The sequence below is a fragment of the Schistosoma mansoni genome, chromosome 4, assembly GCF_000237925.1.
Source record: "Schistosoma mansoni strain Puerto Rico chromosome 4, complete genome".
Lineage (NCBI taxonomy): Eukaryota > Metazoa > Platyhelminthes > Trematoda > Strigeidida > Schistosomatidae > Schistosoma > Schistosoma mansoni.
The window spans coordinates 26,430,142-26,483,771 of record NC_031498.1 but is presented as its reverse complement, the minus strand read 5'-3'; the positions used below and the strand labels follow the sequence as shown (position 1 = coordinate 26,483,771).

Genomic DNA, 53,630 nt, shown 5'->3' with positions numbered 1-53,630 from the left:
TCATCATTGAAATTTTGAACTTGTGAATTCGAATAGAAAATAATAGGCAATGTGTAGATTTGGGCTTATACCATATAGCCTGAGCACTATTTCTTCAAAATTACGAGTCAACATTTCTTGATTAGCATATAATTTCCAAATTATAAAAATCTACTCTTCTCAGTCTCAGATCAGTCTAGATATATTATACATTCATATATGTGAGTGACTATTATAGTCTGAACTTTAAAAAGAGAACAACTTACATAAGCATAGATTGTGAAATGAAACTAAAATTGTATACCCCCCTAAATTATCACAACTATATTTAAAGGCCAATATTCGAAACTTGTCAATATATCGATATAAACGCTTTGGTATATTTTCGATTAGCTTCCTCAAAAGACTAGCTTGCTTTATTTTAAGGAGAGTATTTGAGAGAACTGAACTTACTATGGTACAGAACGTATAACGTGTTTAATTTTGTGGAATTATTTTGAATTCATTTGTGAAACACCTTAGAAGTGTAGTACTCAGTGTGAATCTAGTCTTCATATATACACTTGCAGAAGTTTTTATCTTTATAAGCAATTAACTCATCACATCCAGGTTAAACGTAATCGGCTTCTTACAATATTAACTTTTTTTTACTTACATTCATTGTTATTTTGTGATGTATGCTACTTATACTGGCTGATATAAGTAGTATGTAGCAGAAGATTGAAATGAAGAGAACAGGAAGGAAATCACAGAGCAATCCAAATAACAACGGAATTAGAGGAATAATGAAGTATGTAAGGGACGACACTGCATGTATTTGATGTATAATTTTTACATTTTACTAAGGCATTGCGTAATTTTGCATTAAATAAACTGGTTTTCCCCACCTGAGTTTTCGTTCACTTCAGTTTGACTTTATTCATTATATCTGTTTTAATAACATGGTTTCTGGAAGATAACTATATATAAGTACAAATTCCTGTAGCTGGGATATATATCTATTCAAATGGTTTAGAATACACTCAATGTATAAGTTTCATTCCAGATAAAATATGTATCATGAGCAAATGTCTAAGTGTAACTAACCTTTCGCACCACGTTATATTCAGTGTATAGCTTTACAACAAAGACGTCTCTCGAATCTAAGTGGTTTCAGAACTAAATCTTTGCAAGTTCGACTTAAATTTTAATAAGGTACAAATTAGCTATAATTGTGCTGTGAATTTCGCGTAAAATTTGAAGAGTGGAAATATTGAGTTTGATTTGCTTGTCGTATATGTATATTCTTACCATGTTCACTTTAATCTCAGGAAAACAATATAAAAAATATCTTAGAAAAGATCGGCTGTGGAATTAAGGACGCACATTTCGTCCTAGGTAAAATTCACCAACTGGATATACCTGTACCTGTGTCGATTTTCTCACTGAGACTCAAACTTAGTACATTCATGTATTATATATCTAACTGCTGTATCCGAAGATTAAATTATGGATAACTTCTGAGAACTATTTATAGACTATTATTATATAAATTCTCATTGTATAACTGTTAAGTAACTAGATTATATATTTCTATATTTCTATTATTATAAGCTTTCTATTGATATTATGCTTATTATTATACGATTTACTATTCTTAAGTTATTGCCAATCTATTAGTTACAGCCTCTCATATTCACAGCCACTTTTGGTTTGATCTTGTATAACTGCTATTTTCCATTTTATGGTGTGGTTCAGTCTAGTCTGCTTATATATAAACTACGTATCTGAAGTATATTACTAATACAGTGGAGGCGGATATCGTGTTCCGGACTCAACGAGAAGGGTCAGGCGAGAAGAACTTATAAGGATTCAGAGTTAACGCAAGGCTGCTAGTTCTGTTAACTCGAGAATAAGGTCATATAGGTCGGTATTCTGATTAGCGATTTTGTCATATGATAATTGACAGGGTAAAAGTCATAATACTAACTTGTGAAGAAATGGCTATTTCAAGGCTATCTTTACGGGATGAACCTATACCAACAAAGACCGATAAAAATGTAGTCAACAATATCAACAACGGTAAAACCGAAATCCTTTCTAATAATGATAGGAACATCTTGAAGTACTAAAGTACAGAATATGTACTCAAAAGCATACATGAATGGTAAGAATTTTCGCTTTAAATGGTAAGAGAAGGGAACCAAGAATCCGTTTAACTCAGTAAAAATCACTTATTCAGATATTTATTGTATACTTTAATGAATATAATCAAGTTAACATCTCGTGAATAAATGGAAAGTAAACTAAGGTAAATTGGGACTTGAATCAATGTCCAATGTAAATAATTCATGATAAAATTTCCAATGAAGATAAAAAAATATCTGAAATAACAAATGTGGTGTCATTTAATGATTACTGAACTCTGGTCAAACTACCCATCATGGTGAACTATTTCTATATTAGACAACCAGTCCCTGAACGTTGAACAGTTTACCAAATATAATCGAATTCAAAGGTGAATAACGTAGGTCAATCAATAGAACACCATGGTCTAGTCATGTGACTCAGGTTTTATTCTCTTTTTCTCTAAAATGTTCTTACTAATACCTGCTGTTGTTCCAATAAAATTATGTTTATTCTGTATAATCATCAAGGAAGCCGGTTCTCTTAGTTATCACCACAGAATAAGCCAAATTATGTATCAACCGTGAGGTGTGACTTTGACGTAGGTTGAGGGTCATACTACTCATGTCCATCTAAGGTAAACTCCCATCATCGACCTAGAACGCTTACATTGGTATTCGACATAAACAAAAGTTACATCGAATCATAAATACCTCTGCTTTATTCTGTTAATAATGATGCAAATATGAAACCACTTTTATCGTAGTGTTCAATAAACTTATCATTATTAACTGAATAAATTATGTAAGGCGAGCTGTAACCTTGACCTTGATAAATTATTTCCTAACACACATTATATCATGTCAGCTTGATACTTTCGAAGCCTAACTTACCTATTCAATATGAAATCTTGTTGCAATCACTAACTAACTGAACAAGTAAATAATCAAAAACTACACATTTATGAGTGAATCATTTTAGGTCAAACAGGGTTATGATTGTAATTCTTTAACTATTGATATTACAATCAGTAAATAGGGTTTATATGAAGATTATTATCAGTATACCCCCTACAGACAAAATGTTCATTCGTAACATAAAATGTTATATAGATGGAGAATATTTCATCTTTTCTTATGTTATAACCAAAACATTTTAGTCAAAATACGAAACGATTTAAGTTAGACAACTATTAGAAACTTGGAAGTATTAGAATGATGCCTAATCCTAGTATATGGTTCATTATCAGTGAGCATTTATGAACCCATAGCTAAGAGTTAAACTCAACATATTCGGTTTTGAGAGCGAACTCTTAACCTCGAGACAACTGAGTTCATAGTTTATAGTGTACAAGTCTAACTGAAATCAATCTAAGATATTGCATCACCATTTTCTATTGTTTTCATTTAGCAACCTCATTTCTGTAATGTTTGAATTCTACTATTTATGCCTTCTCATTAGAACTCCAGAACTTTCTCCTAAACCTAGTCACTAGTGAACATTTAATAAGTATCAGGATAGTAGCTGTTTAGAACCCTGGTTATAGGATCGTCGACGCTCATTGGTGAGCAGTTCCATACTATGAAGTGACGGTCGCCCAGGATGTGTATTTTTGATTAACTAATATCGGTTCGCGACCTCGATAAGATTCAATAATCGGCGAAATTCTATGCCGAAAAAATAAACAATGCTTCAATCTTATAAGCAAAGATGGATAGTGGCTAGCAGTGGAATCCAGTTTGACGCGCGTTTCGTCCTATTTGAGACTCGTCAGCTGGATGTACCTGCATCTCAGAGTTGATGTTCACTCTGGGACTCGAACCCAGTACCTTTCACTTCAAACGCCATCGTGTTATCCACTCAGCTACTGAATCCTGATAGCCACTTGCTTGTGCAATGGGGTGAAGGCAATACGCACAGTATGCACATATGCCAATAAGAGGCTGACCAGTTGCAGTCTTAAACATCAATGAGGAGATTCAAACAAGTAATACTAAGTGAATTCAATGCTTCGATCTGTTCGCATTTCTTTATTTAATTAAGATAGTATATATCATGACCATGCAAACTTAGAGGGTAACGTTCTTTACTACTGGATAGCAGAAAGAGTCCAATGAGACGTTTTTTCATCTAATTTCAAACTCCACAGTGACGTATATCAACAACAATAAACCGGGTCAAACTCAGTGCCTATAAACCACACGGTAGGCATGATATTAACGTATTTTATTAACATTGACTTATTTTTCATTATAATGAATAGGGTATACATATTAAGTAGTAAGATTGTAGTGAACAAGAAAATGGGTAGGAACAATGGAATGATTCTGACAGGGAAGTTACAGACTATCTCACTAAAATCTAATAACTATACAGTAAACAGTTAATTTGTAAAATAACAATAATGATTTCAACCTTGACTGTTACTTCTTCAAATATCAGTCCATCTTCTCTGATTTCATTGCTTATGCATTTTCATACCGATTGAGTTTCGTTCCTGTTCTTTCCTTATCCATCTTCTGTCAAATTACATTCTATGTCTGACAATCACCATATACTACTTATATGAATATAAGTAACCTACACCACAAGATGAATAATAATCATTATAATTAATGTCCAAAATTTTATTGTATAAAAAGAGTAATAATTAACTAGAAACTTAAATCTGTTCTATAATGGAAGATTTTTTTTAGTATTTTCCAATATACGGAACATTGTTAGAAAATTTGATAAATTTCTTTTTATCTCACAGCAGGTATAGATGATTAAGAAAAAAGAAGTTTTGAAAGAATGGAAATTCCCTCTTTAAACTTTTCATTTTGTATAAAATTTACACCATAAATTAACTTTAGTATTAAAAACATTGAAGACCGATGAGTAATGTGGAAAATATTTCATTTAAGTGTGATAATCCATAATAGGTATACTGTATAACTAAGGATTAACTCCTTCTGTAGCCCCTCCGGGAGCTACTGCCGGTTCCAAGCCCGGGTAAAGGAGGAGGGTTGGGCATGGGGTTAGCGACTCCATCCCGTAGAAAACTAACTCGCTAAAAAACGATAACCGGAAAAATAACTAAGGATTAGAACTGTTAGTACTGAAAGTTCTAATGTTGCTTCTAATTGTGAATCTAGCAAACAACGACCATTCTTGATAATGAGAGTCATGTGACGTAAGAATTACGTTCAAAGTTCTCTTGTATTCACCATCAACCATCTAATAATCAAATAGCTATCATTAGAAATGATAATATTGACTCTAGTATTAGGATTATTGTTAATATTAGTGGTCTGGGATCAAAGGTATTTTTATTCTGGATAGAAATGTGCACAATAAAACTCTTTTCCTACATTCGACGATTGCTTCTCTAACCCTTTAAAGCCTATTAATAAACGGAAAACTAGATGCATAACGCCTTTCCTAATAGTATTTGATACCTTGTTATGTTCATTTTTCCACATCATGAATAAATAGGTGTGGACATTTATTTTTCTACGTCGAAGAAGCAAATTCCTTATGAAATCAGGAAACTTGCAGCGATCATAGAGTAAAGTAAAAAATCGAACACTGTTTTGGTCTTTTTTTAACCAAGAACAAAAGCACTTTTGATTTCCACCAACTGCTGGGTACAACATTACTACTACTAGTATCAATATTATAATCGTCTCTGATGAAGACTCTTTAAATGTTGTGTTATCGTAATAAAGACTGAAGGAATGGCAGTTCCATGAGCCAATATATGGATTATTATTACATACACCCTTATGGAACAGTTATTAAGAAACTAGATCACTAGGTCTACGTATTCCATTTATCATAACTTTTTGGTTAACCCATTAACTACTATCATGCGACTTGCTATTTTTATTTTATTGTCAGTCTGTTATTTACATCGGTCACTTTTGTCTTGTTTACATACGATTATTATTTTCCATTTTATGGTGTGGTACAGTCTAGAGTTTCTGTGGATGTAAAACACATCTGTTTAAAATATGGTATATCGAAGGTCATTTGCTTCTTTTCGACTCATGGGAAGTCGTAGCTTGAGAATAAAGGATTAATAGGGGCTGGGTTGTCTTCCCAAGGTTGATTATTCTAGTCTCTCGTGTAATTGGTCAATATGAGGAAACTAGTATGTCGAGGAAGCATCAGAAATGAATTAAATAAAATTAGATTCCGGATTCTGATTGATGATTTGGAACGTGACAATGGTCAGCGGTTTCAAGGCATAACAACTATTAGGTAACTGAATGTACTTTACGTAAAGTCCAAGCCTTAAGTGCACACCACTCTATCCTCCTAAACAAAACATATTCACACACTTGGAGAAGCTGATAATGAACATAGAACTAGAACGAACTTCACTTATTCCCACATATAGAGATGTTTACTAAACAGTTGTTGTAGCGACTGACATCTAAAATATTTACACTAATTGTTAGCATTCTTTCCTTAATTTAATTTAGAGACTTGAACGTTGATCTGGATACTTTCTCTCTTGTGTACGTCAAGGACTCTACATTTAACATGGATGTATACACACTCATAAAGAGGCACTTACTGAATGTTTTTTAACTAATAGAAATCATTTCAAAGGAAAAGGTTTCTACTTAAAATTATTTATGTAAGCTTTGGTTATATATATAGAAATGATATCTTCGATTACATCAACTAACTGTTGAAATATATTCGAAGAATTGAATAGTTACATGACTAGACTGAATCGACAGAGCACTAGACGGTCAAACATTATCGATACTTAAGCACTATCCTTTTTCTACAGGTAAAGCTTTAGATTTGTTCCTTCATAATCTCTTTCTCTGCAAAACCTTTCTGTTCACTTATTGATCAATTCGGTTTATTAAATTTCTGATTCTCGTCGTGGTATTCTACAGTGAATAAACCTTCACTTGTACCAGTCTCCCGCGTTCTTTTTTCACTTCATGTCGTAGGATTGTGATGGTTCCTCGTCTTTAAATTAAAAGTACTATGTGAATCAGATATAACACTCACAAAGCTTAAAAATCTCAGTGATAACTAAGTCATCCATGATATTACTGTATATTTCTTCTTACTTACAATGTAAATAAATAAAAAATCTAGGGCTTAACCAATGAGTTCATAAGTTAATACGTCAGTTTGAATGTTATGTGGATTTAGTTTTATAGACAGTCCATAAACTATAATTCTGAATTATTGAAAGTTAGGACTGTCTTTAGCAAGGCATTTCAATTGACAAATTTTTATCTCCCAATAAAGTCATGTGTGTTTTAGCCGAAAACCATTCAGAATATATAGAGTGATTTAATGGAAACATAGAGTCAATCTGAAATAGATACACATATTCCAAACGCGACTGATCAATTTCAGTCCTTAACATCAACAAGAGGAAGACTTTAGCAACTCTTACAAATAAATTTAAACTCATACCGTTGTCAAGACAATGTCTACCTGGACTCAGTGTCTAAGTAGGCAACTCGTTGAGTTTCCGAAGTGTAAGATACTGGGTTCGAGTGTTGATGCAAACACTAACATCAGGATGCAAGTACATCTATCTGACGAGTCTCAAATGAAGCTAGAAGCACGTTTTAGATTTCTCTGCTAGCCACTATCCAACTGCACTTCAATAAATGTTTTGTTAACAAATTATTTATGGTGATAATTACTTGTTTACAATACTGAATGACAAAATCACGGTAATAAATATCAAAACAAACCACATGATTTACTAATAATTTATTGTACACTTGTTAGATGACACTGAAAATGTAAAACAGGATATCTACAGTTAGATCATTTTTTGTAGAATGGTTTGAATAATTTTTTCTGGTTAGCGTTTTTTTAGCGAGTTGGTTTTCTACGGGATGGGGTCGCTAACCCCATGCCCAACCCTCCTCGGGTTGAGACCGGCAGTAGCCCCCACAGGAGCTACAGGTGGAGTTTTTTGTAGAATGAGCGGCTGATAAATAAAAAATAATTCCTAACATTTTATTTTGGAATCCACCAGCCTCAATTCTAACTACACACAGTTATTCTCAATTGTTAGAATCGAATTCTAACAAGGTATCCAAGCAACGTAACTAAATAAGTAAATCTTTTCTAAAATATTAGATTTTATAGTTTGCTCATAAAAAATTTTTGTTTGCACTCTACAAATTCACTGATGCATAAATTCATGTATTCAAAAGTTGTTAAAAATGTATGACAACAACTAGAGGCCTTTTTGAATATCTGGGCTACCTTTTTCTGCCATCCTAATATCGCAATAAGTTACCTGTCTTTTATTTATTCTAACACATCATTATTCAGAAGTTGATCCTTGAATTGCTAACATCCAACTGGAAACCATTCAATATTAACCGTCAGGATCGATCAAGAAATAAGAAACGGAAACTGGCTGAGATACTTCGTGCTGAGAATTTTATATCTTACCAAAAATATAATATTGAACAAACCCACTAATAATAATAATAAATATGCATGAACAAAGATGGATAGTGGCTAACAGTGGAATCCAGGACACTCGTTTCGTTCTATTTGAAACTCGTCAGCTGTATGTACCTGCACCTCAGAGTTGATGTTCACTCTGAGACTCGAACCCAGTACCATTCGTTTCAAACGCCATCGGATTATCCACTCAGCTACTGAATCCTGATAGCCACTTGCTTGTGCCATGAGGTGCAGTTTAAATCCACTTAGTATTGTGTGTTTGAATCTTACCATTGATGTTTAGCACTACAATCGATCAATCTCTTATTGGCATATATGCATCCTATGCTTATTACCTCGCTATAGCCTTAATTCATAAGCATTAAAAGTGAATAATAATAAATCATCACTAGAATTATTAACGTTCAAAGTTCAATAAAATTCGTAGTATAAAAATTTTAAAAAAAATCGCACCCTATAAACTTCAGTTTTATTTTCAGCACAACTGAAGAAAAGGGTAAAAGAGTAAAGGGGGAGTTCATCAGATAAAATAAATTAGATTAAAGGGATATGCTTACTAAAATGAATAAAAAGAAATCTCTGTAAAAAATTTTAAGATTACTGACAATCCTTATGGGCATTCATTGATTAAGAATTAATGGTTACCATAGTTCATAACCTTAGTTTTTATTACTAATAATAGTAATAATAAAGAATATCTTAACCACTCACCTCTTCTTTTTTTCTACCCTTTATATTAAATGGAGAATATATATGTATGGTAGTCTTAATGTCAAATTATACATCATTCATAAAACCAAGGGAAGAAATGAAAGATGAAGTAATGTTACCTAATTTGTTCATCTTCATCTTCACTCAAGCTTCCATTGAAGTTTGAACTGACATTAAATGGAAATATTTTGCACATGTATTTTCATAAATATACATATCTATATTTTTCTCTTTCAAATGATTGTTGTATTTTAAGGAACTAGGTTACTTAGAAATGGAAATTAGCATAAGTTTTAGTAAATTTAGATCGCGATTACCAGTGAGATCTAGGATGCTCGTTTAGTACTCATCAGTTGAATTTAACTGAATCTCAGTATTGATGTTCACAGAGAAATTCTAACCAAGTACCTCTGCTGTAAAGATTAGTAGGTTATCCACTGAGTTACGGAGTCGAGATAACCATTAGCATATGCAATGGGTATGAATTTAATGTATAAAGGTTTGTGTCTTCTGGTTGTTAATGTTAAGCATTCCAACTGATCTGTATACTATGCCATAAAAATGTATTGTATTTTAGAAGTTGAAGAAATTCTACTTATTTTTATTCAATTAAAATATTCATAATTTTTCTATTATCTTCATAGTTGAAATCATTAGTCAATTGAAGCTAGACCACTATGGAAAACCTGGAAGTACTGGACGGCCGTTTTGTCCTATTATGGGACTCCTCAGCAGTGCGCATCCTATTATCTATAAGCTTTTGTTTATTTCTGTTGTAGGCATTCTAGAATACATTTGATTACCCTGTGTTAAAGTACAGGTTTTTTGAAAAAATACCACAATATGACAAATAAAATGATGAGTAATAAGTTTAAGTCTTAGTGTGAAAACTAAAACTGGAATGAAGTTACACTCAGTCAAAAATTTGATTGCCCCCCCACTGAGATCAACTCCAGTTGTATTTAGGAATTTCCAGGTACTTGGGATAGAAGCTAAAGGAAGAGTTTCTACAGGGTTTTCTGAATATGATGTTTAAAATATCTTATTAATTTATCGCAAAATCTAATTAAAATAAGTTTGACAATCCACTCTCTGTAAACCATACTGATCGATAGACTCCAGAACATTCTAACTTTTTGCCTGTCGACTAACTATGATATCAGTAAGACTGGTTTATTTATCTAGACACACAAATATTGGTACAAATAGGCACCAGATACATATGCGCCACACAAATCTCATTTGATTTGTGTGAAGGCTGTGATAATGCCCGGGTTCCCAAACCGGGGCAGGTGGTTTTATTAGGGGGCCACACCCCGAGCCTTTGGCCTAAAGGTCTAGTCCACAGGGCAGTGGAACATCGTGAGGGGATGCAGTCACATGGTAGCCGGTGACCAACAATTGATTCATACTCCATTTGTTCCCTCAAAATACTGGAGCCCATGTGCACCATTGGTTTGGAATCCGGGTTTTCTAACTCCCCTAGGTGGACACTCCACATCCACCAACCCGGTCAGAGCACCGGACATCCGCTTTTCGTCCTCTCAATGTCGTAAACAACAGTAATGCAACGAGAAGGTAGTGAGTAGGACTTCCCTGGTAGAGGCAGTATACGCGTGGCCATGTGAGAGCATTTCGAGAGGGAGAGAGGACTCTCTCCACTCTCGGCCATACCAGGGCATTTGGGGCGCAAGACTAGTAAGACTAGTCACGTTTTCTGTATTATTCTTTACAATCCGGGATTAAAATCTTATGTAATTATAAATACAAAGACTACAACTAATCATTAACAAACTCTAAATGGTGTATAACTAAGATAAAGGTGGTACAAATCTAAGTAGATATGTGTATAATGAAATTGTTGTGATTTATGAACAATTAAAGAGAGAACAATAGTTGCTGAGTACAAAAGACAAATGCACAAAATAGAATAAAACACAAAAATACCACAGATCAGTTGTTAAGCAAATTATTTACATTGATTTCCCAAAATGGAATAGTTTTCAAAATTTTATATTTTCATTCATCCCTTTAATTCCAAAAAAAACTGACTATATTGAAAATTATCTAAATACCACACATACATTCACCCGGAAACAGTTCTTTTTATTTTCACAAAGAAAAAGTTGGAACAATTATGTAACTGGTAACTTTAAAACTTGTTTAAAAAAATAACAAACTCAACAGGCAATTCTTATAATGATATTTATTACTACTTCTAAAAATAATTTGATTTTTAAAACTTTAGTAGACACGGTTAAACTTCACTGGTAACGGCCTCTCACTAGAACTCAAAGAAACACCTTTTGAAGCCAGACACAAGTAAGCACATGATGATTATCAAAATGGAAGTTTGTGGAGTTCAACTATGTCTTTTGTGAAGCAGTGACTCAATAAAGACAATGGTGGACGGCGGCGCAATATTGTGGATTGGTTGAAGTTAGACATTAACACCACTGGATGCCGGCTCAGTGCTTTAGAGGTTAAGCGTGTGCGCGCGTGACCGAAGGTGCTGGATCTGAGCCCCACGTGTGGAATCGTGAATACACACTGTTGAGTAGTCCCATACTAAGACGAAAAGGCCGTCCAGTGCTTCCAGGTTTTCTATGGTGGTCTAGCTTTACCCGGTTCATGAATTCAACCATTAAATTATTTAGTTGTTCTTGTTTTTATCTATTACCACTAAGAATAAAAAACTTCACGTAAAATCATGTTTATGTGCAAATACACATAAATAAATATTGGTACAAAGGGGCACCAGATACATATGCGCCTCACAAATCTCATTTGATTTGTGTGAGGGCTGTGATACTTCCCAAGTGGTTTTCCTAGGGGGCTACAACCGGAGCCTTTGACCTAAAGATCTGATCCACAAGGCAGTGGAACATCGTGAGGAGATGCAGTCACATGGTAGCCGGTGACCAACAATTGATTCATACTCCATTTGTTCCCTCAAAATACTGGAGCCCATGTGCACCATTGGTTTGGAATCAGGGTTTTCTAACTCCCCTAGGTGGACACTCCACATCCACCAACCCGGTCAGAGCACCGGACATCCGCTTTTCGTCCTCTCAATGTCGTAAACAACAGTAATGCAACGAGAAGGTAGTGAGTAGGACTTCCCTGGTAGAGGCTATATATGCGTGGCCATATGAAAGCATTTCGAGAGGGAGAGAGGACTCTCTCCACTCTCGGCCATACCAGGGCATTTGTGGGCGTGTAAACACAACATCATCTCAATCAACCCTATTGTATTGAGATTATGCTTCCTCAGAAAAGAAACCTAACACTGATCGATCAGTATTCCTTCCCCCACCACCACCACCACCATAAACAAATCAACAAGAATCCCAGATCATACAAAATATACACTTTATTTGAATATCTATCTATACAATCATATAAAAGAGTAGATAATCAAATTTCTTTCTGAAAAAGAAGATATCTATTGATAACTAAACTATTTAAAACAATAATTAACGTCTTCACTTTTGATTTTAGCTCTTCTGAGGTGTATTCATTGTATTATCCTTAGAAACTCCACAATCAAATCACCATCCAAGACTGTCAGTTACTTTGAATGTAGTCTATAAGTTGTCAAATGCAGTTAAATAATAAGTATCTTCATTGATTACAATGCTTTGGGCTTCTTTTTTAAGTAAAGGATAAATATTATCCAAATACCATGTGAATGTATGACAATTTAATGAATTTGGAATAATTCTACGTGATCTTATATCTCCAGCTGGTATTATTTTAGATTCTGGTGATACTGTATAAAAATAAGATAGATATTCTTTAGCTAATGTTAAATTAGTATCATGTTGAAACCAAACTAATACAGTACGTTTATGATTACGTAATATGGTAAATTCTTTACCCATAGGAAATGTATATGGATGATTATTACGAAACATATGACCAACGCGACTACATGGAATAATTTCAATTTGTCCATAACACATCCATGTTCTAAGTGATAATTCAATATTTTCACCACCCCATATATTCATTTCTTCATCATATCCACCATAATGGAAGAAATCATCTTTCCAAACAGCAAATAAACCACCAGCTAATGCTGGTGATTTTTGTGGATAAATTAAATGATATGGATTAGTTTTATTATATTTTATTGATAATGGTGTTACACCTTCATTAATATGATGCCATCGAAATATTAAATCCCATGAGAAACCTCCTAAATATAAATTATCTTCAATATTATCATAATCTGATTTGTATAATGTTGATAGGATAAGTGGACTGACAATAAAATGTTTTACAGGATCTGTAATTGAATGTAAAAATATTTTAAAAAAATTAAGCGTTACTAGGAAAACAGCGATAAGTGTTTTGAATGAAAGCATTTTTTAATCGTTATGTTTAGAAATTAAAGTACCTATAAGAATTAATGATTATAATTGTCTCTTGAGTGTTGTTAGAGGTATGAGGGCAATTATTACTTCCCGGTTGCCCACAGCGTGGAAGGGTTCTTCTAGGGGTACCTGAAAAAGAAAATTGGGTTAGAAGTGGTCTCAATGACCTGAAAGCGTGAACGTAGTGCCCAAGGGACAACTGCTTGAGGTCGGTCACACACGACCTTTTTGTGAGTAGTTTTTGTGTGAGCTCCGTTCTTTAAAGGACCTTACCACCGGAAACGGAAATCCGTGGCATAAGGTGAGGTGTGCATTTTTAGGGTCGACCTTTTCTAACCCCACCCCTCCTTGTGGGAAGACAGCATCGCTGTTGTGCTGGTTATCTGAAGGAAACACCTTAATGCTGTCACACCTCTGTATAGTCAGCAGTACGACTTCGCCTTCGGACCTTGGGTTTGCTGCTTTTAGTCTTACCCCTCTTCAAACGACCTGTCTAGCATTGTAGGACCTTGAGGAACGATTGTTCCAGCCAGTATAGCTCGATTGGTTCATCATGATAGGCGGGGCCGACCACAACGTCAAGGTAGCAGCAACGGTCGGGATTATAGTTCTCTACCCTTAGTATGCTTATTTTGTCATTAGACTAACGTCCTATGCTCTGAATAATCCACACTGTAACTGACAACGATTAATCTTGAGTTAAGAATGTTATAATCTAAACGCCTACTCGTCAATGCCCATCTTTTCTTCCATCCCAGGTAGGGGTTTATATAATCTTAAAGGAAATGATGACCCTCATGAAATTTCACCTCACATCACCCACATTCACACTCTAAGATATCAGCACTGAGCTATTTAACAAGTTTTGAAATAATGTCTTGTTGGTGAGTACTAGACAGATGAAAATCCAAGACCAAGATTTCCTGCCGACTGCTTTCATACCCATGTAATTGAAGGGAATACAGATATATTTTTTTATTTATTATCTTACAATCTTGATGTGATTGACTAATATCTAATTTATAGAAGGTATAGGAGAAGTTGGTTAAACTAATTATCACTACCTCATAACTACATGAAAGACAACTTAATGTAATTCTGACAACTTTTAGTCATAATCCACGTTCTTGTTCATCATAACTTATTGAAACTTCCTGCATTGAAGATGCAAATTTTTATTAAAGTCATGATTAAATACTGGAGCATTCATAGAGATATTTATTGATTTGTCAGTTCTGTTATATTATATCCAATGTGAAAGATGATCAGTTAACACTTGTGTTGATTCCAGTACGCAAATAGTACTTAAATTATCCAAGCCATCATAAAGTATGGATACTGTTTGTGGTTTTTTCTAACATAAAGAGACATTCTTGAAGACATACTGTAGAATATATAAACATTCGTGTAGCAAAGTCTCTATCATTTGGATGAGAGAGGAAAACGAGGAAACATTGAACAGTTATACCGTTCTAGTAAATCAAAAACACCAACCATATCTTGCGATTTGCGAAGCATGCAGTTTTAGTAAAATTGACCAAGATAATGGCATGTTGTTCGTGACTGCCGACAAAACTTCATGCTAGTTGATTTCCTATTGATTTTTATCGGATAATCACTAGACTATCTGCACTAACCAGTCACTAAGTAATAAACAATATCAGTTTTTCTATTTCTTAGTCCGGACCAAGTTCTATCAAACACATTCGCCATATAGCTACTATATCAGGTTGCTTCACATGTCAGTAAAATGTTTGATTTTACGTACTAAATATGTTTGACAGGTGTATTTGGATTTGTGGTTCATTCTTTTTTGTACTTGACACTAGGTTGTACATTAAAACCGGGGAGAAATGATTATCCTTCGACTCGAGTATCACAGTGGTAACACCTCCCATTGTTGGCATAAGTAATAAACTCTATATGAATGTTAGTTCTCTTAAGATAGTATATAATCTCTGTTGATGAACTCCAACGAGCATGTAAACTAGATTCAAGACATCCTATCAACTGTCTTCAGTCATCTTACTTTGTAATGCTGTATACATTCGTTAGAACGTCTCAAAAATACTTTTCTAAAAGTGTTCCTTGACCTTGATAATTTAATTAAAAAACTTACAATAGGATTTTGTCACTATGCCCTTGTTATTATTACTATTATTATTACAGTTTTCTTTCTTTCTTTGTTTTTTTTTAACCAAAATCTAGATTTCTATTTAATTTCCATAACGATAATTAGTAGCGGCTAAAATATTTATAAGTTGGTTCCCTACAGAAAAAGGATTTTTAAACTGATTGAAAGTCAACTAAATAAGCTAGAAAGTAAGTGGAAGTAAACAATGTGAAGAATGCTATGCTAGATAGTAAATCAGTAATCTCACGGTAAGTCCAATGTGAGAACAAACTGTTTTTAAAAAGATAAAAATGGTTGAATTTCATATGGTTTAAGCTTAAAATAAACCTTGGTATACGCTTTTGAACAATATTACAATGGCTGATTTGATATTAGCTCCGTGAACTGCCCAAACCAAATGTCTCACAATGAAGGAAGATATGTATCTGTCTTGCGCTCTTATTCAACCAATGGAACTTATTCATTTTTGTAGCTACTTCAGAATGTGTTTGGCCGTCCTTACGTGTTAATCTTATCCATCATAAGATGTTGTTAGTAGGTGACTGGAGGGGAGATGGAGTAAATCATGGATATAGACTATGTCCAGGTTGATAATAGGGAGCAAGACATGACTATAAACTCGATGAAATCAAAATTCCTCCTGAAATTAGGACCTAAAACATCCGATGTGTTACAATTAAAACTATTCAAGTTATTTTTCATAGTTGAAAGCGTGAGTCAATTGAAGCCAGACCACCATGGAAAACCTGGGAACACTGGACGGCCGTTTCGTCCTACAATGGGACCCCTCGGCAGTGCGCATCCACGAACCTGCCCCCGCGAGATTCGAACCCAGGACCTAACAGCCTCGAGCCGAAGCCCTTAACCGATAGACCACTGAGCCGGCATGTCTAACTTCAACTGATCCACGAAGTTGAGCAACCATTCACCAATTGTGTTCAGTGAGTTCCTATCTCACAACAGACGTGGTTTTGAATAGGACGAAACGGCCGTCCGGTGTTTCCAGGTTTTCCATGTTGGTCTAGCTTCAATTGACTCACGCTTTCAACTATGAAAAATACTAAATCTCCACAAAACCCCTTCTGATTATTCAAGTTATCTTTGCTCAATATTGATTGTCCCCAGTCATCAAACATTCGACGACGTATAACGAGATATCAAATAATTTAAAACAATGGCCACATTCAGTTTAATCAATATCCAAGACTAAAACAACTATTAGGTGAACAATTAACATAAACTTGATCTTTTTATAAACCTAGATTAAACGTCAGAACTGTATCTAACCCCGAAATTCGGCAAACTATTATTGACTATTCTCTTTTGGTGTATGTGCATTTTATGAGGGTTGTCTCGATACTGTCAATAAGTCACAAGCATTATAAGCAGATATGGATGGTGGTTAACAATGGAATCTAGAAAATTTTAATCGTCAATCGTTTGTAGTTTTATCAAGATACTTTTATGATAACATTGCATTACAATATAACTGGTTGACTAAACCATTTTTTCCTATTAGGTCTACATATTTTAAAACCTTTGGCTAATGATTTCTTCGGTGTCTCAGTATTCTTTAATGCCTAATTCCCCATCCTTAAACACTTATCTGAATCGGATTCACATAAAGTAATTTTGCGAATGAATAACTTTATATCTTCCCACAATATTGGGAGACTACCTATTATCGAGAAACTTTTGCACTGAAATTCCCTCAACGATCAAGCGATTTCAATGATTTGATTATTTTCGGTTGTGTTACTGTGTTTGGAAGAGGTCTGTGTAGTTAGCTTACAACTATTTAAGACTGGGTGATCCCAAAGAGTTGATCTTCTAAGCATTTTTTGAGATTTTTTCATCCAGCCTGCTTTATCGACTATTTATTGCATTTTAATACAGGTTACCAATCCTCAGTTCTTCTGGAATCCCATTCTGTCTCACTTTGTCCTCACTAGTGTGAGAAAACACTTCCGAATGCATAGTAAGCAGGCATAATCAGTGAAGCTCAACAAACATGGGAATGAGATAAACATCACTGACATTTGGGGTCATACAATATCGGAAAATGACTGAAGTTACGAATATGAACAGTGATATACGTACCTAATAATTTACAAGTAGCATAGTCACTGAGATTCCTGGTAGTCCTAGATTTAAAGCAAACCAAGTTCACAGGTTCACAGTGCTAAGAATTCAAGTACTGGAATTGAACAATCATCCAATTTCCCCAGGTTTTCAATAGTATTCCAAACAAAGTCAGTCCGTAATTTACTGTACTTCCAAATTAATGAACATTTAAATTACCACATGGACGATTATGTGCAAATTCATTGGTATAAACGAATCTTGTTACCACCAATAACTAAAGATCTTTAGTCAAATCTCGCGTGAGGTCCTAGTTTTGAAATCTCAAACTGGAACAAAAGAGCTATCGGGTGTTCTATAGTATTCGATTTCTTATTTTATACCCGTCTGTGATGAAAACTGATTTCAAGCAATCCCTCACACCGAATGAATGAAGATAGTGCGCTCAAAGTCAATATTTCGAAATTTACAGTTTCTCATCTATTGATATCCTCCAAAATTAGGACACATGGGACATCAATTCCATAATAATCGGTTTGGGTTAAATTTTAAGTGTGAACTATGAGAAATAAACAGTATCATATGTTGAAGTCATTGTTTACGAAACAAGAAATGAACTTCTTTAACATAAAGTATAATGATATAATCAAATAATAATCTTACATGGTAATTTTGAAGTACTTCTCTCATTCTGTTGACTCTGTAGATTCCTTTGTTCATGTTTTTCTTGTTGATATTTCTTTCTTAAGCTTATCAATTGGACAACTAACGGTTCTAACCAATGTTCCAATGTTTCAACATGAGCATCAAGAAACACTAGTATCTCACCAGTAGCATTCCGTGCACCATTCATACGTGATTTAACTAAACCCTCTCGATTTTCATTTCGTATTACACGTATCTAGGTAAGTAAAATGTATATTTAAGAATTATATATCAAACTAACTTATTTATCATATAAAAGTTGTACATAAATAAGTATACCACAGTAATTTGTGATTTCTTTTAAAAAGTAATTTTTTTCAATTTCATAGTTGAAAACATCTGTTCGTATATCTGCTTAGTTGTGTAAATACTGGTGGTAGTTTGAGTAGTGAAATTAATTTACGCTTAGTAAAAGTCATACGAGCTTATGCCAATCTGAGCCGTCTTTGACCTGTTTATAATGTTAGTCTATCTGTAAAAGACAGGGTCTAAATTAAGTTAGTGAGAACAGTTTTTCTCTGTTTGTGAAACCTGGCCTCTCTGAGTTGAGGGTGGTAAGCGGCTATTCGTGTTTAGATATCGTTTCCTCCGAAGGATTGCTGACATACAATGGAAACATCATATTAATTATGTGAAGGTTTGGCAACATGTTTTCTGGCACAGAGACGATAATTCGGTTGATGTTACCATATTGAATCACATGTACTACGAATGCCATCTTCGCGAACTCCATATTTTGTATTATTTGGAGACTCTGGGACTGGTTGGAAAATGTGGAAAGGTGATCAGTGTATGGTATGGTGTCGTGCTATGAAAAAAAGCTATACAAGAATGGTATTGGTTCATCCTTCATGAATCTCTCGTTGCAATTCTAGAAATAGTACAACTCAGTGGCTTGAGATGATATCATACATGTCTCAGAATAGTGGTGAGTGGCGTTTCTAACGTAGCTTTCTTTCACTTTCATCATAAAGGTAGAAGTAACTTCTCTAACTAATAGAATCCTTTTCGATTGTGTTTTTCTTAACTGAAGTGCTTTTCCTATTATTATTATTATTATTATTATTATTATTATTGCTTCACTTTCGAACATTAATTTCCACACAGTTTTCTTCTTTTCCCTATTACAGTCACCTTCTTTTCTCCACCTTTTCACAACTTCATTTTACTGTGCAGTGCATATATATTTTGGAGCCCCCTACACCAATGCTTATGGGTTTAAATGAACAAATTGCTCTATGTTGACAATGAAGAATGATTCTTTGTAAACAGAAATTGGGTAAACGGTAATAGTCAAGTTTCAATACTGTACGTATTTGATATATTAAATGAAAAGATTTGGTTCCATCGTCTTAAAAGTAGAACTAAAATATTGTTAGAGTTTTAAGCTTGAAAGTAGTATAATTAAAATTATAATTTGCAATATGAATAGTCACTATTCTATTCCACTAACTAACTAAACTATATACAACTGATGAATTCAGATCTACTCCTTTAAATTACAGCTTATTAATATAATGACAGGGATAATATACATTCATAATCTATTACCTTACATAAACCTCACCGGGTAAGTAATAGTGAGGTTATACACAGGGTGTTAGGGAATGATGGTAAATCAGTTGATGAGGTCATGAATCTTCATTGATTGAGATGGTTGGGCCACATGTTACGTATGCCTAAACACCGATTACCACGACGTGTTATGCTGACTAGTATTGGCGATGATTGGAAGAAAGTTAGGGGCGGCCAAACCAAAACATGGCATCAATGCTTGAAGTCACTAACTGCTAATCTGAGCCATGTTGGTAGATGCAGACTACTCGGCTGGGGTCTGCGCGACTATCGTAACCAATGGTTGGAGACTCTGGATGACACGGCTCAGAGTCTATCACAATGGCTCAGGTGTATACATTCTTTGTCTTCCCGTAAACTGAGATTAAAATTGCTACACATCCTTATATACAACCTTTCTTTTATATATTACCACCACTAAATTAACTTTTATTAATACGGTGTTCATCTTGTTGTGCTAATGAGGTATGGCAACTTGGACCGATGCACATATGTGCCTGGTCTTACGCTGTAGCTGACTGACTGACTTCACATAAACCACAAAAGACAATGATTTAAAAATATAAAATCTACAAAAGGATTATAAAAAAATTCAATGACACATGTTTCAGTTATTTCTGAGTAATATGATATAACAACAGACACTGTCAGCAACAAGCTACTGTGGGAGACAACAAAACAGATTCCAGTGGAGGAAGAAATTAGAAAGAAGCGCTGGAAGTGGATAGGACACACTTTGGGGAAAGCACCAAACTGCGTCACAAAACAAACCCTCACATGGAATCCTGAAGGCCAAAGGGAAAAGAGAAAGACCAAAGAACACATGACGCCGAGAAATGGAGACAGACATGAGAAAAATAAACAAAAATTGGATAAAACTAGAAAGGAAGGCCCAGTACAGAGTGGGTTGGAGAATGCTTATCGGTGGCCTATGCTCCATTGGGAGTGACAGGCGTAAGTAAGTAAGTAAGTATGATATAACGAAACATTAGATTTATAAATATGATCAAAGAACAATATAATAAAACAACTACTAAGTTAATACTACCTTGAAACATATAAAACAACATGGTAAAATAGACATTTTCTAATTTCCTTTTTTTTTCATTTTCTTTTCAGTTTTTTCAGTTTTTTCCTAACAACTACCTATTTCACAATTGATTGATCACTGGGTGGTGATCAATTCCATGCGTGTCAAGTCCTTCTTAGTGCTGATCGAATGCACGCAGTTTCGAGCCACTTAGACTAGTGACCACAATGCAACTTGATCGATAGCATGTTTCTATAGAAATAGATTAATATTATTTCAGTTGAAGGAATAGACATAGAAACAAAAAAGAGAAGATAATTTTAATTTTTTTTGTAAAAGTAATATGGTTACAATTTCAGTGAAACAACTACTAGAATACTAAATGATTAATGAAGTTTAATCTGAACTCTTGAGATTTTGAAATTTTACATAATAGTCAATTGTAATGTCTTGATAAAAGGTTCCATTGATTCAAATTTAATTCTAAACATTTTTGCTGTGGATTTTTCATCAATAATAGGACTATTGATAAATTTGTTTGTTAGACTGTTAAGTTAACCATCACTACACTGTCAGATTACAGGTACACTGTGCTGACGAGTGTCCAAGTAGCACGAAATCCGGGTACAGGTATTCCTGTTAACCACCTCCAACCACCAACTACTTATTTAGTTAAATCATAAACTTGGTATTATCTAAAAAGAAATTTTCAATTTATAGTTACTTAATCAATAATTAGATGAATTAAGTCAGTTCAAACTATAACTTTAGAAAAAAACATCTTCGAAGTTGTGTGAGAAATAGATATGATGTTTAATTTAAATCTATTCTTTAATATAATTACTGAAACTTTAGAAACCATTTTCAATATATCACTTGGTTATAATAATCATCTCACAGATATTTGTCTAGAGAATCATTTTATGGAGAGATACTACTAATAAAAGGCTTTCTGAAAACTGTATGCATTAGTAGTAAATGTGAAATAAGATAATCCTTTTGTGGGCTAAATAATATATCTCAATAATAGCTGCTAGCTTGAAATGATTGTATGGCTTATTTGTTGACTCAAACTAAACACCCTATATCATTCAGAACACTTTTACTTTGAGATCCTACTATGTCGGTCAGGTTAGTTGTAAAGGGATGTAATGTCAGAGCCCCAGATCATGTTACTGACTATATCAAACTGTAGGGATAGTAAAACATTTCCTTGAATAACCTATATCTCTGCTAATGCTATCTTCCATCAATCAGAAGATTGTTCATAAATAAGAATATATTACTATCTCTTAATCCTGATAATTATTAATACAGAGTAACAAAATTCACTCATAGAAAGGTATATGCTTGAAGTATATTATTCGTACAGTGGAGGCTGATTATTGTATTCTGTGGAAAAGGGCAAGGAGGAAAGCCACTGCATCTATGACCTATAAGAGCTTAGTGTTGAATCAAAGTTGTTAGTGCTGAATAGATTCCGATTGATGTTTAGATGACGTGAATTCAATCAGTGGCCGTAAGTCATAACATATACGATTACTAATAATGGTGTAACATCAAAGATTTTACTTTTCGATTTCAAAGAAATTGAACACTGGGTAGACCATTTGTAAAAGACTAATGAATATGCAATAACGCAAGAAGCTGGAAAATAACATTTATCTCACAACAATGTATAAGATTCTGTTTTAAACAAAAATTAACTGTATTTTTCCCAACTTAACTGAAGCTTAAGTGGTGATAATAAAGAATTCATTTCCTATCCGACGAATAACCATTGTTACTGAAATTTTTTTAATTATGCATTATTAATTTTAATAGTTGACATCATGAATCAATTGAAGCTAGACCACCATGGTAAACCTAGAAGCACTGGACGGCCGTTTCGTCCTATTGTGGAACTCTTCAGCAGTGAGCATCCACGATCCCGCCTCGAGAGATTCCAACCCATGACCCAACATTTTCGCGCGCAAGTGCCTAACCTCTAGAACACTGAGCCTGCATCCAACGTTGTTAATGTCTAACTTCAACCGGTCCACGAAATTAAGCGACACATCCATCATTGTCTTCAGTGAGTCACTATCTCTCAACAGATCTACTGGTCACTGCTTCTCACTAGAACTCCAGAAAATACCTCTTGGAACCAGTCACTAGTGAGCATATGTTGATTAATATCAGAAGGGGTTTTTTGTGGATAATATAGTACTTTCAATAGTTGAGATCATGAATCACTTGAAGCTAGACCAGCATAATCTCAACCAATTAAATTCCTATAATATACAGAATACCCCTTCTGATATTAATTATGTATTAGATGATCAATAGTACTAAAGACTAGAAATAATATAACTTATTATCATCTAATACTTCACTAGGCTTTATTTAAAATGTATTGAGGACTAGAATATTATTTTATATTAGCAAGTCTGACAAAACAAAACAAACTGATGAGATGTTGGTTTGAAGTGGTCAACAAGAATACCTGGACCCGGATTTCGTGCTGTTGGGCACTCATCAGCACAGTGTACCTGTAATCTTAAGGGGACTGACGGTTGCTTGTTCCTGAGTTTCCTACTGACTACCTCCAACCACCATCTTATTTCAACATAGTGAATGCAATATCAAGTCACCTACACTAGTGACCACATTGCTACTTGGTCGATATGATTCGATCTGCACTAAAAAGAACCTGACACATATGACACTGACCACCACCCAATGATCAATCAATTGTAAAAGCAAACTGAAAAACTGAAATGAATAAAAACTCCCACTTTTCTGACAGAACGTGTAGTGATGGTTAACTTAACAGTCTAACAAACAAATTTATCAATAGTCCTATTATTGATGAAAAATCCACCGCAAAAATGTTTAGAATTAAATTTGAATCAATGGAACCTTTTATCAAGACATTACAATTGACTATTATGTAAAATTTCAAAATCTCAAGAGTTCAGATTAAACTTCATTAATCATTCAGTATACTAGTAGATGTTTCACTGAAATTGTAACCATATTACTTTTACAAAAAAAATTAAAATTATCTTCTCTTTTTTGTTTCTATGTCTATTCCTTCAACTGTTTCTATTTCTATAGAAACAAGAAAAAAAAAGAACTGTCAATAAATTTTTTTTGAAAAAACTGCGGCCGAAATCCATATGACCTTGACATTTTGCTTAGTAACAAATTTTTTTAGTCTCAATAACAATTCTATTATAGAAGGATGATAGTTAATGGAATTGTTTTACACTGAAAAAATACAAACTATATTTTTACAGAGATTTCATTAACATACACATATAACATAGTAAACAATTTAGTTGCATTTGATGCTGTTTATCAAATTCGATTTATATTGAAGATACCACCAGTAATGTAGTTTGACAACTCTTTACCAGTAACACCTTCTATAATCGAATCTTGCCTACCCAGTTAAAATCAGAAGACAGAAGCGAAGAGGTTGGAAGATATATATTTGATAGGTTATCAATATATCGAGAAATGATTGGTCTAATCTGGCTAATGATCGTAGGAGATGTTTCCCCCGATGTGTTGTAACGTGATCTGGTACGGATGCATGACCGAGCGACTTCAGCTAAACAAGCCCACTTAAACTAATGTGGTCAGCATCCAATATCGAACAGTTACAAAGCTATTGATTTTGGGGAATTATTTACAGCTACAATATACAAGAATGATAACTGAAAATGAATGGTAATCTTAATGGGAATCAAATTTTAAGAAAATACAAGCCATGTAGACAATAAAGTATAAAAATACTTGAAAGTACTTGGAATTGATCCACATATGTTTTGTGATAATCTTACGAGCTGACTACGCAACCTAGTGGTTAAAAATCAAATACTCCGATCGCCAAATCATCTTTCTAAACAAGCAGTGGAAACTACACATTACACCGAGTGAATATATCAAGTAGAAGAAATTATCACTTATTATGCAAGCTTTTTGTTGTGGTTGACTAGATCATGAAGACCTCAACATCTGAGGGAAAGCACGGAATACAATAGATAGGTTGGATGCAACTAGACGATTCTGACTTCGAAGATGACCTAGCTCTTCTGTCTCATACACATCAACAAATGCAGGTCAAAACAAACAGTGTAGCAGCAAGATCCTCAAATTCAATTGAGAGAACACCAACTCAATCACACTTGATGGAGGACCTCTGGAATATGTGGAAAACCTTATTTATCTGGGTAGCATCATCGATGAACATGGAGGATCTGATGCAGACGTAAAGGCGAGGATTAGCAAATCAAGGGCAGCATTCCTACAGTTGAAGACCACATGGAACTCAAAACAACTGACAACTAATATCAGAGTCACAATCTTCAATACGAACGTCAAGACATTCCGAATGTACGGGGCTGAAACCTCCAGAACTACAACAACCCTCAACAAAGAAGTGCAAGTATTTATGAACAGTTGTCTACGCAAGATACTCAGTGTCCGTCGGCCAGAAACCATCAGCAACAGCTTACTGTGAGAGAGAACAAATCAGTTTGTAGCTGAGTAGGAAATTAGGAAAAAATGTTGGAGGTGGATAAGACATACATTGAGGAAATCATCAAACTGTATCATGAGCCAAGCGCTAACTTGGAATCCTGAAGGGAAGCTGTAGAGAGGAATACCAAGGAACATATTGTGTCGGGAATTGGAAGCAGACATGAAAAGGATGAGTAGTAACTGGAAAAAACTGTGAAGGATTATCCTGGACAGATTTCGATGGAGAATGTTGGTGGGCGGACTATGCTCCTCCACGATGGGTAACAGGCGTAGGTAAGTAAGTTTTGGAAAGGAATCGCCATAGTACAGGAAATGACTTAAAATTAAACTTTTATCGACCATTAAGAATGTTTCTTTAATATCAAACAATATATTTCTTATGTTTCTGCTACATCTAACCTATGTAGTTGAATTTATTTATACTCAAATCGTTAAAATGTCAAACGATTTTAATTAGAACGTTTTGGTGTTACATTCTCCAGCTTATGAAACCTACCCATTGTATATCGATTCAGATACGAATAAATAATACATAGAAAACTTGAGACTTGTATATTTGATCAAGATAAACATCTACTGGATACTGAAAACTGTTTATATACTTCTAACTTTATTATTGTTCTGTAATTTCAATATTAATCAAAGTTTAATTTTCATGAGAATACCTTTTTACCATAATAATGGTTGTTAGGCTTAGTGTGGTATCAAAAGTTAACGAGAATTAGTGAAAATAATTCAACACTCAGCTCTTACTCTTCCAAATCTTCGAGAATAATAACGGTATTAATGTAATGAACAAAACACCGGTTAGGGACAATCGAATGTACTTAGACACAAATTACAGACTATCTCACTAAATTCTGATAACCATACAATGAACAAATAATATATTTGTAATATCCCAATGAGTAGAAAAATTAGATTTTCTAATCTAAAATTAGATTTTCTAATCTAATTTTTCTACTAATTGGGATATTACAAATATATTAATTTATTTATAACAATCTACCCAATGCTCAATTTATTCAAAATTATCAAATCAAAACTTGTTAATGATACCTACATACAATGAACAGTTAATTTGCAAAATAACCATCAATTGTTTCAATCTTCACTTCTGTAAATATCAATCCATCTTCTCTAATTTCATTATTTATGCATTTTCCTACCAATTGTGCTTCATTTCAGTTCTTTCCTTATCGGTCTTCTACTAAAGTACATTCTATGTCTGACCATCATCATATACTACTTATATGGATATAAGTAGACCACACTACATTAATACATTGGAATTAGGAGTAATAGTGAAATTCAAAGCAATTGTTTCGTCTTATTTGTGATTCATTAATTAGGTAATGATGTGCGGATTATCAACAAAAAGATATCACAAACGTTTAAGAACTAATACGATACCCGTTCTGAAAGTGTGTGTCCATCTTCATTCCGTAGTTCAGTAAACAAGGAATTGCCATTTACATTGACAAGTATTGGATTCAAACTTTGTTGAAAATACCAGCACTGAGATCTAGGTACATCTAAATGATAGGTTTCAGGCATGAGGAAACATAAGTTTAAGATTTCCCTAACTGCTACAATGAAACCATACCGAACGTTTTAACAAAAGAGCTAAATCTAGACAGACGTTCATAATCCTCATATCCCAACAAATACTGACTAAAGTTTATCCTTCAATACGTCAAGTACTTTACGGAAATGTTTATCAATATCAATACTTTGAAAATTCATAAATCAACTTTTTTAATACAATACTCCAGTGAAGTACTACAAATCCGCTCTCCATCTGTCGCCTCGAAAAGCTTGTTCCACGTGCGCTTATCCGGGGACCCTGTGGCATCTTCGTCTGGTCTTGCTGGCGTTGGTGTCGCACTAAGCGCTAGGGCTGAGGCAGCACTAATCGATTGGATCCCCATTAACAGTCGGTTATGTGCTGTTAGATTAGAAAGTTCCATCAAAGTGAGAAGAAATCGGCGTGAGAAACGGTGTCTTTTCGTCATCGCCTACGCCCCGACAGATTGCAGCCCGGATGCAATCAAGGATGAGTTTTACCATCAGTTAACAGTTCTTCTCCAGAAAGCGCGTTCGACAGATATTGTAGTACTAGCCGGAGACTTGAATGCACAGGTCGGGCGTCTAGGCACAGAAGAGAGTCGTCTTGGTGGCCGATGGGGACTTGTTGGTCGCAGGACAGACAACGGGGACCGTTTGCTGCAACTGTGCACAGACCACAACCTGTTTCTGGCCAGCACTAACTTCTGGCACAGTCATCGCCGGTGTGCCACCTGGCGTCCTCCCTCTGCATCCCAAGCCTGGACTCAGATTGATCACATCGCGATCAGCTACCGCTGGCGTGGTTGTGTACAAGACTGCCGCTCCTTTTGGAGTACCTATCTGGAGTCTGATGATGCCCTGGTCTGCGCCAATCTCGCCTTACTTTTCAGCGGCCGAAGGATTGACCACCACCAACGGATTGATATTAGTAAACTGGCTGCAACTTCTGTTGCAAGTAAGTATCGAGCGGAGCTAGCCTCTAGGCTAGCTACCACCCCACCGAAAAGTATAGATGAGCATTGATTGCATCTTCACGACGCCATGAAAATGGCGAGTAAAGCTGCTTGCGGCTTCGCGAAACGTCCCGCTTACAAGCACTGGGTTTCTTCTGGCTCCTTACAACTGATGGAAGCCCGTCGGTCTACTCCACGTGACCGTGAGTTTGACCACAAACGGAGGCTGTCACGTAATGAAATCGGGCAAAGCTTGCGTAAGGACCGGGAAGCCTGGTGGTCGGGGCGTGCTAATGAGATGGAAGCAGCAGCTGCATCTGGTAACTGCCGGAAGCTCTTCCAACTCATCCGAGCCACTGGCAGCAAGAAGTCTGGTGTGAGTGAAACAATCTACGAGGATGACGGGATGCCAATCACTAACATCTCTTGACGTTTTGGACGATGGGGGGAATTTTTTGAAGGGCAGTTCAACTGGCCTGCTGCTCCGGCAACATCAACCAGTTTGTCCTGCCCCCCATGGCCGGTGAAGACTGATCCACCAAACGAGGCGGAAGTCTGCAAGGAACTCCAACTCTTGAAACGTTACAAATCACCGGGCCCAGATGACTTACCTCCGGCTCTTTTTAAAGATGGTGGTGACTTTCTGGCTAAGGAACTGACGGTGTTGTTTGCAAAGGTTTGGGAGCAAGAAAGTGTTCCAACATCATGTAATGAGTCAATAGTCTTCCCTATCTTTAAAAAGGGTTCACGTTGTTCCTGTAACAACTATGGGGGAATAAGTCTACTTCCGATTGCGTCCAAACTATTGGCTTCTATCATTCTTCGTAGGTTGTTTAAAACCCGAGAACGATTGACTCGCGAGGAGCAGGCTGGTTTTCGTTCTGGTCGAGGATGCATTGATCACATCTTCACCCTCCGCCAAATGTTAGAACACCGTCATACTTATCGCAGGCCAACAATCGTAGTGTTTCTTGATATCAGGGCGGCCTTCGATTCGTTGGACAGGACTGTTCTCTGGGATTGTCTATTGAAGAAGGGTGTGCCTGAGAAGTTCATTAACATCTTAAAGGCCCTGTATACGAACACCTCAGGCAGAGTGAGGGCATACAACCACCTTTCTCCCTTGTTCCATTCGAGCAGTGGGGTTAGGCAGGGTTGCCCGATCTCACCATTCCTCTTCAACTTTGCCATCGACGACATCCTGGAAACAGCTCTGGTGGATGTAAGTAATGGCGGTGTGGATATGTTGCCTGGAGAACGACTTCTCGACCTTGAGTATGCGGATGATATTGTCTTACTGTGCGATAATGCCCAAGGCATGCAATCAGCACTTAATCAGTTGGCAATCAGTGTCCGCAGGTACGGCATGTGCTTTGCACCCTCCAAGTGCAAAGCACTCCTACAAGACTGGCAGGATTCTAATCCTGTACTCACCCTGGATGGTGAGGAGATCGAAGTAGTTGAGAAGTTCGTGTATCTAGGTAGCTATATAAGTGCTGGTGGTGGCGTGAGTGATGAGATTGGTGCACGTATAATGAAAGCCAGAGTGGCTTATGCCAATCTGGGCCATCTTTGGCGCCTTCGTGATGTTAGTGTGGCTGTAAAAGGTCGGATCTACAACGCGTCGGTGAGAGCAGTTTTGCTCTATGCTTGTGAAACCTGGCCTTTCCGAGTTGAGGATGTTAGACGTCTCTCTGTGTTCGATCATCGTTGTCTCCGAAGGATTGCTGACATCCAGTGGCAACACCATGTTAGTAATGCAGAGGTTCGGCATCGTGTGTTCGGGCGCAGAGACGATAATTCAATTGATGTCACCATCTTGAAACACCGACTTCGGTGGCTTGGACATGTTCTACGAATGTCGTCCCAGAGAATTCCTCGTCGTGCACTATTTGTCGACTCTGGGACTGGTTGGAATATTCGGATAGGTGGTCAGTGTATGACATGGTGTCGTGGCATGAAAGAGAGCTGCAAAGGGCTAGCTTCCGTTGGTCCTTCACGACTCCCTGGTTGGGGTCCGAGAGATGGTGCAACACAGTGGCTAGAGACGTTATCAGATATGGCTCAGAATAGAAGCCAGTGGCGATCCTGCTGCAACCTTCCTTTACTTTCTACATAAAGAATGGTTCTAACTTTCCTAACTGAAAGAGTCTTCTGGTTGTACATTTCAGTCCGCCTTATCTTTTCATCCCTTCTCTTCCTACTTTCATTATTTTGTGTGGCGCATATGTACCTGGTGCCCTTTTGTACCAATATATATGTGTTTAAATAAATACAATATTCAAATGGATGATACAAAATTTACCTATAAAGAAGAACATAGGAAAGCCTACTAGACCTTTCTGAAGAACAGTGCTACATCGAAGCAAAGCACAACTACCGGGGCTCAATAGCTGTTTTCGCATTGCTTACACAGAACCATTACATCATTGTTTCTTTCTTTTTGAACCAACAATAGTTATGCAGTGATTCTTTGTAGCAATTGTAATCATATGTGAGTATAGGTAGAGTGGTTGATTAGGTCAATCTCCACCACTCGTGTTATCTCTCACATTAGTATATGGGATCATTACTATGACCCAAGAGGCACAAAGAGGACGTGTGAGTCGGTTAATTTTTAAAGAAATTTTCATGTATTTTCATAGTTGAAATCACGAGTCAATTGAAGCTAGACCACCATGATAAACCTGGAAGCACTGGATCGCCGTTTCGTCCTATTATGGGACTCCTCACCAGTGCGCATCCACGATCCCGCACCCGCGAGATTCGAACCCAGGACCTGCCAGCTTCGCGCTGGAGCACTTAACCGATAGATCACTGAGCCGGCATGTCTAACTTCAACTGATCCACGAAGTTGAGCAACCGTTCATATATTTGTTTAATTTTTTTTCTATTATTTAACCTTAACTATCATACTGATAAATGATTATCTTTTCATTTATTATTATTATTGTTTGTTTGTTTTAAAAATACAAAGTAATTTATTAATAACCTTATTATTCTTGTGATTTTGTTTAAATCCACGAGTTCAATACTACCATCATTTAAACAAAATAAAATTCATTCAAGTTTCATATTATACATCATTCGTCCTCATATACATATATCATTATGGATTAATAAATAGATCAACTAATCTCTAGTCACTTGACTAATTAGATAGAAAATGCATTGAAATACCGTTGAACAATTGAACAATGATATAGATATAGATAGATCTTCAATGGTAATATACTGTTTACTTGGATACATCGGTCGTTATCTAAATAGTACTTTGATTGATTTTTCTGGATTTATTATTGAATAGATTATCATTATTATTATTATTATTATTAATTAAATACCAAATAGTTTATTATATGGTACATAGAATGATGCTTAACCAATTTTATTTGAGGTCATTTATGTAGAGATAACTGAATAATTTTTGAGTTCATACTATATGATATTACTTAAATGAATAAATCATAGAAATATCAATATTTGTCTTAAGAAAAGAACTTTAGTTAATTGTAGAGAGATAGTAATGTGTAAATAGTCGATATTCAGATAGGGGTTTCTTTGTAGAGATTTTAGTAATTTTAATAGTTAAAATCATGAGTCAATTGAAGCTAGACCACCATGGAAAACCTGGGAGCACTACACAGACGTTTCGTCCTAACGTGGGACTCCTCAGCAGTGCACATCTATGGTCCCGCCTGATAGATCCTGTGTTCAAATCTCGCGAGGCGGGATCGTGGATGTAAACTTCTGAGGAGTCCCACATAAGGATGAAACGGCCGTCCAGTGCTTCCAGGTTTTCCATGGTGGTCTAGCTTTGATTGATTCATAATTTCAACTATAAAATAGTCTATTTATTGATAGAATGAAATGTCCATAATAACTCACGTGATATTGTACTATGAAAAACACTATACTTAAGTTATATGTTTATAAATTAATATTATTGACATTCATAATTCAGAAGCAATTATTTATCTTTAAAAGAATTGATATTAGTAAATAGACGTAAATCTAAATTATTCAGATAAATAATACATTATGTGTTATATAAAACAAACCACTTAATTACTGAACTATAGGTTCCTGACCGTTGCTGCTACCTTGACGTGGTGGTCAGGCTCGCCTATCGTGATGAACCAATCGAGCTATACTGGCTAGAACAATCGTCCCTCAAGGTCCTACAATGCCAGACAGGTCGGTTGAAGAGCGGTAAGACTAAAAGCAGCAAACACAAGGTCAGAAGGCGAAGTCGTACTGCTGACTGTACAGAGGTGTGACAGCAGTAAGGTGTTTCCTTCAGGCAACCAGCATAACAGTGATGCTGCCTTCCCACAAGGAGGGGTGGGGTTAGAATAGGTCGACCCTAAAAATGCACACCTCACCTTATCCCATGGATATCCGTCTCCGGCGGTAAGGTCCTTTGAAGAACGGAGCTCACACAAAAACTACCCACAAAAAGGTCGTGTGTGACCAACCTCAAGCAGTTGTCCCTTGAGCACTGCGGTCACGCTTTCAGGTCATTGAGACCACTTCTAACTCAATTTCCTTTTCAGGTACCTCTAGAAGAACCCTTCTACAGTGTGGGCAACCGGGAAGTGATAACTGCCCTCATACCTCTAACAGCACTCAAGACTGAACTATAGGCTTAAACTCCACTCCTACTCAGTTTTAAACAGCTAAATAAATAGTATTATGTTCTGTCTTATTGTAGTGAACGAGAACACAAGAGGATACAACCAAATGTATTTGAATACAAAATTATAGAACATCTTAGTAAAATCTGAGAATCATACAGTAAATACTTTATTTGCAAAATGTCAATCAATCGTCTCAGACTCGACTGTTCTTTCGTTTCCATACAAATCATTCTCTGTTCTCGTTCTCTTCTCTTTGATATTCTTAACCATCTGCCCCCAAACATTTCACTGTTGACTGATGATACATACTACTTATATCTGTCGACATCAGTAGCACACACCAAACTATGATTAAATTGTGGCCTAGTGTTATGTTAATAAACCGCTCATTGTTCCTCTTTTTTTTTCTTAAATTATTGTGTTTTGTAATTTTTCTTCAGTTAGGATAAATAGAATATTTCGATATATTTTAATTCAATGAGAAGTCATGACATTTACAATGTTCTATTCAAGGAAAATGCTAATGTTTCATATAATGCATTAACAAACTTCTATATTACATATAGAATAGATGGAATGTAGCTAACAGTGTATTGTACGTTTATTGGATGAGTTTTTTATCGAATATACCATTAGCAAGAAAGCATTTCTGATTAGTATTTGAACCTATACTAATAATCATTTGTTTTCTTGAAACGAAATGACGAAACTACTACTACCATATACATTTCAGTATTCGGTAAGAAAAGAAATACCATATTTGGTTGGTTTTGATTTACCTACAAATATGTAAAATGTATCTCAAATACTATAGTCACCTTGCATAAAACATTCATTGCAGAATAAGGTGCTAAGTAAGTTGTATTCACTTTTCCAGATTATATCTGTTATTGATTTAGTTCAAAACATCTGTAATCGAACACATATGATCACGTTAGCAAAAAAAAAGCAAGATACCTTATCCAAAGAAAACAATATATCATGTTTAAAGGAAGGTGTATTGTACTTCCCTTGAGCTAGCATGATATTCCTCAGAAATCTATTATTTTCATTTTTCGTCCTTCTTTTTTATGTTTTGATCTCTTCTGTTAAAATAACTTTTCAAGTACACATATGGTCATATTATATGCAAGCCAGTGTCTATCTCTTTCTCTCCTGGTTTCTTTAAAAAGATAGAGTTTTTATAGTATCATTAGTAGTGATCTATTATGAATGATCTTAAACATAACCCTTTTAAATGTTCAACCACTAAATTTACCCTGTGATTCCTAAAACATTAGAAATTCTATTCAACAAACTTTGTTAGGTTCAATTTATTTTGATGTGTGTTTTACTTCTGATCTACTGATTTATCTATAATTCATTAGCAATGAATAAAATTTTTCAATTAACTGACTATACAAAGAGGATGTGAGTGTTCTACATACTGAATATGATATATCGTCTCACACTCTACCTCGTTTACCTCTCCTAGATGTTTTGATAAGAAAAAAATATACATTGATAAGTAGAACTTTGCAAATTATTGACTTCCTTCAAAATTTAGTTATAGTTGTTTGATATCAGAAGGGGTTTTGCGGATATTATAGTAATTTTAATAGTTAAGATCATGAATCAATCGAAGCTAGACCACCATGGTAAACCTGGAAGCATTGGACGGCCATCTCGTCCTATTGTGGGACTCCTCAGGAGTGCTCATCAACGATCCCGCCTCGAGAGATTCCAACCCAGAACCTATCAGTCTCGCACGCGAGCGCTTAACCTTCAAAGCACTGAGCCGGCATCCAACGGTGTTAATGTTATTTGCTTGAAATTTTGAGAACAACTAACTGATCTTATTTTATTAAATATAATCAGTCATTATATTCAATTTTTTTCTCTATTTATTGCATAGAGAATAAAGCATATATACGTTAGAATTAGTTACTATAACTAAATAAAATGGGGTTCGAATCTCACGAGGAGAGATCGTGGATGCGCACTGCTGAGGTGTCCCACAATAGGACGAAACGGCCGTCCAGTACTTCCAGGTTTTCCATGGTGATCTAGCTTCAATTAACTAATGATCTTAGCTATTGAACTAAAATATTTGTTTATTTATTCACCACAATATTCGTCTACAACAACTGAATCCAGTCAGTAGAGTGTTATGGAAAAAACATCAAGATTTATGAATCTAGGAACAAACAAACAAACAAATAAACTTCACTTTTTACCCAGATGGTTATTTAATTTAATATTTATATTCAATTATACATAGTAACTAATCATTTCAGACATAGAAATAGTAAAATATCATTCAGATAATTCAATCAAATAACCATGTGATGTTACATGTTAAGTGAATAATAATAATTATTATTATCCTTTCATATGGATATATACAGGCTATGAATTGTTCAGGTTGTTTTTATCCTATCTTAATTTTGTATATAAAACGTGTTGTAGTAGCTCTCCAAATGAAATCTTGGGTTTAACTTAAAGCAAAGGGTTTTGAATGATACACGATCGAGAAAAGTATAAAATGATGTCAAATATAAGGTACCATCGAAAATCACATCGAATTGAACAGTTTTTGCATCATAGTTTGAATCATACAGACAATGTTAAACCAGTATTTATTGGATAGTGGCTAGCAGTGGAATTCAGGACGCGCGTTTCGTCCTATTTGGGACTCGTCAGCTGGATGTACTTGCATCTCAGAGTTGATGTTCACTCTGGGACTCGAACCCAGTACCTTTTGCTCCAAACGCCATCACGTTATCCACTCGGCCACTGAGTCCTGATAGCCACTTGCCATTATTCCTTCCTGGGGCTTTTAAGAAACGATTTTTGGTGCCTTAAGGAGAATGGTGAAGATAATTATCAGTGTATGTAATGGATCATTTGAGGTCATAATGAATATGGTTGTGGATAGACATTGAAAATCTTCCAAACTCTTGGCAAGTGGTATTTTATCAGATACCAACCATCCACTTAATTCATATCATTTTCTTTGTATACCTTCCGGTTGAACGAGACGTCAATACAATAGAATCTATACACGCAAGCAAAAGTTTGAAAGCTCTACAATATATAATCTAGTAAATATAGTGTGACGAACAGGTTGTAACAGATGGGCTAATCCGTAACTTGTATTTTTAAATATGTTTTTAATTAAAAATTATTCATATTCTGATCCTAGTAAAAAGATTTCGCTTAATTCCAGATAGTTTACTTACTTAATTCAGGTATATCTATCGATTGTTTTCCATTTTTCCTGATTTATGAAAAAAGCATGTTGAAATCATTTATGCTGAAAATTTCATACTTTACTAAATATATAACTCTGAATAGACATTAATAAGATAGTAGGGAAGATTTCTAGCCCAGGTGGATGATTATGATGGAGTTTTGTTGTCTGAGCTGGATAGTTTGGTGGTAGAGCCTTGATTGTTCTTCTGAATGACAACTTCAGCGTTTATTTATTTATTTATTTAAACACATAAATATTGGTACAAGGAAGCACCAGATACATATGCGCCTCACAAATCTCATTCGATTTATGTGAGTGCTGTGATACTGCCCAGGTGCCCAAACTGAAGCAGGTGGTTTTCATAAGGGGCCACACCCCGAGCCTTTGACCTAAAGATCTGATCCACAAGGCAGTGGAGCATCGTGAGGAGATGCAATCCCATGGTAGCCGGTGACCAACGATTGATTCATACGCCATTCGTTCCCTCAGGATACTGGAGCCCATGTGCACCATTGGTTTGGAGTTAGGGTTTTCCAACTCCCCTAGGTGGATTTCCGTGTCCACCAGCGCCGGACATTCGCTTTTCGTCCTCTCAATTTCGTAAACAACATCTGTGTCACGAGAAGGCAGTGAGTAGGACTTCCCTGGTAGAGGCTATATATTCGCTGGCCATGAGAGAGCATTTCGAGAGGAAGAGCGGACTCTCCCCACTCTCGGCCGTACCAGGGCATTTGGGGGTAAACTTTAGGTAGAAGTGAATTGTTCAAAATTTTTTCACTTCGACCTAACGTTTGTGCTAATGATGTCGTTCAGAAGAACGATGAAAGTTCCACGACCAAACCATCCAGCTTAGAGAACAAAACTCCATCAAAAAGACATTAATAATAATAATAGTTATATCAGATATGTTCGAACCATGAACCATAAGATGTCCAAACGATATCAATTTAAACCGATTAGTCAATATCCAATAATTTACTCCCTTTCAGCTTAAATCGTGTTTTTTATAAACTGATTAAGCTGAATGTTCATTGAGTTTTAAAAAGTAGTATATTTTATATTTGTGTTACTTTTTTAGTTTTAATAGAAATTCTGTACGGTATGATTATTAAGTTTTGTAACTGAATTTGACAACCAACAAAGTTTGCTTTTAAGTGATTGTAAATGACTGAGTCTACAACTGAAGAACATATGGAACTCGAAACAACTGTCAATTAATTTCAAAGTGAGAATCTTCAATACGAACGTCAAGACAGTCCTATTGTACGGAGCTGAAACGTGGAGAACTACTACATCCATCGTCAACAAGGTACAAGTGTTTACAAACAGTTATTTACGCAAAATACTCAACATTCACCGGCCAGATACTATCAGCAACAACGTTTTATGGGAGAAGACAAACCAGCTTCCAGCTGAAGAGGAATTTAGGAAAAAACGTTCAAAAGTGGATAGGACATACATTGAGGAAATCAGCAAACTGCATCACGAGGCAATTCCTAACTTGGAATCCGGAAGGGATGCGGAAATTTGGAAGGCCAAAAATCACACTAATTTGGGAAATAGAAGCAGATATAAAAAGGATGAATGTTAACTGGAAAGAACTGGAAAGGATTGGATAGAGAAAACTGGTGGGCGGCCTATGCTCCTCCACGAGGGGTAACAGACGTAAGTAAGTAAATGGCTGAGACTATTGACAATGTTTTCAAATTTCATTAGGTTTATCGTAACCAGTACTTCTGACCATTCTTCCGTTCATTTAATTGATTTCTGGATATTAGAATGTACTTCACAGAAATGATTTCATTTCGATCCCTAGGTTTTGGTATATTTGTGTTCTTAATAAGAGAATTCGGATTGAGCTACAATGATATACCCATGTTAGATAGTTGTAGATGACTCTAGACACTTGAAATTACAACTTCAGTAAAGATGACAATAAAGCATTTATCACTTATTAACTAAGTGAACGGAAGGTTGACCGGAAATAATGACGACAGAACAGTTGGTGAACACTGAAAACGTTAGAGGCAACGCCAAACCTGTAAATGAATCAATAGAATTTCCAGTAATAGATTTTATAGTTAAAAACATTGATTTTATGCTTACTGGTACTGGCTAATCTGTAAAGAGTATCTTCCCTATTGATATATTTATATAATTTCGTCAATAATTTTTGTTCTCTACTAGATCCTATAACAAGGTCATGTTTACAGGATATTTATGTGGATGTCATCATCATTGAAAACAAAGAACCATTTAGTATGATTGACACTCAATACAGCTTGAGTTTTTGAAGATATTAGTTATATTTCAAATGATTAGCCCTCATTAAAAGTTAAACACTGATTCATCAAAGGACAGGTAATAATCGCCAGAACCAAAACAAAAGCATTGGAAATTAAGGTCTCGAAATCCTTCAATTCCTGCAGAATATACAACATTAGTTACCACGATAATCATGTGTTCACTAGTCAGCTAGCTTTCTGATGGAATTCCAAATTTTCATTATTCACTTATTTCGAAACTGAGACAAATACCATGGATAGAATTGAATGATTCTTGTGTAATATCATAAACCGATTAAAATTGGAAATGTGACCCGATGGACTTTGATTTGTAAGGAATACTCAACTATATTATATATGCTACAATGAACGAGGCTTTTAGCTTTTATTCTATATGAGATCATAATGGTATACTCCTAGTGAGTTCCAAAGTAGATCAAGGTAGTTGGTTTTTCGTCAAGACTAAAGTTTAAGGAAGAATTTAAGTGGCCGTTAAAATTGCTATGACAAGTATTTGTCATTTTTAGCCTGTTAGATAGCACGTTATGAAAATGATTAATTTTGATTTAATAAAAAGTAATTATAGACAAATGGAACAAAAATGTATGTACCAACTTTACATAATCGACAAGTTTCTCGAGGTTACTTAAAGTTTCTCGAGACTTCAAACAAGTTTATTAATTATACACACCATAGTAAGTATCATTCAATCTGGTGTACTTTAAAAGTGACTTATCTGAGATATCTGTCTCAGATACCAAAAGTCAATTGCAGTTACCCTATAAAAATTATTGAACCATTCTGTTTTGATAAATATACCACTATAATGCTTTCTCTACCGAATAACTATTCCGTCAATCCGTACAATTATGCCTAACCTACTCATAAATACAACTGTTATGATCGAAATTTCTGAACACACTTCTCCTTAATACCGATATTATTGTATGGATGTTATTCCGCTAACATCAATTAGAGCATCTACAATCACTGATGATGTTTATATGATGCAGTTCACAACCAAAATCATTAGTTATTAAAGAGTAGCTTTGAAACGAGTAAAATGTAATTCAATGGAAATGAACTTTCTTTACAAACTTAGTTGGCATTTAAATGTAACGGTACCAGGCTTGTCTTGAGAGTCAATGAGATATATTTCCTCATTCCAATCGAACCAAATTATCTTTTTAAACAGTCCCTTCTCTATTAATTAGGTAATTATATTATTTTCATTGAAATTAGAAAATATGAGGTCAGTAGTTAACATGCTCACTCAAACTTTACACCACTATTTTGGTAGCAAATTCTAAAACCTAATTGATTTATGCGTATACGCCAATTTACCGCAGCTTTCAAAGATTCTTCGTATGATGTCAGTGAGTGACTAGAACTATCTTTATTACAAACAACTTAATGTACGTGACTTCAATGAATACAAAATATACAAAGTTAGAAATTGATCATAGTTATTCGTCATTTCATCATGTCTTGTGATCATTGTACCAGATCATATGAATTGGTAAGTATCTTTTTTACTTTCGTTTTTCATACATAAAAACTACTCAAAACGATTTGAAATACGTCTATATTATATGAATAATTATTCTCATATTGTATTTTATTGTTTTAAGAAAGTGTAGTACATAGAAATTCTTTTCTTTTCATTCTAATTTTATCAGAATTCTAGGTAACTGTTATTATGATCATAAGTAATTTATCTTCTAGTGAGAAGCAGTAACCAGTCAAGTTCAATCAGGTCTGTTGAGAGATATCAACTCACTGAAGACATTGGTGGATGTGTCACTCAACTTCGTAGATTGGTTGAAGTTAGACATTAACACAGTTGGATGCCGGCCATCTCAGTGGTCTAGTGTTTAAGCGCTAGCGCGCGAGACTGATAGGTCCTGGATTCGAATCTCGCGAGGTGGGATTGTGGATGCGCACTGCTGAGGAGTCCCACAATAGGACGAAACGGTCGTCCAGTGCTTCCAGGTTTTCCATATTGGTCTAGCTTCAGTTGACTCATGATTTCAACTATATAAATTTTATCTTTCCATTTAAGTTTTTATGATAGAAGAGTTGGGAAGGGATTTTTTTTTATAGTTTATACTTGTAATCATTACGATAAATGAAGATCACATTTCACTGAAGACAAACAAGTAATAAGTGTAAATGTTTCAAAATCTGCCTGTCTTAATAAAATCCTATCAACTTTTGAAGTTTAAATCTAACCAGGAGCCAGTACTTTAATTAAACAGTAATTTTTACAGTTCGAAATGAAAGGGAAAATCAGTTTAAAGTTGTTATGGATGAGATACCAAAAGTAGCCTATTCTTATTTCATTTCCTGATTTCGGTAGTTTATTTGTAAAGCTTTCAAGCCAATGTCGTTGATGCTTAATACAATTAAAAATCAATAGACACGTCTGAATAGAAATAATTTATTAATTGATACGGAAAACGTCTATCGACCATTTCGTCATTAGTTAACTGAATAAAAACGCCGACTGTGAGAATGAAGAACCACATGAAGATACCAAAAGCAGAGAATGTAACCAGCCGAAAACGCGATCATTAGAATGAATTGATTTTGGGTTAGTTCATTATTTCTCTTCAACTGTTCATTTCTACATTTCTACAGACACTGATAATGCTAACCGAATAGACAATAAAGACTTCAAATTAAACGACCCAGGTCCATTTGATTCATTTGATTCTTAGTTGGTTGGTAAGACTATTGTGAATTCTCAGAGTGTTATTCTACTTCATAATAAAACGTCACGAGTGATTAATTTTAATGAATACTGTTTATCATTTGACTCTCATTATCTGTTCAAAGGATATAACTTTGAAAATATGTTATATCCCGATGACAATAGTGAATGGTAACTTTGGAATCCATTTATGGACCAATATTGTGCACATATTTTTTATCCTATAATTGCAAAATAACCAAACTATTCATATACATGTTACCCTTATTATAAGCTTTATTTTGACTTACAGACTATTATTATACGATTTACCATTCTTGAGTTATACCCAGTCTATAAATTATTGTTCCCCATATTCACAGCCACATTTGGCTGAATCTTGTACAAATGTTATTTTCTATTTTATTGGTACAATTTGGTCAGTCTGTTTGGTATATAAACTCAGTATGTTTGAAATACAATGATTCATACCGCAGAGGCTGCTGTTATTGGTGTTCTGGACTTAACTGGTTGGGCTAGGCGGAAGCAGGATCGATAAGCACTCTAGACTGCTCACTAAACCATCAAGCCACAGCACATGTCAATATTATCATTCAACTCTAATCTATAACTAAGCCATGAGATATGCAATGAATAATAGAACATTTAAAGAATGTAGAATAATGAATAATTTTGCCTGATTATTATAATGAAATATTGGTTATTGACAAAACTTCAACTACGCCTATTGATCAATACAATACAACTAATTATAAAAGAAATAATATTGCTAAGGTACGACATGGAACGGCTCGACTGTATACATTTTGATGAATCAGGTTTTCGTTTGGAGATTATTGCGTACCCAGGATCTGATTTATATAATGAAGGGACGTCAGCTCGATAATCATAAAAAACCAGGGAGTATTAAAAATTCTGAACAATTTGAACCGATGACTCGATAAGAAATTTAGTCTAAAATGTTTAGGTTTCTCAGTGTCCATGATTACTAGGTTTGATTGTACGTGGTTCCGTTGAATTACATCGCTGTAGAGTTTTAAACTAGAATGACACAGTTATTCTCTTCGGCTTTCAATGATTCTGCAGTTACTGCTAGTCCATGATTAAAACTGAATTTAGATCAAATGATCTTCATTCTAACCAAGAATCTCTATGAACCGAAATAACCATACAAATCCTAATAACCGGTAAGGGTTTACTTGCATAAAATAAGGTAAATCTTTGCTTATATTCTTACTACTGTGTGGTTGGAAATGGTCGTCAGGAAGCCCTGCTAAATCTCGGCTTCATGCTGATTAGCAATCATCACCATGGCGCACCTGTAATCTTCAAAGAAATGAAACTTCTGGTACGATAAGAAACCGCTTCACCCAGCTTCGTAGCCTGAAATGTTATCACCGAATTATTCAGGCAGAGACTAACCTCCTGGGTGACTGAGGCATTCACAATTCATTGAATGTTATGTAGTAGCTAGTGTTCTGTTTTTCTAGTCCTTAATGCTCATGGAATTCCGAAAGTTGCAAATAATTGAAATCTATTCACCAATATTTATCAAACTTAGTTACACGTTAATCAAGACATCTGTCCAATGTTTTCCTTATTTCAACAAATGTAAAAAAGGATATAAAACAAAATCGAAATTAGTCTAGTCGCCTATTTTGTGTGTGTATTACTGTTAACTAATTTGTTTTGCTTTGATAGAAAAAAGAAAACCAATGTGTTTTAATCATAAATTTGTAAATGTTAACTTTTGACCACCTACTGTTATTGTCTAAAATACTATTCACAGAAAATAACTTAATAACGAAGCACAATTAATTCTTTTATATAATTAGTTGAAGATCATGAGTCAATTAAAGCTAGACCACTATGGTACTATGTGAATTTGAGTTACACACTGTTTTCAAATTTATGGTATATCGTATATTTCAAGTTAATAGACATATAGAAAAAGTTAACTAATTGTGTCAATGTATCATGGAAGGTATCTACCTCAGTATAATGGAAGTCTGTCGCGCAATTTCGTGGATAGGTTGAGGTTAGACATTAACACCGTCAGATGCTGGCTGTGGTCTAGAGGTTAAGTGCTCTGGCGCGAAACTGGTAGGTCCTGGGTTCGAATCTCGCGAGGTGGGATTGTGGATGCGCACTGCTGAGGAGTCCCACAATAAGACAAAACGGTCGTCCAGTGCTTCCAGATTTTTCATGGTGGTCTAGCTTCAATTGACTCATGATCTCAACTATATAAAATTACTAAATTCTCCACGAAACCCCCTTCGGAAAATTCTTTTTAAATATTGCGTATTTCAGTAACTCATTGTTCATTTAAGAATTTGAAACATGTTTAAAAATGTTTGTAAAGAATAATACATTTTGTCATATGTCAGATTTGAGTACTATTGTGGTGTATGCTACTGATGCCGACAGACATAAATAGTATGTATCACCTATCAGAAGTGAAATGCCCTAGCTGCAGAAGGCTGCAGAAAGTGAAGAAAACAGGAACAGAAAGTGATTAGTATGGAGATGAAGAAACAATAAAACTTGAAACAATTGATGAACATTTTACAAATAAAGTATTTGCTGCACGGTGCTCAGATTTTACTAAGAGATTCTGTAAGTTCGCGTTTAGGTACATTTAGTTGTCCCTGTTTGAGTTCATGTTCACGACACTACCCTAAAATTATATAATTAATGAATTACATACGGTTGAGCTTCACCGTAACACTTTTGGGACTTCTACCCGATGTTTGTGCTGATGATGTCGTTCAGAAGGACGATGAAAACTCCACGACCAAACCATCCAGGTTAAAGAACAAAACTCCATCAAAATCATCCACCTGAGCTACAAATCTACTCCACCATCTTAGAATTGAACATTCAGTAAATTTAGGATTTCGGATATTAATTAGTTTTTCATCCGTTACAATATCAGATATCATATTAATGAATAAAATCACTGATTAATTATTTAAGTAATTAGAAACGAATAAAGGTTTATTCATGAAGGTTCTACACAAAATAATTATAGATCACATAAAGAAAATAGATTACAATGACATAAACATATCTTCTTTGATTGATTCTAATTTCAATGGTAAAACCTCTTGTATATTTCGATAACTTTGTGTTGTTTAAATAGTGTGAGGGGCTCCCACTTTTTATAAACTCAACTTTTGATAGAATAAACAAAGTTTACTATTTTATAATTAATTACTGCGATGAAATACACTGTGGTAGCGTTGCTTAGTTGAATTATTTTTTTAATAACCGGCAGTCGGTGGACTAAAATATGAACAATGATTTGTTGAAGATAGTTGAACTGTCATTTTATCATTATACTTCATTGTTGTGTTGAATACAGACTTTACAAATATATATATATATAACTTGATAATAAGTAGGTGTAAAAGTTGACATCTCTCCAATATGAGTTTTTTTCATAAACTGATATCAGATGTAACAGTTGTTTCTTTTATTGTCTAGAACTTCACAAAATTAAAATCAACGACCTTGGTATGGATTTGAACTCAGAAACCTTAAGTTCCATGAAACCTTAAGATCAGTTGGTCGAGAAAAGATTTACAAACTACTAGCGAATTATATTATTACACAAGGGTGATGATAAAAATACTGATCGAATTTACGGGAAAACTTGTGGCAGTGCTTAAGTCGGTAATTGTAGGCTATTTTAGATCATGTTATCATCAATCAATCAATTGATCTGCCTCTCTTATTCACACTGATATGTGATTTAACGTAGACATTTTATTCGGTAGTCGAATGGAATTAGCAAAAAACTATTAGTTTGGCATTTTGTCTCACAACATCACATCATTTAGCTTAGTGGTCACAATGAAAACTCAATTGACATAAGTGATTCAGAGCTAAGGAATAGACAACAAGACACTGGCTTTTAATCAATGACTGATTATCACAAAATATAAAAACCTATTTGAAAAACTAGTGCAATGGATTACACTTCATACATAAGACAAATGCGCATAAAGCACTTGGTGATTTTAATGAAAACGAAACATAATTATCCGCATGGTTCCTATAGTTAAGCAAGCAGAAAACAAAAACAATAACTAGTTCAAATCCTGATGTTTTAATCGTCAACATCAGACAAAAAGTGAAACGTATGTAAGACAATAGAACTAGAGAATTAACTTTCTGTATCTTGGTAAACCATGTTTGAACCAAAAATATTGGTGTTTATTTTAAGTTATTCCGACTATCTCCAATTCAAGCCATTAAGTTTAACTATTCAAAACACATTTAAGGAAAATCATCTAACTTGTACACAACACCAGCTCGTGCTGCGAATTTGATCATTATGCCGCACAGTTAACATTTTCCTGGTAAAGCATTATGGGAATGTGAATAAATTGGAAAACATAAATATCTTAACGGATACATACTAAAATAAATTAACACAGCGTACGTACATTAATTTCTGACCACCCATCGAATGTCGAAGAGGTGAGGTTTTTTCAACAAAAAAAATTCCCTTCTTTCTTTATACTCGACATGATTTATACTATTGTTGTCGTTTTATTTGACTGTAATGTCGTTAATTTCGATCATCTCAATTAGGATATTGTATATTGCCAGGTTTGATTTGATGTATTATTTTACCTTGACAGTATAATGTCGTCTAGATAGATAGATATATGCTTATTGTGCATAACACATATCACAGACATCTTAGAGATTTATAGCATTCCTTAACCCAAAAACGGTAATGTAACATTTGAATCAATACATGAACAATCGTTAGTGATAAAAGTGACAACTGTCAGTAAACTTCAGATAATTCTTATTTTATACACATTTAAACATTCAATATAACGTTTAAAAATGTTTATCGTACTATTTGTCTATCAATAAACCATTAATACATTCATTTCATTCAGTCTATGAAATTCTTATGAATCCAAATCATTTTCCCAACAAACCTTAATCATTAACTTTTTATCCTACATTATCTGATATGTAGCATTTGAAATGCAGATGTGAGGGCGCGGATCGGCAAAGCAAGAGCAACATATTTATAACTGAAGAACATCTGGAACTCAAAACAATTGTCAACCAACACCAAGATCAGAATTTTCAATACATATGTCAAGACAGTTCTACTGTATGGGACGGAAACCTGGAGAACTATGAAAGCCATCATCCAGAAGATACAGCTGTCTACGCAAAATCCTTCCGATCCGTTGGACAGACACTATTACCAACAACTTACTATGGGAGACAACAAAACAGATTTCAGTGGAGGAAGAAATCAGAAGGAAACGCCGGAAGTGGATAAGGCACACTTTGAGGAAATCACCCAATTGCGTCATAAGACAAGCCCTTACATGGAATCCTGAAGGCCAAAGAAAAAGAGGACGACCCAAAAACACATTACACCGAGAAATGGAGACAGACATAAGAATGAACAAAAATTGAATAGAACTAAAAAGAAAGGCTCAGGACAGAGTGTGTTAGAAAATGCTGGTCGGCAACCTATGCTCCATTGGAAGTAACAGGCGTAAGTAAGTAAGTAAGTAAGTAAGTAGCATCTTCATCAACAACAACAACAACAAGAATATAACAAAACACAATAGAAAGAATTATGTAGCAACTTACAGTTTTACTTAATGCTTTGATTTGATCTTCTTCTATCGGTGGATTACTATAATCATCAATTAATATAATCTCTTTCACATTATTATTCCATAATAATAATGATGTATTTATGAGTATACTTTTTAATGTATTTTTCAATATGAATATATTTTCATTATGTGTTACAATGATAATACTTATTTTAGGTATATACTTATATATATCTGTATAATATAATAATGTTCTATTCAAACTAGACGATAATGTATTCAATGTTAAATTATTACATAATTCTAAATTGAATTGTTTTAGTTTCCAATTATTTTTATTCAAATTCAATGGGTTCAATGATGTTGAATGTGTTAATAAATAGAAAGTAATAAGGATGATAATAGTATAATGGGTAGGGAGATTAGGATACATTTGAGAAATCGTTTTATATTATAAATGATTAGAAGTTGATTACTTGTTTATACACAATTATGTAAGATCATTTTCAGCCAAATAAATTGGTTGCATATATAGATATATATATATAATTAAATAAGTCTTCCCGCCCCCTTTCCCAATTAAACAGTATGAAAAATCTTTTTTTGAATATTATGCCTTAGTAACGAAATGAATGAATTTGTAAATCCATATTATTTGATTAGTTTTCTTTCTTCTTTAATTTCTTCACAATTTCAATAAAATGGATGAAAAAAGGATTTACTATTAGAGATGATATACATAGATATATTATCCCATTCACCTATCATAATAATAAACTATATACGTTATACGTAATCCAACATACACTTCAATATTATAATTTAATTATTCTCCAAGGAATTATTTTTTTTTGTGTATACAATATGTATGTGTACAAATATGTAAGGTATATGCTCCTATTCTTTAATGAACATTTTTTTTCTTGTTTTTGGTTTGTGCAGGTTATAACAGAAAAAGAGAAAAATAAACCAAAGGCCATTTTTAATATTGGTTAATAAATCTGAACTATGAGATTGGTTACATGATAGATATATGGTTGTATATGAATAAGTGTTGATTTGTGCAATAAAATATTATTGACACACACACACAGTAGATAATAGTATACATATACAAAAGTTGATGTTACCTACGAAACGTTTATGTTTAGTTTATAATTAAGTTATATCTTTTTTAAAGTGTTAATATTTTTTTATTTTTTTTTTATTTTTGATTATGATAAACCATCTTCATTGTCATATGTTACCCTCTTTTTTTTGGGTAACGTAAGCCATTTGAATTAATTATATAATAAAATAGTTACATTTTTAATAATCTATGAAATACTTAATTGATTAAATAGTATATATTTAATGTTAATTAAATTATTATTTTAAGCAAAGATGGATAGTGGCTAGCAGTGAAATCCAGGACAAGACGCGTTTCGTTCTATTTGGGACTTGTCAGCTGGATGTACCTGCATCTCAGTCAGAGTTGATGTTCACTCTGGGACTGGAACCCAGTACTTTTTGCTTCAAGGCAATACGCACAGTATGCACATATGTCAATAAGAGACTGATCAGTTACAGTCCTAAATATCAATGGGAAGATTCAAACAAGTAATACTAAGTGAACTTAAGTATTATTTTGTTATGAATATTTTATATAAAGCATATAGTAGTGTAAATATTAATAAATGATATCAGTTAAAATGTTATTGGAATTAAGTATCAAGTTACTGTTATATGTAGAGCTTTAGATTGTTGCTATGCCACGTACTACTAGACTACCTGAACGATCGAACCCGCAATGTTGCAAGAGAGAAGACAGAAGACTAGTAAGTAGGAATCTTATTCCCAAAAACAGTTTCAAATATAGTACAAAAATCTCATGTATTTATAGTTTTTTGGCTGAAGCCCCCAAATGCCCTGGTACGGACGAGAGTGGGGAGAGTCCGTTCTCCCTCTCCAAATGCTCTCACATGGCCACACCTATATAGCCTCTATCAGGGAAGTCCTACTCACTGCCTTCTCGTGGCATTACTGTTGTTTACGAAAGTGAGAGGACGAAAAGCGAATGTCCGGCGCTTTAACTGGGTTGGTAGACATGGAGGGTCCACCTAGGGGAGTTGGAAAACCCTAACTCCAAACCAATGGTGCACATGGGCTCCAGGATCCTGAAGGAACAGATGGCGTATGAACCTATTGTTGGTCACCGGCTACCATGGGACTGCATCTCCTCACGATGCTCCACTGCCTTGTGGATCAGATCTTTAGGTCAAAGGCTCGGGGTGTGGCCCCTTATGAAAACCACCTGCTTCAGTTTGGGCACCTGGGCAGTATCACAGCCCTCACACAAATCGAATGAGATTTGTGAGGCATATATTTATCTGGTGCTTTTTGTACCAATATTTATGTGTTTAAATAATAATAATAATAATTTTTGGCTGAAAGTAAATCATCATTTCGGACAGCCAATAGGCACATAGGGGGACCCTTCTTATCCATCCAATAGGGAAGCTACATGTCAACATTCTTGAATGTTTCCCTATCGGTGATTGGATGGAATGTCTTCGGCTCTTTCTGGGCTTCTTGAGTTTGCCGACGGGTCATCCTTACAATTACTGTTTATAATAAATGCACAAATGATTTCACTCTATAATGAACAATAGATGCATCAGTCTACTTTTGTCTTGTTAGTGTAATTTTTTCCACTAGGATTATAAATACGGGTTTGGCAGTTAGATTACAAACAGTATCCAGTTATAAATTTGAATTATTGTTCCCGATGAAAATAACGTTTCTTACCTAAGTTAAACAGAGAATTTCGTTCAATTTATACGAATGAAACTCAGATAAGTGTTTTACATCATGTAAGTATTAATTCTGTGAAATATGAATTCTTCTGTTGCACAAAGAGATATCATAAGTATTTTTATCTTGACTTTTCAAACCAAATATGGAACTTCAATTTCGACTCGTATTGGCAGAAACTCATTCCCAAATAATTTAAAAGTACTGATTATATTAAGTTGGGTTATACGACTTAAGAATTTGTTATATCGTGTGACTCGCCTGAGTGCCCTGTTAATATGTGACGCAACGATGCCGCCAATTTGAGAGCAGTGATTTTATTGATCGGACCAGTGACACATAAAACCCGTACGAGCAGTCTAGAGTATTTGTTGGTCCTGCTTTCTGCCTAACCCAGCCAGTTAAGTCCAGAACACCAATAATAGCCTCTGCGGCGAGACTAAACTATACTGCCGACCTTTGAACGAATCTTAAATGACCTTGAGAAATATTAGCCAATCAGAAGACAGTTAGTATACAGTAAAAATATATTATACAAAACTCAAAAATTAGAGAGGATACTGTTGTTTTACATAACTCAAAAACTTCTCAAGGTCAGATATAGGTTCAGAAGTTCTAAAATCATAGTGCATACGGTACAGGAACACATCCATATGGCTCCATGGTAGTCGACCTCTGAAACCATGATAAGGCCTCAAAAATTCTTTTAGCCTCGACCACATAGCTCCAATGTTGTTGGTATATTGGTATGGTTTACGGTTTAGGGTTAGAGTTAAGGTTTGGGGTTAGGGTTTAGGGTTAAGGGTGAGACTATAATTTATGGACGACCTTTGAGCGACGCTAGAGTGACTCTGAGAGTGTCAACATAATAACTAAGACCAAATGAGGGTTAAAAACCTGTAAGAAGAATTCAAATTATGATTTACAGTTCATGATTAAGGCTAGGAATTATACTTAGGGTTTTCATCACGAACTGACATCAGCTATAATGCCAAAACTCTATTTATCCAAATGGATAATTGAATTTCGCGCCAAAATCTTATGATCACTTCTATTGTAGACGCTAAATTATCACGTCTTCCCTAAAATCCGCTGTAAACCGATCGTACGCAAGCATCAAGTACCGAACTTAGCGCCGTGACCTTGAAAACCCGCGAAAGCTTCTGATTGCCTCGGCAGTATAATTTAGTCTCGCCGCCTCTGCAATATGAATCATTATTCTCAAACATACTGGGTTTATATACCAACCAAACAGACCACATCGTACCAATAAAATAGAAAATAACATTTGTACAAGATTTAGCCAAATGTGGGAGCCAGTAATCAATAGACTGAGGATAACTCAAGAACGGCAAATCGTATAGTAATAGTCTACGAGTCAAAATAAAGCTTATAATAAGAGGGATACGAATATCAATGATTTAGTTACTTAACAATCATACAATAGGCAATATACACATCATATTGGTACATAAATAGTCCTCAAAGTTACCATTCATAATTCTCTTCGGGATATAACAGAATGGTTTTTCTCATCGGTTATTTGACATTAGTTTCACACTAATTTGAGGTTTTTCAGAAGTGGGCACCCCCGAATCCATGAGGGATTGTGTAGGAGCATGAAGACTGCTTTGTTAAATAGGAAACGAAAGTCTTTGTAGGATTGTTGTTACAAGACATTGTTTTAAGATACCAATCAATAAACCATAATAACACGTACTATAAGAAGATAGATTTGACATTATCATTGCATTAAATTCGAAAATGAACTACAGCAATTTAGTGAGGATATTGAAAATGTTTTTTACTTGCAGATTATGAAAGGGAAACTATTTTATACATTCGAAATGGTCAATTTCAATAATATACGTGTCAAGTTTAAAACGTTATTTGTAGCTAACGTAACGGACTGCCTACAACTAAATAAACACTAGAGACTAGGAAGCACTGGAAATTCATCTAACCGCTCAGTAGTGTGGGCCCACAATATTCCTAAAGATTGAACCCACATGATACAAACTACAAATTGATCTGTCTTGATAGACCTTTTATGACAATAATATTTATTATTTCCTGTTTCACTACTTATCATTAACAAGTAGTATACTCACGAATTGAAATATTGAAAAACGAGAATAGACTCACTAGAATCAACGACAAAATGGATAGAAATTCACCAAACTCAGTGTATTTGGTTCTCTTTATATTTTCAAAGTCCTTTTCATACACATATAGATGTCATGACTATTTGTAGAATAGGAAAATACCCAACCTTTTCTCTTACCATAGTTACAATCTTATAAATTGATGTAAGCATCCAAAAAACGAAAACTTGTTTTCTACTTCTCTTGTAAACTTGTGGTCAAAAATTTTGTTTATCAATTCTGACATTTTAGATTTCGTTTTCTTTCAATAGAAAAAATATGAGAACTTTAGGAATACAAGTACACAATAAACCAATTCATATGGATGAAATATTAGATACAGCAATAACAACTGAACAGTATACAAAAAAAGTTGAATCTAAGCATAATTCGAAATAAAACAACCAGATGCAGAACTCTCACCACACGAGAAACTGAAGGAACTCGCTCTTTTTGTTTTTCGTAAGAATGGCTACCCCGATAATTTCATCAAATGGTATGTGATGAATTAAAATATCATCAAAAAACCGACCCCGGAGACAGAAACAGATCGTCCTTCGATATGTAAAAAACATCTCAGAAACCATTATAAGGATTCTGAATACAAGGATAAATGAAGTCAATCAACCACAAACAAGGCAATCAAAACACCCTACTATAACACTTGAGAATAACTGAAAATCTTAATTCTACATGAAGTAGAAGCAAAATATATTGTCGAGAACGACAATGGAATCCCTACAGTCAGATCATCTAACTAAAGTACGACAGCATTATGAACAACATTTACAAAAACTTTAAGTTTTCTCCATCGTTTCAACCATTCCAGTTTGTTTTGGTACTGATATTTAATATAATTCTTTCGAATTTAACAGAGAATTCATTCGTTTTTATTGACTAACTCACTTTGATACTTCACATAATAATTCTACTGCCTAATACTACAGTAGTGTATATTTCTTAGAATACAATAAACAAGGAATAATTCATTATCTTTGTATCATTAATTTACACATTAAAAGTATACCGATAAATGATTTGAATGAAGTGATTAATCTAAAGAATTCTTTTAAAACACGGCTGTGAAACATGGCCATTAAGAGTAGAGGATACTCGTAAGCTACTAGTATTTGACCACAGATGCCTTAGAAATATTGCTTGCATCTACTGGAATCACCGGGGAAGTAATAGTGAGGTTAGACACAGAGTATTAGGGAATGATGGCAAATCAATTAATGAGGTCATGAATCTTCATCGACTGAGATGGTTGGGCCACGTGTTACTTATGCCTGAACACCAATTACCACGACGCGTTATGCTGACTAGTATTGGCAATCGTTGGAAGAGAGTTAGGGGCGGCCAAACCAAAATGTAGCATCAGTCAACAAAGTTACCAACTTCTGGTCTGAGCCATGTTAGCAGATGCAGACTACTTGGTTAGGGTCCGCGCGGCTATCGTAACCAATAGTTGGAGTCTCTGGATGACATGGCTCAGGATCGATCACAATGGTGTAGGTGTATATATTCCTTGCCTTCCCTTAAACCGTGAGATTAAAATTGTTTTATACCTTTCTTTCTACGAACTGATTCTTTCTTCCTGTATTATATCCTCATACATAATCTTTCTTTTATATATTACTGCCATTGAAGTAACTGCTTCTATGAATTTGGTGTTCATCTTGTTGTGCTAATGAACTGTGGCAACTTGAATCGATGCATATACGTGCCTAGTCCTGCGTTTGTAGCTGACTGACTGAAAGTAGTATTATTGAAGTAATATTTAAAACCATGACTCAAAAGCTAAGTGTCAAGTGCATGGTTGACAGTCAGATAGTGAGTCTAAGAATTCAAACCATCATCAATGAGTTTTGTGATAAGAACCTAAGTTTATCTATTCCCTAGATATTTTTTGGACTTATTGGTATCAAAACAACCCAAAGTAAAACCATAATTTATTTGACAAAGAACTCATGAAATAAATACCTTCACTCATAACACAAAAACTATC

General features: G+C 34.8%; 1 protein-coding gene and 1 non-coding gene across 2 annotated transcripts; both read right to left on the bottom strand.

The window, feature by feature from the left end:
• Positions 1-3,887: 3,887 nt before the first annotated feature.
• On the bottom strand, positions 3,888-3,959 carry Smp_tRNA_00286_Pseudo_TTG.1.1. The gene has a single exon. It is a non-coding gene (tRNA).
• Positions 3,960-12,607: 8,648 nt separating this feature from the next.
• On the bottom strand, positions 12,608-47,118 carry Smp_136920 (putative n-acetylgalactosaminyltransferase; the record flags this gene model as incomplete). The annotated part of the gene is made up of 3 exons (XM_018797339.1): positions 12,608-13,540; positions 18,508-18,745; positions 46,717-47,118. The coding sequence occupies 3 exons, from the start codon at positions 47,116-47,118 to the stop codon at positions 12,837-12,839; spliced, it is 1,344 nt and encodes a 447-aa protein (XP_018652391.1). The 3' UTR covers positions 12,608-12,836.
• Positions 47,119-53,630: the final 6,512 nt, after the last annotated feature.